Raw genomic sequence first — 72,089 nt, forward strand, 5'->3', positions numbered from 1 at the left:
GAAACCCTTCCTCAGCATAATGCATGCTCGAGCCCATGCTACAAAGTGTGAGGTATGTATAATATATTTGCAACATATGTACATTTGTAATGTTTACACGCACATTAATAATATGAAATGAAAAGGCTACTATACTAGGTAGCCTTTTTTGCTTTACAATTTCTTGTACAGATTGTAGAGCATTTTGAGGCAATTTGTGATATAGGGATATATAAATAAAATTTACTTGAATTGATTGGATTTCTTCCACCCTTTACTAACAGATTAAATGGAGTGGTAGGAACCAGGAAGGAGCAGGAACAACAGCCGGAGAGGAGGTGGAGCAAGTGAACAGCTACCTGTCATGTTGTGCCCTGACTACCAAATATATGTCCAAAGCAGGTGATCAGAGTGTTTGCAAAATTCCTACATACTTTTATTAGATTAAGCATCATAACCTCATTATTTGCTTTCAACAGCACTGGTGGACATGGTTACTTTGCATGCAGTGGGGTGGAACCACAAAAAAAGTCTCTCTACATCAGGCACTTTCCACCAGATATGTGAAGGTAAGTCTACTGTTAATTGTTTTGTGTGTCCTTTTGTTGTGTGCACTTGGCAAGTTTTAGTCCTGATTATTGTATTATTAACATTGTTAATCAGACTTGTCAGAGACTACAAGGCTAGATGAACTCAAAGCAAAGCTACACTGCACAGATGAATTTGTGTCACAGTGGCTCTCTGATGTGAAGGAATGGGCAGCTGATGGTAAGCATGACCAGATAAAAGAAACAACAAATTTCCTTTTTTAATACTCTTTGAAATTTTAAGTTTGACATTAAAGAGCAGCCAAAGATCATCATGCTGAGAACATCGATGGATTACAACAGTTGGTCACATCACCTGCCACCATAGACATCCAATGTTATGCCACATATATATGTCTGGTTTATTTTATATTCCAGTTTCCCTGCAGGAAATGCACATACCAAGTTCGATGAAGTTGGATTAAAATGAGTTTTATGTATAAATTCAAACACTGACACAGTTCTGTGTTTTAAAAGTGAATTTGTTTTCACTATTAATTATACAGAGACACCAGATACATCTCATGCCAGTCAAGGCACCACACACAGAGGACTTCAGCAGTCAATTGAGGGTCTTTACCTTAGTGTGAGGCAGCGGAAGCAAACCCTCTACCGTCAGAATGGTATAAATATATAATGTAATAGATTGAAAAAAATCAAGCTACTGTATGCATCCTACTCAATAAATACATAGAAATACAAATAGTATTATATTTCTTATTTATTATTTTAATCCTTTTTATAAAAGTAATTATATAACGTGTGTACATAAAGTAATATTAATTATTTATATATACTGTATGTGTGTGTGTGTGTGTGTGTGTGTGTGTGTGTGTGTGTGTGTATATATATATATATATATATATATGTGTATATATATATATATATATATATATATATATATATATATATACACACACACACACACACACACACACACACACACACACACACACATACAGTACATATTCCATTCTTACCTATAGACTACTTCTATCCCTGTACTTTATGTTTTTTTAGACAGCAGCAAGTTTCGCCACCGCCTTTGAGGGAAGCTGGCAGAAGACAAAACGAATACAATGGTCATGTACAAGACTGCCACAAACATAGATGTAGCTACTGTGGAGCATTCCCTTAATGGAGAGAGCAATGTGTCTTAAATACGGCCATGGGAGGTTCATGGCAGTGGTATGTCAGTTTCCAGAAGCTTCTCAAGAATTTATTTACAGTTCTGCTGTATAGACTATAGTGAAAAAACACACAAACTAAATGAATATTACAACACTCAATATGTTACATGCATGCTTTAGATGCATGTAACATATTGAGTGTTGTAATATTCATTTAGTTTGTGTGTTTTTTCAGTTTTTTTTTTATTATGTATCAACTTGAAAAGGTACATTTGTAGTTACAAAACATTGCAATGCTATTATGCAAGATTGTCTCATGCGTACTGTTGTAAACCTTTTCCAGATAAGACCAGGAGACTTGGATATCCTTGTGCAGTAGTCTTTATTGTAGATACACGATGAAACGAGTCTGCAAGTCAGAGCGTACTGGCACGGGTGCTGCAGTCATCAAGTCTGACTTACAGTGGCAATACATTGTAAATATACACATTTTAGGGGGCAGTCCAATCAGATAACGACAAAACACTCGGGTGACCATCAAAACATGAAAGGATGTAACAGCCCCCACACCAGATCCTGGAATTTCACCCACCCTGGATCCCATTAACATAACAACGGGACAAATGGTGCAAGAAGACAGATGATACCCTGAGTTACATTGCCCCTTTCCTTTGATATGTATGAGATACAGGACCCACAAGTCTAATGTAAAGTTTGAATTTAACTAGCATTGTAACTTGATTGGGCTTCTATATTATCCACAGAAATATGCTAGAACTAAAAGGAAATAAAACAATGACTTAAAAAATTATTTTCCCACAATTCCCCCTTTGAGAGTTTTAATAACTCTCACAAAAGATTTAATTCAATACTAGCAATAATAAAATAAAATCAAATAAGAAAGATTCAAGTCAAGCTCAGTTTTCTATTTACAAAATTTCTCTGGCCTGAGTACTTTAACATATAGCCAGTATTCTTGCAACTTTGAGTTGCAGGCAAAAACTTATTTCCTGTTTTGGCGTCCCTTGATGTGATTAAGGATAATAGTTCTTTGTGGTTAGCACACTTACTTCCTTTCTAGAGGGAACAGGAATTTTCTGTATACAGCAATGCATAAGACAGAAAATTACATAGAACAGAAAGAAAAATGACAGTAACAGAACTGCTATATCCTTAATCCATAACCATGAATCACCAAAAAGGTTTTCTACACCAAGAGGAATTCACTGTAGTCATATTGTGAAGTTTCATTGACAAATCCCTTATGTCTTTTTGTATTCTGCTTAGGTTAGTGGTTGGGTCAACCAAGCCAGTGCAGCATTCAGGACCAATAATAGTACAAGCTCCCCCTTGTGTAGCAAGGATATAGTCTAATGCCACTCTGTTCTGTAGAATCATGATCTTATGCGATGCCAGTGTATTGGAGATGTTACCAATGGCGAGGGCTGTATAATTTGCTAGCCTCTGCACTTCATTTGATAGACTCCTCACTTGGTCGAGAGCCTGCATAACTCCGTAGCTTGGGATTAATGCTCCAAGAGTTCTTGACCACCAGGTTTGGGCACATGTAAGGCCTGGAATACAGTCATCTTTCCAGCTGACAGAAGAGGGTAATTCTCGTAACTGTGGGTAGTTTCCATTAGCCATATCTGGGGGTTGACTTTGTTGGGCCCCTAAATACTCCCTAATGGCTGGAAGAGCATAAACTAAAGTACATTGTCCATTAAACTGGGCAGGTAACTCACTATAAATTGCTGTTCCACATAGCCAATATGTGCCAACTGGGGAGGGAATTTTGCACCACATATTAATAGACAGCAGTTTAAACCATGATTTAGTTTGTCCAATACATGGTTCTATGTTATTATTTTTTTGTCTTGTAGATGATAATACAGCCCTCACTTCATACATAAAGTCACAAGCCACACTAGGAATTTCTCCCAAACTAGGTGAGTTTGAGGGATATGCTTCAACACACCATTGAAATGAAAAAGGTAAAAGCAAATCAGTCATTATGGGTGATGTTGATGTCATATTGCATAGCTGCATGCCTGGAGTACAGCACTGCCCAGCTGAAGGTACTGTGATATTGTGGCATGTGCTCCTGTTGAACCTACTACTGTCCGTGCGTAATAGAGAGCAGGTGTCACAATCAGAAATGGGGTGTGCCACCCAGGGAATTCCTGCCCCTACAGATGGAGGATGAGGCATGCATACATCTTTCCCAGCAAACAAAGCATTTCTGGACATATTCATTAATGCTGTAAATATGTTAGTTCTGGTTTCCAAAGCTTCTGCAGTGTTTATCATAGTCACCAGGATGACAAAGCTGTACATTGTAGTTTGATGTAAGATATCCAGTTTGTTGTCAGGTGAGTGAGGTCAGGAAGAATTGTGGTTGTCCGCCAGTCCCGAGGAATCGTTCAGCAGATGTCTCCAGAGGTCAGTGTGTTTGGTGCTTCTGTTGCCTTGGTTGGTGCAGTGATTTCCAGTTCTTGTATCTGTAACACACATAAAACAACAGAAGGAGAGAGAGAGAGAAACAGGAGCGCAGTATTTCCATACTACAGTTTATATTCAGGATATATGTGATCATATAGTTTTTTTTTTTGTTGTTTGTTTGTTTGTTTACTTGCCCTAAGCTGTAGTATTATGACACATAAGGACCAGTAAGGTGGGGATAAACTAATAAAAAGGGGAATTCTATGAGGAAGTCTTCACCACCGGGTTGACCCCCGAGGCCTATTGCCTTCGGTTCCTCCCTGGGCTCCTCACTGGTCTTTGTGTCCTAGTCTATCCCTGCAGGTGGTGGAACGACTTTACAGTGTGATACATGAGTCCAAGTTATTTTTCCTTCACACAGTACTGCAGCATCAGTGACTACTAATACTTGGTATGGTCCCTGCCACCTAGGTTCTAAGGGTTTGCTTTTGAATGATTGTATCATTACCCATTGTCCTGGGATTATAGCATGCCCACCCTCAGGTGGGGTTTGCCAGCAAGCTTCGACTCTGTCTTTGGCCATCTTCACTGCCTTTGTGAGATTTTCACAGTAAGATATTAAAGTGTCTGAGGCAATGTGTACATCAGCATGTCTGAGATCAATGGCACCTGGCATTGACATGGGGCGCCCTGTGATAATCTCATCCGGACTTAATCCTACAGACCGATTGGGGGATGCTCTCATGCTACATAATACTGCTGGCAGCGCTTCAACCCATGGTACACCCTCCTGGTGCATTTTTCTGAGCTTTGTCTTAATTGTCTGGTTTGCTCTTTCTACTTGACCTGAAGCTTGTGGCCTATATGGACAATGAAGGTTCCACTTAATTTTAAGCATTCTGGCAACTTCCTTTACTACTTCTCCTGTAAAATGCGTACCTTGATCTGAGTCAATTGAATCAGGCAAACCCCATCTAGGGATGAAATCATTAATCAGACATTTGGCTGTGTGTGAGGCAGTGGCTCGTCCTGTAGGATAGGCTTCTATCCATCTAGAGAATTTATCTACAATTACCAATACATCGGTCTTTCCCTTACATGGGGGCATTGAGATGTAATCTACCTGTAAGTGTCGAAAAGGCCCTGGTGGGGCTGGGGTATGTGCTGCTGCTGTGGCAGTTGACGGGATATTATTATTCTGTTGGCATATGACACAACGTTTGGCTGTCTCGGTTGCTACGCCTCTAAAAGCCGGATTCCACCACTGATTTGAAAAACGGTGGATCATTGCTGCTGAACTAATGTGACCTAAGTTATGTAGCTGCTGGGCCAAATATGGCAGAAGTGATTCGGGTGCCACACATTTTCCCCCTTTGGTCCAGCAGCCTGATGAATCAACCACAGCTCCCTTATCTAACCATTTCCATGCTTCATACAGTGGAACATCTTTGTACAGATCAGTAAGGGACTCTGGAGGCTTAATAACATCGGTTGTTGTCATACCAGCACACACTTGCACCATACTGTATGAACAGGCTTTTTACCTGAGATTCTGCAGTGTTGGGTTTAAGATGTGCTTTGACCTTCATCACTGCTAACTGTTTTGGAAGAGTCATGGCAAACATTAGGTCTCTCACTAATTCAGCATGTTTAATAGGGGATCCTGATGATGTTAGGAACTGACGACTCTGCCATATTACACCAAAATCATGAATAAATCCAAAAGCATATCTAGAGTCTGTGTAAATGTTCGCAGTTGAACCTGATGCCAGTGTACATGCTCTCGTTAATGCAATTAGTTCTGCTGCTTGTGCCGAGAGGTGATCTGGGAGACGTCCAGAAGCTACTACATCGGATGCAGATGTCACTGCATATCCTGCTCGCCTATTCCCTTCAATGACTTGAGCTGAACCGTCAACAAACAATTCAAAATCAGCATTATCTAGTGGAGTCTCTGCAATAGCACTTGAAGATGAGTGCATAAGGATAACACAGTCATGAGTCATTTCTTCATCCTCTAAAGAAACATCAGTCATTGCAGACATCATACACGAGGATGGGTTAGTGACAGGGGCACGCTGCAAAACAATGTTCAGGGCTGTGAGTGTAGTTAACCAATTTCCCCACTGGGAGGAGGTGATGGAGGTGATTTTAGCTTGATTCATGAGTGTGGATACTGAATGTGGGCAGCTGACTGTTATTGTTTGCCCTAAAACTATGTTTGTACAAGCCTGAATGGCCAGGTGAACTGACTGCACTGCTATTAAACATGGACCCATGCCCTGGGCAACTATGTCTAGCTTACCAGAATAATAATGCACTGGACGTAGAATACCACCATGATCTTTCATAAGGCATAAGATAAATGTTATGCAAAGGTGCCTTCACTACCCCAAGTTCAATACCCTGAACCAGAACATCTGTACCACAACTAGATTGGTCCGATAACGGGAGAACACCCTCCAAAATAAAGGACTGAGCGGCTCCAGTGTCTCTCAAAATGCGCACCGACTTAAAATCCAATCCAGTGTCAGAAAGAGAGACCATACCATCTATAATAAAAGGTTCGAATGTAGAATCAACTGAGTCAAGTGAAAGTAAACTGTCAGAGTGTTGCGGCGGAGTATGTGCTAAAGCAACACTTTTCGGACTGCTGTGTGCTTTCCGTCGGTTTTGCGTGTTAACACCGGACAAGCAGCAATGAGATGTCCAGACTCACGACAATAAAAACATTCACGTAACTCACTAGCATTATTAGGAGTATTCACCGAGACCCTCTCAGAAACATCACGCCGCGGAGACGAAAATACGGTTCGATGAGTAAGCACAAACTCATCTGCCAAAACGGCAGCGAAGAGACTTTTTGTTCATTCAGATAAACCACCATTTTATCAGAAAGACACGATTTAAATTCTTCCAACAGAATCAATTCTTTTAACTGCTCTAAAGTAACCACCTTGTTTGCAGCACACCACTTATCAAACAAAGCAGATTTCTCACGCGCAAACTCAACGTACGTTTGGCTGGCGGTTTTGGCCTGTTTACGAAATCTCTGGCGATAGGCTTCCGGAACAAGTTCATACGCCCTCAAGACAGATGATTTCACAGTTTCATAATCCATACTTTGTTCTAATGATAACGCAGAACACACTTCTTGAGCTTTTCCCACAAACTTGCACTGCAATAGTAACGTCCAAATGTTTCTAGGCCACTGCAGAGTGGCGGCAATGCGCTCAAAAACAGAGAAATATGTGTCCACCTCACTTTCCCTAAACATAGGAGCTAACGCAATATGCCTACTAACATCAAACCCAGCAACACTTACAGACGGGGTTCCTTGGTGTGCACGCTGTAACACCGGTGATGATTCATGTAGAGGCACAGGCTGCGCAGGTGCAGGAGACGCAGGTGCAGGAGGTACATTAGGACCATATTCTGGCCTCTCTCCAAGAGCAAACCTTAACTCAAGCTCCTTGAGTTTTATCTCCTTCTTTGCCTCCAACTCCAAGGTTTGTAGCTGTATTAGTTGAGACTGATACTGCTGACGACTTAACTCAAGGTTAAGTTGTTTTAGTTGGAGCGCTAGCGCGGGCTCCTCCAGCGGTGAGCCTGCTGCTACTGCGGGATCTATGCGCGTTGGGTCCTCAGATTTACGTCCAGCCTCCGTTTCAGTGTCAGTGTCAGTTTCCTTCTTGTATTTATTTTATTTAGGTGGTGACAGCTTCAGAAGTCGGAAAGGCCAAAATAATAAATAAAACTCCCTCTAACTCAACAAGTACAACTCCCTTAACCTAATCCAAAGAAAAGAAAAGAAAGTACATGTCCTTCCCTCGCTCCCTATCTCGCCAAAAACAATAATAAACCGAATAACAAAACTGGCACCGACTTCCTACAAACCACCGAATAGTGTGTATTTACAAGGTCCACATATAACCATATTTACAAAATCTACATGAAAAACACATACAACAGGACACTCATACAACGAGGCAGAAAACACAAAATGACTAAAACAACCCACAATTTCGACAATACACCGTGCTTTGCACAATGGGGTAGTACGGCACGCAAGCCACAGCATACAACCATTCAAAACCGCCCTTTTTCTCTCTATCTCTCCCCCCCTTTCACTTTCGCCGACGTGGTTTAAATGTCCACCTGAAATTCGCTGCCAGCCAATAGCACGACGAAGAGGCGGGGCATAGAGTGTCATGTGATGATCGTCCAATGGCATGCAGGCGGATATGTGACGTAATTGGAGGGGCTGAAACAAGAACCAGACACCGAAAGACACCAGTGACAGTCACAAAAATAATAAGCAAAATTCAAAACATAAAGGCGTAACAAGCCCAATTGTTCATGCGCATACAACACAAAAGGAAGATTAGGTTGTGCAATGCCTAATGCTGGTGCTTGGCATAATGCCTCTTTCAGGCAACGGAATGCTTTAAGGAGTTGTTCTTTCGAGATCTATAGAATCTGAGTCTGTGACAGGTCCTTTTAACAAATCATAGAGCGGTTGGGCAAGCAAGGCATAATCTTCTATCCATGGTCTACAATATCCAGCTGTGCCTAGAAATGAGCGGAGTGCTTTGACAGTAGTAGGTGGGCATATTTTCTTTACAGCAGCTGCTCTGTCTTCAGTTATGGATCTAACCCCTGCTCCAATGGTTTGCCCTAAGAAGGTAACCTGCTCTTTGGCAACTTGTGCTTTGTGTAGGCTGCACTTGTGTCCTTTCTTATGCAAATAGTCGAGAAGAGCTGACAACTCAGCTTTATGTATGTCTATGTCTGATGAAGCAATTAAGATGTCATCAACATACTGAATGACTGTTGACTGTTTTACCGGACATTCTGGATCAGATAAATCACGTCTCACTGTCTGATGATATATGGTTGGAGAATTTTGAAAACATTGATGTAAACGCGTCCACTGATATTGTTCAAAATCTACAGTAAATGCTAACCAAGGTTGGCTATCCTGGTGCAAAGGAACAGAGAAAAAACCATTTGACATATCAATTACAGAAAACACTTTACAATCTAAGGGCAAACCATTACAGATAGTAGATGGATCTGCAACTAAAGGAGTGATCTTGTTTATGTGTTTATTTGCTATTCGGTAGTCAACTGTGAGCCTCCAAGTTCCATTGGCTTTCTTGATGGGCCATATGGGAGAGTTACATGGACTATTTGTCTTAACCAGAACACCCTGTTTCAGTAGCTTTGCTATGATGGGTTTGATTCCTTGCATGGCTTCCTGGTTTATTGGGTATTGTTTAGTTGTGGGAGGTGGAGTTCCTGTAAGTTTTACAGATTCTACTGATGTTAACAGTCCACAATCATCTTTATCTTTAGCCCAGATAGGGTGGTCTTGCAAATGAGAAAATCCAGGTGGCAATACACTGTTTGCTACAATTTGTGCTGAGGCTATTTTAACGTTGGCAGTATCTGGGGAAATGTCTAATGTTAAATGTAGTTGTCTTAGCAGATCCATTCCCAATATTGCACCAGTGTTTAAAGAGGCACACAATAGAGATGTCGTTAATAGCTTTGGGCCTAACTGAACTTCAATGGGGGAAGTCTCATACAAAACTGAATCATTGCCCACAACACCAGTTAAGCACAGCTTAGTTTTGTTATATGGAATATCAAGGCTTTTGGCTAATGCAATTGGAATCACAGTAATTTCAGCACCTATATCAAGCAGAAAATCAACCTCCTTTTGTCGTATAGTACCTTTTACAAAAATTCTTTTATCATTGTGGTAGAGGACTGGAGAAAGGTACGCACTCACAGCCCCAACAATTAGTTTTTTGTCTGCTCTCTTTGTTCTTTTTGTGCTACTAGCAAGGCTTGAGCAAGCTGTCCTAGGGTTTCGCTAGAAAGAGGATGGACTACCTCAGGGTTATAAGCCGGCTGGGCGGGAGAGGGGTTATGTTGTAAGTTTCTTCTGATATCTTGCTGCTTTTTTCTGCAATCTTTTACCCAGTGTCCTGATTTCCTACAATACAATACAATACAATACAAATGTTCCCTCTCTCCTAGGGAATCTGTGTTCTTGCCTAGTCTCTGCATAGGAATTAGTCAGCGACGCTGCAGCTACTTTGACTTTTATCTTAACATCAGAATCGCGTTCCCAGGTGGCTAACCTGTCCAAGTTGCTTCTCAGAGTTTGATTAGACCAAGTAAGGTCTAAGAAGGGCAGAGCATTCCTGTACTCTGATGAAAGGCCATCAAACCATGCCCTGACTAATGGTCCCTTATCATCCAACACATCATCTGGACTGTTGGCTATTCCACTGTATGCAACAGCTGATTGACAAAATCTTTCAGTGTATTCACTTACAGTTTCTTCCTTTTTCTGCACACAGCTAGTGACTCTTGCCCAGTCAATCTTTGGCCCAATAATATCCTTCAGTATCTTAAGGACTCCTTCTCGAAACTCATCTTTGCTATCATGTTTGAACTCAGAAGTATTCACAGCACTTTCAAAACAATTAAATTCTGACTCTGTTAACACCTGAGACATAAGTTGAGTGACCTCCGCTAGAGACATGTCATAGAGACGCAGTTTTTTTGCTAATGATCTCCTAAATTCAGAAAAGGTAGCTCGTGCTGATTGCAAACTTTGAGAAAGTCTCTCTATTGCTTCAGGCCCTAAAGCTTTAATGACAGTTTGCACTTGTAATACTGGAGATGGGCCAGGAGTATCTTCTACCTCCTCTATTCTACTCTGAACCCTTTTTCGTGCTCCACACACAAGGGCATTGACTGGCTGATCAGTAAGGTCGCTAAGGGACACATTGTCACATTTTTTTTCTTGCTGTGCCCTAACTTCTTAGTGATGGAAGATACTCGAGCACGTAATTCTTTGTTTTGCTCTTCTAACTCTGCAATACGTTGGGCATGCTCTCGTGCTGAGGTAACACAAAATTCCATGTGGCAACAGATAATTCCTTTGACATTTTTCTTTCTGATACACGCACCTAGCACCTTTTTGCACTCTTCAATAGACCACACTTTGTCTGGATGAATGCCATATTTCTTTGTCAAATTATGTTTGACTGAGTCTGTCACTATAGCATTCATTTGCTCTGCTAACATTGATTTGAACTCTCCACTAGTCCACAAAGGGGTAGCTAATCCACCTTTTTCAGTAGTGGGGATCAGTCTTGCATTCTTTTTAAACATTTTGATTGCTATGGGATTTCTCTTTTAAGGCAATTCACTGTTGTTTTCTCTAAAGTAGAGAATAACCTAAAACCTTTTCTGATTTATAGAGGATAACACACAATTCTTCCCTGATGTACAGGGGATAAACCAAAACTCTTCCCTGAGCAACAGAGGATAAGCCAAAATTCTTCCCTGATCAACAGAGGATAAGCCAAAATTCTTCCCTGATCAACAGAGGATAAACCAAAATTCGTCCCTGCCTAGACAGAGGATAACCCAAAATTCGTCCCTGCATAAACAGAGGATAAACCAAAATTGTAGTTAAACCAAACCCTGCAGCTGTTTGTTAACTCTTCCCTGACAAAGCAGAGGATAACCACATGTATACTGGTCTGTAGGTTCTTTGGATAGAGTGACACTCACCAAACCAAAGTTGAGTTGGAAAAAATCTGAAGATTCGGGAGCTTGAAGTTTTGAAAAAGTTTAGTGAGATGAGAAGCTCTATCCGGGTCACAGCGCCATCTGTTGTAAACTTTTTCCAGAGAAGACCAGGAGACTTGGATATCCTTGTGCAGAAGTCTTTATTGTAGATACACGATGAAACGAGTCTGCAAGTCAGAGCGTACTGGCACGGGTGCTGCAGACATCAAGTCTGACTTACAGTGGTAATACATTGTAAATATACACATTTTAGGGGGCAGTCCAATCAGATAACGACAAAACACTCGGGTGACCATCAAAACATGAAAGGATGTAACAGCCCCCACACCAGATCCTGGAATTTCACCCACCCTGGATCCCATTAACATAACAACGGGACAAATGGTGCAAGAAGACAGATGATACCCTGAGTTACCTTGCCCCTTTCCTTTGATATGTATGAGATACAGGACCCACAAGTCTAATGTAAAGTTTGAATTTAACTAGCATTGTAACTTGATTGGGCTTCTATATTATCCACAGAAATATGCTAGAACTAAAAGGAAATAAAACAATGACTTAAAAAAATATTTTCCCACAAAAACACACAAACTAAATGAATATTACAACACTCAATATGTTACATGCATGCCTTAGATGCATGTAACATATTGAGTGTTGTAATATTCATTTAGTTTGTGTGTTTTTTTTTTTCTGTTTTTTTTTATTATGTATCAACTTGAAAAGGTACATTTGTAGTTACAAAACATTGCAATGCTATTATGCAAGATTGTCTCATGCATACATACAATTGCTATTGATTCTTAGCCAACATTTCAATCAAGAAACAATTGCATGACCAAGTGATGTTGGTGATGCGACTGCAAGAGGAAAAAAGCATTTTGGTATTGGAGATGGTTCAACACTGCACATGGTTGCAGAGCCTGGCAATGGTTCTCAAGAACAAGATGGCTGAGGAGGGTAAGTTGAATAAAACCGCTATCCATTTAAAGTATGAATTTCAAATGAAAAAATAAACATTATCAGTCTCAGCCACACAATTTGAATGGAGTAGAAGGGTTATTGCTCTTTTTACCACAAATGAGGATTATAATTTGCGTTGGTAACAGGTCAGTAAGGCTTTAAAACATTTCAAATTTGCTTGATAGATTTGTTGTATTTGTTGTACTGTGGCTGTTACATAAAAGGAGAAATTAACAAAAATCTATGTAACTTTAGCACAACTGTAGTCAAGAAGAAAACCGTTAACTTAAAACAGCGATCAGACATTGGCTGCAAAACACATTTCTGCTGCTTTGGGGCTCACTGCATAAAGTCACCTCAGTGAGACTGATCATGTTGCCTCAAGTCAGTTTATACAGAAGCTAGCCTGGTACCATGGCAACGATACACATTAAAATATGCTGGTATGTAGATTTGAATGGATGAAATCTTCATTTAAGTTTTTTGGCCTCATTAAGCAATCTTAACAAGCAGTTTGTCTTTAATGTAATCTGTTTTGTATTTTGAGATGTAGACAAGGGAAATGAGGGACTTTGCTGTCTCTTAAGAAGACGACTGTCAGAGGTGTCAGAACAGTTGCAAGTTGTCCTCCAACAGTACAAGACTGCTTTAGGTCCTGAGGCCTCTGTCCTTCTACAGTTGAAGCAGAAGATCCAAGTGCCCTCAGTAGTCCAGACACCAGTGAGCATGAAGAGGAAAACACAGTTTAGGTATTTATTTGTTCATATGTTCTCAAGAATAGACTTGGGGGTGTTCCACCAAGGTGGGTAAAGGAAAAGCCTGGCTTATTTTGATAAATCTTGATAATTTAAGTAAGAGTTCCGTGCCATTACTGTGGCTTAAGCACAGTTCACACCAAAGATTCACAATGAGATAAAACCATTTTAGAACGTTACAGTGATGTAAATGGGCCCTTTTCAGATTAACTCTAATGGCAACAATTCACCAGTTGCTGGTTTTCGAATGTAAGGTACAATACCTGTTTCAACAGCCAATCAGCTCGTAGCAAAGTCAGCCGGTCAAGTCACTAAACTGTCGGCTAGTTGAAGTTTTGGATGGAGGAAAGAGATGATCAGTTTATCAATTAGTTTGAGGAACAGCACTATCTGTGTAACTCAAGCCTTAAAATTTACTCAACTCTTCAGAGCTGCTTATGTACTCTGTGCACATGCACAATGCATGCTTATTCAAGCCTGGTTAAAGTCACTGTTGACTAGACGTGGCTAATAATTTAGTGGAATGGCTTGAGCCTGCAGTGAAAGTCAGTGTTAATTTAAGCAAGCCTTTTTCAAGTGGACAGCTTACATTAACTGCATTGATGGAATACCCCCCTGTTACTGTTACTCTTTATTTATTTGTGTATTTATTAATGCTTTACACACCTTGTTCATTCTAAAAGTTCACCTTCTTATCATACCTCTTGCTTTTTTGTTTTTCTGTATTTTCCCAGATGGAAGGACTGTGTTGAAGGAAATGGACTCGCCCTATATCTGCATATTATTAGTATGCTGATTGATTAACCACATCAAAATATGTATGCATCCTATATTGTTGAAAATTCAACGTTTGTTGACAATTTATGTCACTGTCTTTTTTTTTTGTTTTTACAAGCACATTGTACATTGGTACAGCAGATTTAGATAATACATTCAGTGCTTATATAATGCATTAGATTGTATGTAACAGAAAAATACACTGTTTTGTATATTATTGTATATTATTACAGTTGACAGATAACCTGTTTTCCTGTTTTGTTGGTGCTTTTCAAGTTACCTCAACCTCAGTCCAGTGTCATTAAATACAACCTTATGACATGTGTGACAAATATGCATTTGGTGTATTTTCAATAAATTATTACCAAAGATGAGTATTTTATGTCTTTTTTTTCCATACATTATTTAAAAACAAAGTTTTATGGTTGATGAAAGTAAATAGCTGGAGAAAGAAACATAAATTAAGCATATTTATGTGTAATCTTGTTTAATTTGACATCACACTGCATTATTAATACTTTAAGGCAGATCTTTTTATTTATTTACAAACAAACTGCTCTTGGCATTAAACTTGAGATATAGAAGTTATGTGTATCTAACGTGTATATGCATAATGTATGCATAGCTTTGTATTAGTATTTTTACATTTAATGCATCTATTTTGGCATTTTTTGAGAAACAATTTGGTGTGGTGGCGAGTGCCTAGACCTGGGAGAGTTTTTGTCTATGTACAGTATGTGGGACTGTATCTGGATTGTGTTTATGTACAGTAGTTTCTGTAAATGCATAGAGGCAAACTCCTCATCTTTCAGTGAGAACATTTTGAGATCAAAATAGGTCATCTATAGGATTTGCATAGATCCAATGAAAATGTGTTTTTATGAGGGGAGGAGGGGGGCTTACATGGGTAACCAAATGTTTATTTTTGTAAAATGTTGCAACAATTTTTTGTGAAAAATTACAGCTATTGACATATTTATAATTATATAAATAATTATACATGAAAAAATACAATGAGCAAATGAGCATGTAAAAAAAAAAGCATGCCCCTGCCCCATGCAATGTTCTCATCTTTTCCCCCCACCTGTTTGTGTCCCTGATATGTGTTAAGGACCCTCTTGAAAACTAGATGGTTCATCTCAAGGGGTTTCATCCTTGTAATAAACTTGTAGTGACCAAAATGAATTGCCTTTTTAAATTACAATTCTGCTGACCATCCAGTGCATTACTACAGGTGTGGGGGAAAGCTTGAAGGACTTGGGTTGAGACTGAAAATATAGATCTCGCATGTCATCATGAAAATAATGTTAAAAATTATGCCATGTCAAACATTATTTTTTGTCAAAGGGGTTCTGTAAAGCTATGCCTGTGGAAAGTCTTTTCATGAAATTGTGATAATTAAAAGTTTTCCGAAAGGACTGAAAGAAATTAGCTAATAAAACAGATTCTGTCATATTGTAAGCTTGAAAGTGACTCATTTTGGTCACTATTTTCACATAAAAAGGAAAAACAAACAAAAGCTTCTTTTTATATACAGGGCCTTCAAAGTGCTCTATGAAACTAGGCCTGGGATGGCTTGTGGTAATGAAAAGAGAAAATTAAAACGGTGTCTTAAAGCTAAACCAAATACATCAATTGTATAGGTTTCAACCTGAAGAGTAACATATGTCAGTATGAAGGTTCTACATGGCCCCTGCGTTCCAAATACTGATCTTTGAACCTTGACCTTGGACCATGTTTGAGGTCTTTGATGGTCTTTGAGGAACCTTGACCTTGGACCATGTTTGAGATCCAGCAACAAAAAGGTCTACAGACATGTGGCCAGCTGTTATACAGAGCTCTGGACCTCAGCTATCATGTGAGTATAGTCACTGTTGGGCACCAACTGGGGATGCTGTCAAAAATAGCTCACAAGCAATTTTCACCCATTTAACAATTATATTTTTAAATCTGATAACACCAAAGTGTCCCCCCCCCCCCCAAAGCCCTTAAGAGGATCCACAGTTTAATACGGTCAACTTCTAAATATGGGGAATATATCACTGTATTTAAATATGGGGAATATATCACTGTATTTAAAAACTACAATTCCCAGTACAGCCGCGCCAATGAACTTTTTACCTAGCATTCAAATCAGCGTCCACACTTGAAGTTCGTCCAGTTTAGGGTTAAAAATCAGTAGTTGTCTTTTAACTAGTGAAACACACTAGTGACTAGTGTTCATTTATAGTAGCTATAACCATGGTGATCCAGAAAAGTATATTTATAATTAAATTATATGCTACCCCAAATTGTCATTTCAAAGTAATCCACCTAAACCAATAAAATGTCTCAATTAAATATGCTCAATGTAAGTTGTTTATTTATTTAATCAACTATATCACTGTCATATTGTGTTATGAGTTAACATGATGCATGGAAAAGTAAAAACAAAAATTATAATATTTTACAAGTGTTTATTGTAGTTCATTTGTGTTCTTTGACAAAAATACAAATGAAAATACACCAAATGACTATTTATTCAAGGAGTCCAGACAATGGTGGTGATGCAGGGCTGAAAATCTGGATGCTGATAAGATGAATGTGGAGCTCAGTGGAAGGATCCATTGGAGCTGAATGCAATGATGACTGGAGGTGAATGGGGTGGAAGAGGGTCATGTCAATTTGCCTGAAATGACAACTGACAGCAGCTAAGGAACAGCTATGACACGTTTGGTTCAAGAGGGTTGAGACAAAAATATGATTGGTTTAAGAAGTAAAGTGCCAACAGTCAGCTGACAAGTTTGGAGTGGAAGACAGTGAGAGTGTGGGAGAGAGAATGTAATAGTATGAAGATGGTCACTTATTGTTGAACCATATTCTAGCTTCATAATTCTCAAACAAGCCTTTCTTAACAGTGGACTATAAGGTTAAGTTAACTTGAAAAGCACGGACAACAGAACACGAAATCAAGTTATGACTGACTAGCTTCATCACTCAATCTCCTCTCCACCAATAAGCTGGTGTGTGGTGGGCGTTCTGGCGCAATATGGCTGTCGTCGCATCATCCAGGTGGATGGTGCATATTGGTGGTGGTTGAGGAGATTCCCTTTACATGTAAAGCACTTTCAGTACACAGAAAAGTACCATATAAATGTAACAAATTATTATTAATTATGTAAACTGTAATAAAATACCAGTGTAATGTATAATCATGACACATAAAACATGTTTCTGAGTGACATCTGAAAAGGAAATTGAGTTGGATTAAGTATATTTCTATTTAAGCCTGCTTGGGGTTACACCCCATTTTTCACATTTATTGGAGATTTATCTTTTCACCACTACAGAAAGATGTGATACAACTTCAAATGCAGCACAGAAAAAAATGTAATAAATAGGCAGAAACCAAAATGGATTACAATTGTACATTTTATTTATTTTTAGTCATTTGGAGAGAATCCTTTGGCTGCCAGGAATGGGCCCACTCCTTGCCACTAAAAAAAAGAAGGAAATTTGTTTTGAACTTTGTTTGTAGTTGGGTGTTTCCAATAAACATAAACCTTTTAACAAGTGTAAAGCACATATCATTACAGAACATGTTTTTAATAAGTATAACAGTTTAATTTTCCATCTGTGAACTACCACCATTTGTGAAACAGAACAGATTAATAACAAATCATTGTAGCCAAAAATAAATAAATAAATAAATAAATAAATAAAAATTAACAAGTAAATTAATAATGCATGCAATAATTGATAAGCAGAAAAACTGAAGAATACATACCATACTGGACAGGGCTCCCAGTCAACCAACATTTCTGCTTTGCCCTGTCAAGAAAATAAAAAGCATTAAAACACAAATTCAATTCTTAGCATAAGGCTATTATGATTGGTTATAGGCACTGAGTTTCATTGATACAAAGGGTCACTGTTGATATTTACAGTATCTGATAATGAATTTTTCAGTACAAGCTCCTTCCTAATCTGTAATAAAAACACAAATGATCTATCTAACAATTATGATATATATAGTACTGTATGTATTGCAAACACACAAGGAGGTTTCTAAATATTATATTACACTCGGCATATTGCCTACACTATGCTTTTCTTGTATGACTGTCTAACCTTTCTCACTCTTTCTCTTACAATACTCCTGATGGGGAAAGTCTCTAGACGAGTGTGATAGGAGCAATCTGTAAACATCAAAAACATGTTTCGCACATTTCTTAGATTAGGAACAAAATAAACAACTAAGAAGACTTAAGTAGTGACCAGACTTACAAGGATGACAAGTGATGTTTATCTTTAATCAAAAGTTGAACCAGGTTTAACTTCTACCCTATAGCCAAATTATTCTCAGTTCAAATGTGGTATTCTTGCTGGGATAACAATACCTCTGCTGAGCCACAGATCACAATTGAGAATACTCTACTGCTGCTGCTTCTTCTACTACTTGGCAATGCATTTTAGTCAAATTAGACACCTGAAGCCAGTTGGATTTTATAGCTTGTCTGTTAGGACTAATTATCTGCTGTAAGTAGTTAAAAAACCCAATAAAAATATAGCAAATAACCAAGGGTAAAATAGCAATGTCAACACACTGATGGAAGCATCAATCATTGCATTTACATGCACTTACTCTTTTGTGGCTTTTTCCTCTCGGGCATATGTCTTAGTCCACCTGTGGGATAGAAGATTACAGTCCAGTCATATACCCACTTAAAAAAATAATAATAATTGACAAAAATGCACTTTATAATGTCTTTTCAACATAAATGTGTCCCTGGTGCATCTAGATACCCCCAAAATATGAGACCAGAACATCCTTCCTCTTTCAGTAAATGTGTACACAATATTATATTTGGCTCCACATTTTACATCATGTGCAGGCTTATTAGCACAATAACCAGTAGGCTTCTAGATTGCTCCATCTAAAATGGCTTTTTTCAGACAGACAATGAACTGAGGGTCTGAATAAAAGGGCCAATTTAAGATAAATAAGGATTTTTTTGTAACTGTGGACATGCAAAGCTATTCTAGTGGAGTTTCAGAATAAAACTAGATTTGTAAAGTTTGTCGCAACAAACTTTGATGTTGTCTTTGACGGTGCAAGTATTCGCAAAGGCCGGTGCTTTTTGGAGGCGAGTGGACATAAGGGACAGTGTTACTATTGGAAGCAAGTAGACAGAAAGCTAGGGTGCCAAAACATTTGGAGGTAAGTGGAGACGAGCATGTGACGTCATCCAAATACTCTTGACGAAGTTCCCCACATTGGCCTGAGTGTTTTGATGTGTCACATGTCCATGTTGTGCAAATTTTTTTTTTTCATGTGACATCACGTGACGTGGCCAGAATTCCCGTGAGGAAGTTCCCCTCATTGTTCTGAGTGTTTGACATGTCACAAGTCCATGTTGTAAAAAGTTTTCTGATTTTGCATATATTGAGGGGCGGGGCTGCGGCACAACCAAAAGGCCAGTCGGTACACCAATTATAACTTTGTTCAGAGTATCACCCTAAAGGAGCCGGCCGAGTTTGGTGTAGATAGTTCGAAAGCTTGCCAAGCTATAAACCTCCAAAGTTTATAATGGGAGTCTATGGGAAAAAAGGCCAGTTTGAGACCTGGTACCGGAAGTACCGGTACTCGAATTGCTTAGAAAAGTAAAAGCAACAAACTTCAGACCAGGGTCTACAACATGTCAGAATTTGGTGCATGTGGCTCGAAAGCCCTAGGAGGAGTTACTATTTATAATTTTTTGTCTAAGGAAAACAGAATGTTGGCTTCTACAAAGCCAACATAAATATAGAAATAAGCATAAGAGGTCCCCTTTAAATTAATTCAATTCCTTATGAGAATCTGCTTGACAAATGAGCTATGTTAATAGAGATATCAGATCCACCAATAATTACCCTACAAACATTATTTACATACCTGGCACATTTGCTGGTAAGTGTTGATTAAGTTCACAAGCTCACACATCACAACTTGTTACTATATTTTTCCTATATAAATACTGGCAAATAAAGTAAAATTTGATCTGTGCGTAAAACTTAAACTTATATATACTCATATACTCGCTTCTGTTTAGATTTGCTTCCCTCTCCCTCTCTGTCAGTATCCTCATCTGACATCATGTGTATTACTAACTGCAAGGCACACACAACACACACACATCATCCTCATGTTTTTCATAATAGGTTTCCACACACATTTGAGTGAAAACACTTTGTACATTATTAATATGTTTTAAGGCACAAATGGCATGTAAGAAGATATGCATTTTACAGTACTGATGTACAAAATGTACAATAACAATACTTGGCTGCTACTACAATAAAGAGTATAACGTTATGTGCATGATCGTTTGTGTAATATCTGCATACTATTTTAACAACTCTTTATGTATTGCCATAAACACATACATGTGTTAATGTTCTCAGCAATAATGCAAGACTCTAGACTTCACTATGGTTTTGACTGGCTAATCATATAATAATACCTCCCTCATCATATCTACTGTCTGCTTCTATTTCCCTGCTTCTCACAAAAAACTATGATGTCCATCAGATGTGATCAGTAACAATCGAGTCAGAATACAATTGATATTTAAAAAATGACATTAGTTTCGTCATGTTATAGCATGACTGTGTGCTATAAAAGGGATGTTTACAGGCATGACTTACGTTTCCTATATAAATACTGCCAAATAAAGTAAAACTTGATCTGTGCATAAAAATTAAACTTGAGGCACAACACCGGACACTTGGGCACATGCCCCAGTAAAGGAGTCTAACGACGCCTGTGGTTCGGCAGGATTATTAAAATGGATGAAATTCACAATTCTGGCCAGTTACCTTTGAAACGTTAAGTCCTCACGTAAAAACAGTCACTGTAAGAAGAAGAAGACGGACAGAGACAGATGAAAACCACATCCGTTTTGACGGCTCTCCACTTGTAGCGTTGAGTTTTAAACTGCCGCTATGATTGGTCGAGTTATTATTTCCCCCAGGTTGCTGCCCAATGCGGTTACACCCATAGGCGCATTGCCTGGTGCACAAATGCACAGACAGTTGAACTCAAAGCCATCAATGGTTTACAATGAGTATTTTGAAGTGACAAATCGTAGCAGCGTACTTTGGTGTCTGCATGCGTATCTGCTACACAAAATGCGTAAAGGTTGGCAGGTCTACCTAAGGATTCACTGAATTTTAGACTCTCTCTTATGTGTGCTATGTAAGCACTTCTAAAACTGTGTTTCAATTGGTGCCATGAGTTTGCTTTGCTTTTAGAAATAACTATACATATAGTATGCACAGAAAATGACCAAAATCAAATGTATGCTTAATTTGTGAGGCCTGATGGGAGGGGTGGTATTTTTACAGTTGGATACTTTCATAACCAGATTTGTGGGCACTTTAGATTCCAGGGGAATTATTGATAGTCTACTGGATGTATTATACATCTGCAAATCTATATTTAATTGATTTTCTGTGACTAAAACAAATACATCTTTTAGTCAGGAAAAAACAGAGTGCTCATAATATGTATTCAAAAAATTACACCAAGTGTAATGTTTGTTTGCAGACTGAGTCTGTATTTAGTTCAGACTAGACTGTGTTGTGCACTAAAAAACTTTAGGCTTTATGCCTCCAGGTTAGTGGTAGTGTAAGCGTGTGGTGTATCCAGCCAGCATTTGATGGTTTTCTTTTTCTTTGTGCTGTTTCCATTAATGGTCCATCTGCATCTGCATGAGCTTTACAGTTGAGATTTATTACAATTTGATTCATTGACTCAGTGACCAAAACAGACCTTAGCAGATATCATGGATCTAATTATGTTGGCTTTGTAGAAGCCAACATTCAGATTTCCGTTATGAGCTTATTATTATTATGTTGGCTTTGTAGAAGCCAACATTCTGATTTCCGTTATAAGCTTATTATTATTATTATTCTTAGACAAAAATTTATTTAAAAAAATGCGGCCCAGGGCGTTCGAGCCACATGCACCAAATTCGGATATGTCGTAGACCCTGGTCTGAAGTTTGTTGCTTCTATTTTTCTAAGCGATCGGAATTCCGGCATTCCCGGTACGGAAGCTCAAAGTGGCCTTTTTTCCCCATAGACTTCCATTATAAACTTTTGAGGTTTATAACTCGGCAAGTTTTCGAGCGATTTACACCGAACTCGGACAGGTTCTTTAGGACCTTACTCCGGAAGAAGTTTTTATTTCGGAGTTCCAACGGAATTTTCGGTTTTCCCGTAGTCGACGGTTGAACATCCTATAGACTTGAATAGGGAATTCTGAAATTTCCTCTAAGCTCTCACACACAATACATCCAACATTAAGAATTGCATGTACTGTTCTATGCAGTATAATAAGTAGAATCCCATAATGACTGCAGTATTGACATGAAATGTCCAAACCCTCAGTAGCCACTTTTTGCCAAAAGTATTGGCCCCCCACCGGGTATTCAAGCAAAGCGGGCTGGCTCCGTCTCCATAGCAGCCGTCACCGCTGAGGCTCATGGGTAATGCTGGCATCCACTAATTAATTTAATTGATTTTTTTTAAAAATTTTAATTCAATCAATAACCACAACTAATCCCCCTTCCTCACAATAGAAGGAGAATAAAATAATACGGATGGTCATGACATCGTATTGTTGAATTATCAAGCACACTTTCGTGTTTATGTGATGAAAGAAAGATGAAGATGTCATTAAAAGAGAATTGGCGGTGGGTCAACAGGTAGTTTTAGCTGACGTCATCAACATAGTAAAAGTAGAAAAGGCTCATGGGTACTGTAGTATTTAGTTTACTGTCCTAATGCTTCCAAGTGGCATAAAGAAAAACGTGGACCGGACCCGAAAGATGCTTCCTATTGAAATACATTAGATTGAAAGAAGGGAAATACGTGTCCACGAACACGAATCAATGGATTACAGTTCGTGACCTCTGTCACGAACTGCCGTGAGACTGGGTTGTTGAAACAGCTGGCTAGAAATCAGAAGAGAATGACCACACTGGTTTGAGCTGACGAGAGTCCTATAGTAACAAATTACCACTCTACAACCATGATAAGCAAAAAAGCATCTCAGAAGACATCAACTTTGAGGTACAATCCTGTCAGCCAAGAATAAGATTGTGAAGCTTGGAAATAGCCCAGGTGTCTTTTTTTCTAATCTGCAATTGTCCAATTTGGGTGAGCCTATGCCCACTGAAGCCTCATATGTAGGCTTAAATAATAAGGTCAATGTTTTGTGCATTATGAGATGCTTTTGTGCAGTTGAAAAGCATGATTAAGTTAATATTCCTTCCTGGTAAAGCAAACTGAACTAACAATGTTTCCTGACCTCTCTCAACAAGTTGTTTCCAGCAACAGTGTCATATTTTGCTTACCATTCTATGTAAACTCTAGAGACTAATTATACACTCGGATTTCAGACAACAGTTTCTGAAATATACATAACTCTGTCTGGTACCAACAACCAAGCCACGATCAAAATTGCAGAGATCATACTTTTTCTTCATTCTGATGTGAACATTAACCAAAGCTTTTGACATCTATCTGCATGACATTTTTAAATTTCAGTGCTGACACACGATTGGCTGATTTCATTACTGAGTTTTTTGGGAGCACCTGCACATTCATTCAAATATATAGACTGTAATTGTACCTAAACATGAAGACCAAGGATCAAAGGCCCAGGTTGGTTACTTAAAACAATAAACCCACTCTAAACATCTGACATACATAGTAATTATAAAATACATTTTTATTTAAAATTCTAAAAATAGAAACAGTATGGCTTAACCACAATAATGCCTAGGCTAGTAAGGAAGGCATTAGTCTAGCTGCACTCAAATGAATTTTTCTTGTGTATACTATGGGGCAAGGGTGTACGCAAAATTAATTTTTAGGTTTTTTGATTTATTTGTATTTTTTTTTGCAAATCACATTGAATCCCCCCCAAACAAACACAATGTTATTATTTTCCCCAATCTAAATAATCCCCATCAAAACCATTTTAGTTGGAGGATTACTCACTCCACTCAAAGTCTGAAATATATTTTGAAGTGTATTTTGCCTAAAATGACAGAAATTGCAAAAAAGATTTGAAATTAAAGCTATTACTAGATTAGCTAGAACATTTGTATCTGAAGATTTTAAATTACTTTCATTCTAAACATATAATATACAAGTATAAAAAAATATAAATGAACTATACAGTTCAACACAAACTAAACAGAAAGAATTCGAAAATGCAGTGCTTGAAGACTCAGCCATCTTCAAGCATTAAGAGAAGGCAGAATTATGGTATGGCAGCTCAGCACTCTTTGGGATGGGCAGTGCCATGAAGCCTGGTTTCTTCCTTGCTGGAGCTGAAGGAACATGCTTAGAGACCTGGTCACCTCCTGTGTGTTTTTCTTGAATAGATGAAGACCAGTTTCCACTGAAATTGAATCCAAATTGAAACAAATTAGTTTTTAAAATCAATCAATCTGTGGATTAAGCTCATGCCATAATTCTAATTAATCATTAGATACATTATGGTAAATTAAAACAAAGCTAATGACTGTTTGGATTTATCAACCTGTAAAAGAGTAAAAGTTTTCAAGTAACCAAATAACAAACTTGAAGACATTTCGTTAGCACAAATACTGGGACTAATTCTGCAGTGGCATAGTGATAGATTTTGTCAAGCTGTTTGGGTTTATTAAATCAAATACTGAATCAAATACTTGGCTCTAAATCAAAAACTGACCATGTTGTGGAGTTCTGTTTGTTGTATCCCCTGCGCCTTTTGGGGTTCTTTGATGAGGTTGTTTTTTTTCTCTTTCCCCCATGACTTTTGCTGCTTCTAATGTAGACAGACAAGTTGCCATCTTCACCATCAATAGATTGAGAACCCTTAGTCTGCTCCTCAACTTCAGGGGGAAAAGAAAATCATTGTTTTAAACTGTTGTTTATTAATATATTTAAAAACGTAAGGCAGCTGAATTTTACTTAAGGGAATGAAAACCTGCCATCTACCACAACAACCGCAGGTGGTTGCAATCCAATACCCGTGGTCATGGGTGTCGGAACCATTATATGTGGATGGGACAGGACCCACCCACTTTTTAAGACCAATAATATTGGACCCACCCACTTTTACCGTCTCTATTCAGCGCACATGTCTTTTTTTATATTACTTTTCAGAGCGTCGCCAGTCGGATCCATTCTACTTGAGGAATGCCCTAATAAATTAAACTCCATTCCATGTTGTACCTACAGCATTGACCACGTTCCTGCTTCCTGAAATCTATGGGCGTCAGAACCATTATATGTGGGTGGGACAGGACACACACACTTTTTATTTGCTTCCGACACCCATGCCCGTGGTGGTTGACTACTGCTAAAACTTATAAGAAAAATACGCTTATATATTAAATTGCATTAATGAAAATAAATATAATAAATTTTATAGGAAATATATTGCACAACAGCAGGCTCCTTTCCATTTACCTGTCACTCATTTGGGTGCAAGGTTTACTGTTTAATACATTTTGCATTGTGTTTCAAGAGTTCTAATTTAAGATTCGCTTTAAAATATTGCCTTTTCGTCAAAAAATAATTTTATTTAATAATTGCAGTATATATGGTTTAGATTGTTATACCACCAACTGTCAAAAGTACTGTTTGCTACTGCATTAATACTTTTTTTTAAAGGTTTCTTGTGTTTCCATTTTTCATCCAGTAATGGGCATTTTTGTATTTCTTAGCCAGAAACAAATAAATCTACTAGCAACTAATACATTCTTTAGTTTTAAAGGTAGAAAAGAACACAGATATGGGATCGGTATCGGCCGATACTGCAAACGCCGGTATCGGAATCCGATCGGTAGAGAAAAAGTGGTATCGGTACATCCCTAGTATCCAAATAAATAAATATAAATATAACCCCAGTGCTATAGGTGTTTGTTGTATTGCCATTGACTGAAATCCTGAAGTGTTCAATTAATGTCTATGCAAAATCATTAAATGTTTTAATCAGAGTGCTTCGTTAATTTAATATTAAAATAAAGAAAAAAATTTAAATTAAATTAAATCTAAATTTCATATCTGTACAACCTTTGGTTTGTTCTCAAGTTTCTAGTTTATTTTATTTATAGAGCACAAAGTGCTGTATATCTGGATATACATGAGTGAAACAACAAAAAGCCCTAATCCTAATAAAAACAATAGGTTCATTAGCCTTACATAGTTATAATAATGCAAAATAAAATTTGTTATCTAATTGTTTTTGTGTGTGTAAATATCCCCACCTGAGAGCTTCCATTTTGAGTATTTCTGCAGTAGCTCAATAAGCTCAGCACCATACTTCTCTAGTTTGTCTTCAGTCACGCCATCAATCTGCAGTAGCACTTCAGGGTCAGCAGACAGAGTTTCTGGTCGGAGGGAGGGGTGTGTGTTACTCTTAGGTCATCAAAAGATACTCAGAAGACATCGCAAAATTTTGGAAATTGTTGTTGCAATGCAAATGTTTCTGACAACAGTTTCTAAGCAAAGTAGCATTAATGGGAAAAACATTAGTGTTTGTTTTTCATTTGGTCATAAACAGATCAGAAGGATCATACTAGTTGGCGCTATTTTGTATATTTGCCCTGTAGTGTTTTGCATTGTCTGTCTGCACTGTCTTTTGTCACACACTGTTGGCACTAGGTACCACACATTGCACTTTATGCTACTAGGACAACTTACTTTAAGTCCATAGCTTTGTGTTGTTTTAATTCGCAGTGTACTGTATCAGTTATATGTGGTTCAAATGACAATAAACAGCTTCTTGACTTGACATGTAGCAGTAAAGTATGAATGTAGCAATGAAAAATCAATGCAAAGAACAAGAACAGGCAGCAAAAATAACAAAAAAGGCTAAATGTGTCACCCAGTATTATTTATTCTTCCTTTAGTCCCTTTCATCTCATAAGTTTTATATGAAGCCCTGTAGAATTTTTTCTGCTTCATATAACAGAATAATGGTGACTGCCATTAGAAGACATCCACCATTTAAACTTCTAGCAATTCCTGTTTATCAACAGAGAAAACTTTTTTTAAGGTTTTAAAACTCACTATTTAAAACCTTATAGGCCAGGCCAGTATTCACAAATCTCAGAGAGCTCCTAACTTATTTTAAAAATTCCTAGCTAGGAATCTTAGCTCAAGAGTGATCTCAGAGTAACTCTGAACAAGGAAAATCAAAAACTTTTATTTTAGAGAGGAAGCAGTGCTGACCCTTTTACTAGGTATGCTACAGGGCCCGTATCCCTAAAGATTCTGAGAATCCTCTCAGAGAGCTCCTAACTTAACCTAAAAATTCCTTGCCAGGAGTTTTAGCTTAGAAGTGATTCCAGAACATTTTCAGTGAACTCTGAGCAAGGAATGGATGGAAAATCCTATCTTAATGAGGAGGTGTGGTTGACCCCGTTGCTAGGTATGACTCATCATTTCAAAAGCCGTGATTGGTTGATCCTACAAGTTTGATGAAAATGAACTTTTGGTGATAATGAGCAAAGGATGTACCCTCAAATCAATAAACATAATCATACACTCTATTCTTATGCAGACTGTAATTGTAAATAATATTTCACATTCAAGAAAATATCTGGAAAATGAATAGTAAGCTGTAGGGGTTATAGCCTAACATTAGAATCTAAAATATGTGAAAACTTAAGCTCATTACACCCTGTTCAAATAATCATTCGTGTCTTATTTACTCATATTAATATCCTAGCTGACATATTTTGTACTTTCACTCCCATATGGACCCCATTGAAAACAAGATGGCCTATCTCAAGGGGCTGTCCTTAATGAAGTAGAAATTACAATGTTACAACTCAGTGTGGTCTTAACGAGGGTAACACGGCTCAGCTTTTATCAATGTCTGTGATTACTTTCTTCTCCGGTGTAATAGCGTTGTGGCGTCGAGTTGGTGAAGTAATTGCATCTCTAAGGAGATCCACCACAAACATGATTCCTGCACGATCCAATCTGTAGCGTCTCAATAATTTCCTGTCATCCAGTGTTTGCAGGACATCTCTCCTGCCTCCTCTGTTGGCCATTTTGTGCAGCTGCTTAGGGGAACTCCAAAGCCACTAAAAGTCCTCTTCCCTGCTCTTAGCAGATCTCGCCTTAGGAGCCCTTTTAAGCGCTAGGAATCTTGAGGAATAGCTTTTATATTAACTGGGATTTTTGTGTCACTTTTAGGGGAAACTCTAAGAAAACGTCATGACTGAGAATTTTCTTAGAATTTGGCCGCTAGGAGCCACTTTTTGCACAAAAATTCTTTAGGGATACGGGCCCAGATCTGTAGCTGAAGAGCTAAAGTTTCGTTTATTTCCTGAAGGGAGCAAAAGTTCAACTCTGCTCTGCATGAATATTCCAAAATCTGCTCGTGCCTGACATTCCTTCAGGAACAAAGGTCAGATAAGCTGCTTTTTAATGTTAAGAACACATAAGGGATGCTCACTTTAAAGGGGTTGATTTGAAAGACAATAGCCTAATTTAGTCTAGAACATTCACTTCAGTATTTTGATTAAACTATATACGCAGATTATGTACAGATAAACATTAATTATTTAAAAATTTTTACAACCAAGTGAGGAGACTCAGGGTTTGGTAGCCACCCTGAAACAAGTGTCAAAGTTAGTGCAGACAGAGTCTAGGGCTCTGCAAAAAGCTACCTTCTGGGGAGCTTCATAGATGTGACAGAGCCTATACGTTGAGAGGGAAGGGAATTTCAGAAAGAACATTTTAAAAGGTCTACATCACTTTGACAGCATTTATGAAATGTTAAATAGCTTGGCTAGGTGGCTAATATATATATATATATATATATAATATAAAAACGTTAACCAGCAATATCTTACAAGCACACATTAACAGCATTCAAAAATAGCTATTTGAGCTTAATCTTCAGTTTCTACTAGTTTGTCTCCTGCCTTCAAGTATTCTGAAAATAATTCTGTTCAATCTAGTATATCCTAGGTTTTAAAAAACGAGATGATGCTGCTGAGCAAGATTATGGTAGAGCAAGTGTGAAGAACGTCTCTTCCTCTAGATGCAAACACAGAACAGCTAAAGTTGACGCTATCTAGAATGTCATCAAAAGAGAAAATTGTACCCTGAAAAAAAGACTCAGAGGCCTACAAATAAGAGAGCTATACTCTTTCAAGAAAATTAATTTTCATACTAATGCATGGCCTAATTTGGTACAAGATGTAGAACACATTTCTCCACAAAAGGAATGTGAAATTGGCATGCTGATTGGGTACAACTGCCCACAGGCTCTAATGACTAGAAAGGTCATATGTGTGGAGGAGAACCAAACTTTTGCACAGAAAACTGAACTTGGCTGGAGCATACGAGTTATGGTGACCTATGAGAGCATGATGACCATTCAATTGGAATAAGTCATCACATCATTGTAAGGCAAGTGACACCTGAACCCAAAGCCACAATGAACCTCAAAAGGTGACATGCACTACGCATGCAAGACTCAGATCAAAGAAACTTTGTCATAAGGATGCAGAAATCTGATTTCTGACTATGTAAACTTCATGAAAGACATAATTATTTGTGGTGATGTAGAAAGGGTCCCAGAAGAATGTTCCATCAGTTCCATGTAAGAAGTAAAGGCCAGGACTAGTTAATGTGTTTATGGTTGGAGAACGGTAGTTTAAGTGCTCCACAATCAATTTTTAGGATGAAAGTACATCTACTTGGGGCAGCTTCCTCAGATGGCTGTGGCAATTTTCTATGTAAACATCTAGCCACTGAAAGTCAGGGTCAATTTAACCAAAGCACAGTTACATTCTTCCAAAGGAATTTTTATTTTGATGTACTGGTAAGTGTAATGCTGGATGCTGAGGCAATCCAGCTCATAAAGGAGGACAGAAAACTACTCTGCAGCACTGGTAAACCTAGACTACACAATTCAATTTCCATCAGAAAGAATTTATTGAAATCTATACCAAAGGAAGAGTGTGTGGAAAGTGTCAAAGACCTAGATGTGGCTTTAAGAGACACCTCTGATGACTTTCAGTTCAGTGTTACTGTCAGAGAACACCCAATAACCAGAAGAGAAGTGTTATCTACAGTAGCCTAGATTTACAACCCATTGGGGTTTGTAGCACCTTTCATCCTACGTGGAAAGCAGATTTTACAACAACTATGCAGATACAAAGTTAGTTGGGACAAACTACTCCCAGAAGATTTCAGAACTCAGTGGGAGTCATGGTTTCAAGATCTTCAAAACATCTATCATAAGGATCAAGAGCTGCTAAAAAACTTAAGCCTTTTTATTAGGATCTTCTCCTTAAATGTAACAAAAATTGCCCACATTTCTAAGAATTTTCTTAGAATTATGTCACTAGAAGCAACTCTAAGAATCTTTATGAATACAGGCCAAGGATTTTTCATATTTTAGGCTTTCCAGTGTAGACTGCAGAACACCACATTGTAGGCTGACTCAATAATGCTCAATTTTTAAGTTATTATAACAATTTTGTAGCTTTCAAAATGCAAAATAAATATAAAGTAAAAAAAAAGATAAAGTAAAAAATCTGTTTGCTCTAATGGTCTTAAGCAGCCTTTAGTTTCAAAAATTAAGTTTGATCTCAAATTTTCTTTGTAGTTTACACATTACATTGTTTTTGTATATACGTATAAAAAACTTACCAGCAATCTTTTTCAAAGTGACTGTGGAAAATATGTTGTAATAATGAAGCCCAAACACTTTGCCAAGCTTTTTGCACAGCTCATTAAGCTCTTCCAGGCAGTTTTTCACGATTTCCTCCCTCTTAGAAACACTTTTAATCATAGTGTCCTTGTGCTTTCTGATGCTAGAGGCACTCTCGGTCTCATGGAAAGTGACCTGAAATAAAAACATTATAAACATAAAAGGAGACCAATTAGTATTATATAGTTGATACCATGTAAACAAAAAACTCTGAATTGCTTGGAATAATTATCTCTTTGAATAAAAGATCAACTGAACACACTTGCAGTAGACTACATAGAAAAAATTTATAAAATGCCATCAAGATGTATAAGAGACTATACCTCAGTAATAATGTTGAAAGCAACTACTTAAAGAGCACTACCTAAGGGAGTATAAATAATCGTGCATGATACCTGCAAGATGCCACTGAGGATGTCTGTGGCTTTAAGGCCAGCTGAAATGTAGGCAACAGCTTGTCCATTGTTAGTAATGTATAGGTCCTCCTTTAGAATGTGGTCCAGCACTAGTTTCCTAAAAAGCCTTTCTGCATTGTGTTTGGAGCATGCTGCTCCGATCCCATATATGCCTGACTTGATTCTGGCACTTTTCGAGCCTGTTGAGATTTTGCTTTTAAAGTGTATTATATTCATTTCATTGATTTTAAAAACACTGATTGCTGAAACTCTTACCCAAATAAATGTCAATGAGCATATTTAGTGTGAGTCTGTTTTGCTGGAAAGATTTGCCAACAACCTTTTCACAGTTTTCCTGTATAAACCGCACAATCTTCTTTACATCCTCAGTAACAGTTCTTTCCTTGTATTGCTAAAAGAACAGAATTTCTAACATGATTATTATACATTTATATACACACACACACCAACTATAATTTTTAAACCCACAAGTATTTAGTAAAATAAATAAAATAAATGAGCAAATAGAGCAGAGAGAAAACCACTAGTCCTATACATCCACTTTTTCCTTCAATAGTTCACTAATTACCACTCATTTCAAATCAATGGGCAACATAAAAAATTGGTGCTGCATAAATGAACACACTTGCATAATTGGTAGATGATTTAAGGACCTTACGTGTGGTCGGGCACAGTTGTCACAGATGACCTCTGGATGCTCCTTGCAAAAATCTTTATTAAATTTGTGCTCTCCAAAGTATGCCAGTAGCTGAATCCTCCTACACTCGGTCACATTTTCACAGAAATGTACCATGCTGTGCAGGTTGTTTATGTGAATGGCTTTGGATTGGTGGTTGCCTTCTTTGTCCACTAAAGTGATATTATATGAAATCATTATTACTACATTACAATGGTAAGTGATTCTAATAAACTATCAGTATTTACTATTATTTACACCACAGAGCTGTTTAATTTTCAAATTGTTTGGTCAGGTGGTGTGGATTAATTTATATAACAGAACTGGCTTATAACAAATAATTCATTATACACACTTTCATGTGGTAGATGCACCACATAGACTAATAATCAGATTACATTCTGATTACAAATGTATGATTTAACAAAGAAAAGTGTATAAAATGTATTGATGCAAAGGCATTTTAGGGGATGATATGTAAGATTGATGTAAGGAGTCACATTTTTCAGCACTTTGTAATGGCCAAGGTAATTAACAAAAAAACACAGCTGATTTAAAAAACAAAATTTCATTATGTAGTCAAAAAGTAAACCATTTTGAAACCAGACAATTAAAAAGTTTAAAAAAGTGTACATCCTATAATTCAGCAATATAAATGTGTTCATGTAGTAACATGAAAAACAGGAACACATTTCAGACCATATTGCTGTATGGAAAAATCCATATCTGTTTGGTAAGGCATCACAGCACACACGAGAGAATATTATTCTCAACCATGAAGTCTGCTGTGCAATCTCTTATGGACTTTCACAATTTTTATAATATTTAATTCAAAGAAAGCAACCACATGGACAACAGCATCATTAGAAAATAACAAAATTAAATGGCAAAACAGAGAGAATCACAGACTATCAATTTTAAAATGACATTAATGCAGATACCACTAGCTGGTCAGATCAGCAACAATGACTAATCATCCTAGGGAAATCCAAAGCCTGTCATCATGGTGTTCTGTTAACAACCTCATCCTCAGTGCCACAAAAGTGCTCGTTGTGGAAAACTATTAGCAGACACTCCCCTATCTACATCAAGGGGAATAAAATAGAGCGTGTCTCCAGCTTTTAGTTCCTGTGCATCCACATATCGTAGGACCTGTCATGGCATTATAACACTTCAACTATGGTTAGGAACAGCACCTTACATCCCGAGAAGACTCAAAGTTCATCTGCACAGAGCATACAAGATCATCAAGGACTCAAGGTCACAAACTGTTCAACCTCTTTCCATCCAGGAAGAGAAACAGGAACATCTGCCCCAGAACCAGCAGGTTCAAAGCCAGTGATTTCTGAACAACCATAAAATTACTGAACTCTACAATACTAAGATCCTGGTTGTCTCACTAATGCTAATACTTCACTATCTGTAATCACATTGCAACTCTGCTCCACTCTGTACATTTCTTTACAGCTTTTCTATCAATTATAGTTTTATATAACAGTAAATTCATTGCTTTACCCCAGTTTACATCCATTTATGTATATTATCTGTACTTAAACTGTATATATCTTGGTTGATCTTGTTCACAATGCATACATTTGCACAATATATAATTTTTTTGGACAACTGGCACATACTCCTGTTATGCACATACTATACTTTATGCACATAACACCTGCCATAACTATTTATTGTTGGAAATATTGTTGTCAAATCTTAGGTTGATGGGCAACAAAGTCAGAAAAGGTTTCACTCTGCCAAGAACAGAAATCTGAGGCTATAGTGGGTACAGTCTCACCAGAAGCTGACAGTTAAAGATAGTAGCATTTTTTTTTAAACTTACTTATGCCCAACATAACCACATATCTCTGTTATTTGTAGACTGTAATGTGCAAACATCCAAGCAGATCACAGGTTTCTGTAATATTCAAATCAGCATGTCTGGCACAAACATCCCTTCCACTCAGATCACTTTTTCATGCATTCACACTAGGACCAAATGGTGATTAGATAATTAGATAATTACATAAATGTCCAGGTATAACTAATAATATGTGCATTAAATATAAATCTTTACACAATTAATACAAAAAGGCAACTCTAATGTGCCAATTTTCTGTTAGTTGTGATCTCTGAAGCTTTGTGCATTCATAATACTTCTGATATACCAATACAGAGTTATACATACATAAGGCCCCAAGTGCATGCACACTTAAAATAGAGTAAGACATTCAAATAAAGAAAAAACAGTTCAACTAAGTACTGCAGTATAAGTATACGTACTGGCTATTAGTCTTTTAATGCGAATCACATCTGTGTAAGAATAGAAGAGAATGCAGTGGGAGATGTCTCCATCCCGGCCAGCTCTGCCTGATTCTTGATAGTAGCCCTCCACTGACTTGGGTAGGCTGGCATGGATCACATAACGCACATCAGGCTTGTCAATGCCCATGCCAAATGCAATAGTGGCACATATGACCTATACAGGATTTGCATAATAGATCATATTACAAACAGTAATTTAGAACCAAATTAACTATATAAGCAAGCCTGCTTACTACAAAATCTTTGTACAAACCTTCAAATTAAGCTTATATGATTATAAAAGCTTGACCCATACATGAAGCCTTATGTAACATTAAAAAAAATGGAAGGAATTAGCAACACTCTGTGGACATGTGGAGAATTTACAGTATTGTTCAAAATAATAGCAGTAGAATGTGACTAACATGAATAATCCAGGTTTTTAGTATATTTTTGTTGCTACGTGGCAAACAAGTTACCAGTAGGTGCAGTAGATTCTCAGAAAACAAACAAGACCCAGCATTCATGATATGCACGCTCGTAAGTCTGTGCAATTGGGCAATTAGTTGAAAGGGGTGTGTTCAAAAAAATAGTAGTGTGGCATTCAATCACTGAGGTCATCAATTTTGTGAAAAAAAAAAACAGGTGTCAATCAGGTGGCCCCTATTTAAGGATGAAGCCAGCACTTGTTGAACATGCATTTGAAAGCCTGGGGAAAATGGGTCGTTCAAGACATTGTTCAGAATAACAGCGTACTTTGATTAAAAAGTTGATTGGAGAGGAGAAAACCTATAAAGAGGTGCAAATGATTATAGGCTGTTCAGCTAAAATGATCTCCAATGCCTTAAAATGGAGAGCAGAACCAGAGACGTGGAAGAAAACGGAAGACAACCATCAAAATGGATCGAAGAATAACCAGAATGGCAAAGGCTCAGCCAATGATCAGCTCCAGGATGATCAAAGACAGTCTGGAGTTACCTGTAATTACTGTGAGAGTTAGAAGATGTCTGTGTGAAGCTAATCTATTTTCAAGAATCCCCCACAAAGTCCCTCTGTTAAAAAAAAAAAAAAAAAAAGGCAAGAAGAGGTTACAATTTGCCAAAGAACACATCAACTGGCCTAAAGAGAAATGGAGGAACATTTTGTGGACTGATGAGAGTAAAATTGTTCTTGTTGGGTCCAACGGCCCAAGTGAGACGAACCCCAAACTCTGAATTCAAGCCACAGTAAACAGTACATCAGTAAACAGCATGGTGGTGCAAGTATCATGATATGGGCGTTTCTCCTACTATCGTGTTGGGCCTATTTATCGCATACAAGGGATCATGGATCAGTTTGCATATGTCAAAATACTTGAAGAGGTCATGTTGCCTTATGCTGAAGAGGACATGCCCTTGAAATGGTTGTTTCAACAAGACAATGACCCCAAACACACTAGTAAATGAGCAAAGTCTTGGTTCCAAACCAACAAAATTAATGTTATGGAGTGGCCAGCCCAATCCCGGACCTTAATCCAATCGAGAACTTGTGGGAGAACAGCAATCAAAAATGCTGTTTCTGAAGCAAAACCAAGAAATGTAAATGAATTGTGGAATGTTGTTAAAGAATCATGGAGTGGAATAACACAGATGTGCCACAAGTTGGTTGACTCGATGCCACACAGATGTGAAGCAGTTTTAAAAAACTGTGGTCATACAACTAAATATTAGTTTAGTGATTCACAGGATTGCTAAATCCTAGAAACAAAAACGTTTGTACAAAATAGTTTTGAGTTTGTACAGTCAACGGCAGACACTGCTATTTTCAACTAATTGCCCAATTGCACAGCCTTATGAGCGTGCATATCATGAATGCTGGGTCTTGTTTGTTTTCTGAGAATCCACTGCACCTACTGGTAACTTGTTTGTCACGTATCAATAAAAAATATACTAAAAACCTGGATTATTCTGGCTAGTCACATTGTACTGCTATTATTTTGAACAATACTGTATCTACCTTCCTTCAGTTTATCTACCTTCCTTCTCAATCATATTTGTGTTTCTCTCTACAACATTTATTATTATTATTTAAAAAAAAAAGTTTTAAAAGCCCATTACCTGACAACCATCCTGGTTAATCCATTTGTTTTGGACATATTCTCGGTCACTGTCATTTATTCCAGCGTGATATGCTAGTGCTGCAATGCCTGCCCCCTGAAGACTATTAGACATGCTGTCACAGTCATTTCGTGACAGGCAATATACAATTCCGGAGTCATCTGAGTGAAGAAATTACCTTAATTATTAATTAGTGAAGAAATTACCTTAAAAACTACTACATACTACTAAGTTTAAAATGCATGATACTCACATGGATAATATTTCTTGATCCAGTGAATACAGTCCTCTGCAATTTTCTTGGGGTTTTTAGGTAATATAGAATATTTGAGATTGTGTCTATTGAAGCTCATTGAGAATCTAGGGTAAGAGTAAACAGTGTGATTGACAGACATGAGAAACGGTTCTCAGTCCAGGCACACAGATGGTAAAATCACTTCCTCCTGGCGGTCTGAACAGCATACAACCCCTGGCAAAAATTATGCAATCACCACACTTCGATGATGTTCACCCTGCTTTTTTACTTTATAGTAAATAAACAAATGAATGAAAGGATAATACTTAGAAATAGAAAATACAAGATAATTCCATACTTTTTTCCTTTACTTGATTAGGAATAAAACAGACCAATAATAAAAAGAAAATGTAAGTTAATTTGTTGATGCATGTTTCACAAAGGTAGGATTTAATCGACTGAAAAAAACTTTGCGTTACATCTGTTATTTGTTTGTTGGAAATAAAGTAAAAAATCTGAGTGAACATCCTCTAAGTGAGGTGATTTCATCATTTTTGCCAGGAGTTATGTCATGTAAACATCCTGTTTCACAAAAAATACAATGGACTTGAAATCTCCTTTTGTCATTTTATTGCTGTCCAGATAGGTGTTTTTTAAACAATGTTGGTAAAACCATTATGTAAATAATATTTGACAATGTTAAGACTTACACTTGTGGTTGAGTCATGGCCAACTGGTTAAGGATGTCCTTCTGGACCCTAGGTGTGGCTGTGGCCGTCAGTGCCATGATAGGAACTTTGGGAAACTTCCGGCGCAGTTCATGCATTCGCTTATAGTCTGGCCTGAAATCATGTCCCCACTACAAACAGCATAAAAATAAATATAAACACTATGGTATTAACCATCATTTACAGAAACACAAATGAGCAGTTTGCAGTCCTGCTCAAATTACCATTAGTGAAAGCTTGGTAGTGGTGATGGGATCTGAACTCACAACCTTTTGTTCAAGAAAAAAAACAACAACAAACTAGATTTGTAAAGTTCGTCGCGACAAACTTTGATGTTGGCTTTGATGGTGCAAGTATTTGCAAAGGCCGATGCATTTTGGAGGCGATTGGACAGAAAGATTGTGAAAGCTACTGGACCGCTAGGGTGCCAATACTTTTGGAGGTGAGCGGACATGAGCATGTGACATGATCCGAATACCCGTGAGGTAGTTCCCCTCATTGTGCTGAGTGTTTGATACGTCACATGTCCATGTGGTGCAAATTTTTAATTTTCACGTGACGTCACGTGACGTGACCATAATACCCATGGGGCAGTTCCCCTCATTGTGCTGAGTGTTTTGATATGTCATATGTCTATGTTGTGCAAATTTTTAATTTGCACAACATGGACATATGTCATATGTCCATGTTGTTCATATGTCCAAATTTTTAATTTTCACGTGACGTCACGTGACGTGACCATAATACCCGTGGGGCAGTTCCCCTCATTGTGCTGAGTGTTTTGATATGTCACATGTCCATGTTGTGCAAATTTTTGATTTCACTTGTTTTGGGGGCTGGGCTACATGTGACATCATGTGGTGTCGAGTGACGTCACCAGAATACCCGGTGGGGTGCCAATACTTTTGGCAAAAAGTGGCTACTGAGGGTTTGGACATTTCATGTCAATACTGCAGTCATTATGGGATTCTACTTATTATACTGCATATAACAGTACATGCAATTCTTAAATGTTGGATGTATTGTGTGTGAGAGAGCTTTTTCGGAATTCCCCATTCAAGTCTATGGGCTGTTCAACCGTCGACTACGGGAAACCGTAAATTCTGTCGGAACTCCGGAATGAAATGTTCGTCCGTAGAAAGGTCCTAAAGAACCTGTCCGATTTCGGTGCAAACTTCAGACCAGGGTCTACGACATATCCGAATTTGGTGCATGTGGCTCGAAAGCCATAGGCCGCATTTTTTAAAAAAAAATTTTGACTAAGAAGAATAATAACTAGATTTGTAAAGTTCGTTGCGACAAACTTTGATGTTGGCTTTGACGGTGCAAGAATTCGCAAAGGCCGGTGCATTTTGGAGGCGAGTGGACAAAGATTGTGAAAGCTACTGGACCGCTAGGGTGCCAGTACTTTTGGAGGTGAGCGGACATGAGTATGTGACGTGATCCGAATACCCGTGAGGTAGTTCCCCTCATTGTGCTGAGTGTTTTGATACATCACATGTTCATGTTGTGCAAATTTTTAATTTTCACGTGACCTCACGTGGCCAGAATACCCGTGGGGCAGTTCCCCTCATTGTGCTGAGTGTTTTGATATGTCACATGTCCATGTTGTGCAAATTTTTTATTTCGCTTGTTTTGGGGGTGGGGCTACACGTGACGTCACGTGACGTGACCAGTTCCCCTCATTGGGCGGAGTGTTTTGATGTGTCAAATGTCCCTGTTGTGCAAATTTTTAATTTTCACGTGACCTCACGTGGCCAGAATACCCGTGGGGCAGTTCCCCTCATTGTGCTGAGTGTTTTGATATGTCACATGTCCCTGTTGTGCAAATTTTTAATTTTCACGTGACCTCACGTGGCCAGAATACCCGTGGGGCAGTTCCCCCCATTGTGCTGAGTGTTTTGATATGTCACATGTCCATGTTGTGCAAATTTTTTATTTCGCTTGTTTTGGGGGTGGGGCTACACGTGACGTCACGTGACGTGACCAGTTCCCCTCATTGTGCGGAGTGTTTTGATGTGTCAAATGTCCCTGTTGTGCAAATTTTTAATTTTCACGTGACCTCACGTGGCCAGAATACCCGTGGGGCAGTTCCCCTCATTGTGCTGAGTGTTTTGATACGTCACATGTCCATGTTGTGCAAACTTTCTATTTCGCTTGTTTTGGGGGCGGGGCTACACGTGACGTCACGTGACGTGACCAGAATACCCGTGGGGCAGTTCACCTCATTGTGCTGAGTGTTTTTGATGTCACATGTCCATGTTGTGCAAATTTGGGAAAAAAGGCCACTTTGAGCTTCCGTTCCGGAATTCCGATCGCTTAGAAAAAAAGAAGCAACAAACTTCAGTCCAGGGTCTACGACATATCCGAATTTCGTGCATGTGGCTCGAAAGCCGTAGGCTGCATTTTTTAAATAATTTTTTGTCTAATAATAATAATAATAATAATAATAATAAGCTTATAACGGATGCCCACTGCTCCGGGTGTGTGTTCACGGTGTGTGTGTGTTCACTGCTGTGTGTGTGCACTTTGGATGGGTCAAATGCAGAGAACGAATTCTGAGTATGGGTCACCGTACTTAGCCGTATGTCACGTCACTTTCACTTTCATAATAATAATCTTATAACAGAAATCAGAATGTTGGCTTCTACAAAGCCAACATAATGAGTAACGGAACTGTACAATGTGTGTCTTGTCTACCTGGCTGACACAGTGTGCCTCATCGATGACAAAACGGGCAAGCAGACCTCGCTCATACAGATTCTTCAGTGCACTGATCATCCTCCCACTTGCACAGACCTTGTGGCATACATGCACATATGTTTACCAGACATGAAAGCAGATGCATCAAATCAACTTAGTATAATATAAAATAAGCATTAAAAACATTAAGTGCATTAAAAATGTGGCAGTATGCTCAGAGAAGCATGTTAAGACTACAAAGCTAGAGCTTCTTAGTAAGTATAAACACATAGCATAAACACTACATAGTCCATACTAACAACTGTTTGCTCTATACTGTTTGCTCTATACTTTGTCTATAATATCATTGGTCCAAGTACTGTATACTTCTTAAAATATAAACCTTTTCAGGAGTAGCATAAAGCAGTTTGATGACTGGATCACTCTTGGAAAGCTGCATGTAGATTTGTCCTGCCTCATAGTCACTTTTTCCCCCAGATAGGCTAGTTGCGGGGACCTATTTATTAAAAATAAATAAATAAATGAATAAATGAATAAATAAATTAAATAAACAAACAAGTCACAACACATTTACAAAACAATTAGTATTGAATTTATTGAAGCAGAATCCTAAAGTTGTTTACATCCAAAGTTGTAAGCTTCTGGATCTGATCCACAATAAGTGAACGAAGTGGAGATATCACGACAGTCACTCCAGTAGAAACACAGGCAGGCAGCTGATAGCAAAGGCTTTTACCCCCTCCTGTAGTTAAAGGAAGTTAAACTGTGAAACAACAATGGATTTCTATATATATTCATTAATTTTTTTTCACACACATTTTATATATGTGTGTGTGTGTGTGTATCGTTGTATATATCGTCTCATCGTTGTTATTTTTTCAATGATTTGTGCCACTAATCCACTAGTGCTTTGGCAAGTTTGGCTAGGGCAGTTGTTTGCAGAGGTTGTTAAGGAATACAACTTTTAATATATATATATATATATATATATATATATATATATATATATATATATATATATATATATATATACCTAGATAAATCTGCTAGCATAAAGCAGATATATTAATACAAGCACCTTGTGCTGAAATTCAAACCTGTAGGCATTAGCACAAATGTGTCCTCTCCGAGCAGCGTAGCATTGATGGCTTCTAGCTGATTAAATCTGAACTGATGAAGACCAAACTTTTTGTGGAAAATCTTCATCATCTCTGGAGAGTGTGGAAAGTTGAAGCCACAGAAGCGATCATGTGCTGGATTTCTGGATGTAATCTCTACAGAAACACATTACATTCTCTTAGTACTACAGACTATTAGAATATAATGCAAAATTAATCCACACAAAGGACAGCAAATAAAACATTTATGTAGCTTATCACTACTAACCAGGTAACCATGGTTTAATAAGCTTCACTACAGCAGTTGAGGTGACAACACTTTTTGTATCACAAGAGTTTGAGAGCCCTCCTTCCCAAACCTGTGGTAGTACACTGGAACTCCCTGACACAGATAAAGCTGCGGGTTCCTTACAATAATCCTGGATATCATTGTCACTGAAGTCGTCAATGTCAAAGTCACCAATGCAGAGGTCAATCACATCATTAGATGCTTTGCACTTTTGTAAAACAGTCCCACAAAGTAACACATTGCTGTCCACATTATCCACTTTAACTGTATTTGGCGGAGAGATAAAATGTACCGTTTTCCCTTGTTTCACAGACTGACCTGAGTGACTGAAGGACACACTCAAGGAACATTCTCCTGACTGACTGTTTCCATTACCACTGTTCTGGCCTGATAGCATTTCATCATGTTCATTCACAGCCTGAAAAAGGGAAGGATTCTGGCTGCAGTTGTCCCCTTGATCATCATCATTTTTAATGCAGTCTGAATCTTTATAGGTACTCCTGTTGGAATCCAGGAACATTACAGAAGCATTGGATTTACTGAGCTGAAAATGTGTAGATGAACAGTCGCATTTGCTTGTGACAGCAGAGCTTCTTTTGTGAAGCGACCTGGGGTGAGCGTTGGATCCTCTGTCTGTTTGCCACAACAATGCAGCATCAGCAACAATCCTTTTCCTATGGAAACCATCATATATTTGATAATGGTACAAACTGTGATCAACTGTGTTGATTTGTGTAATTTAAATAAGACCAACTTAAAAAATGCTAGCTCAAAAGCTAAAACTAGTACTTTTTCTTTTTACCTGTGAGCTCTCAGTAAAAGCAATTCTGTGCCATAGGTCAGGGACATAAGCTCATTTTCAGGGATAGTGTCCACCATACAACAAATAGATTCCATAACACCAAAAAGATCATCATCAAACCCTAAACAGATCATCGGAAAAAAGTACAAAAGTTAAGAAAACTGTTTTGTTGAGTTAAATTAATTATATTACCATAAGCTCCTCTACACAACTTTATTCGTTGTTATTACTGCATATGATTTTAACACATCCTGAAATACAGTGCTGGATTCAAACCTTTCAAAGGTCCTTGGTCATCTGTCATTTTCCTGCAAGATACTAAGATAATACACTCTGTTAGTACAGTAGTTTTAATAATTAGAATAAATGGTGTTCACACAAATTTGTATTGTTAATAAATCTGCTACTACCCCATTCATATTGTATATTTACCAAGATAAAATGTCAGATGTAAACATGGCTCCTTTAAGACCAATTAGGAAGGCCCTTTGTGACATACTGGAACACTTAAATGACAGTTCCTACCATAATATCCTAACAGCAGATTTAAAATCTACTACAATAGAGCATGGATAATTTTCTAAGTGATTTGCTGAAAGATTAGAATTGTGTGCCAAACATTCATACCTTGAAAAATATATTCCAAAATGTTTAGATATTTGGAGGTTTTTGAGAGGGATTGGTAGATCATTATAAAGTGATACAAATGTTTTAAAACAGCAAATTCAGCAGCCCAGTGTTTAAAATGCATTAAGGCAGGTAAAGCCCTAAAGTTCTGGATCAAGTTGCTGAAAGATCATAAATTTCCCAAAATTTGAATTTAATTGCTTAGATGCAGATGCTTATAATATACAGAATCCTTACATCAAATCTAATTTCGTTGTGAATCAGTTTGAACTGAATTCTCTTAAATCAAATCAAAAACATATGAATCGAATTTGAATCAAGTCATTGTCTACCTAGAGATTCACAGCCCTAACTGCTGTGCATCAACCAAAATTCTGATCCTTCCCAAAAGGAGCAAATTTCTATAAGCAAATTTCATTACATTAAAAACTGGAGAAGAAACCTGCAGTTTCCTCAGTTTATAAAAATTCTGACCTTTTATTCCTCAAAGTGATAAAGATACAAATAAATCATAATCAATGAATAGAGAGAGACAACGGCCTGTTGAACAGCTGAAATTCCCCTTAATTTCTTCGGAAGGCTTAATGGTAGTGCTTTTTTCTTCACAGTCAATTAGCACTGACTTGTGTTTGATTGAAATTCTGTGTTTTGTATTGATGAGGTTTTAACTGGGGGACATCCTCATCAACGGCAAGAATTTCTGTGAAAACGCAAACATTTGTTTGATGTTCCAAAAGATCCAAATTGGATGTAATTGGCAAATTCCTTTGCTCAGTATTGCAAATCTAAGCTCCATTACCTTTAATTGACCGATCTGGTCCTGCTCCTTCTCCATTGACTGCAGTTTTAAAATCATCAGAGTGGTCCCAGTCATCCATTGGAATAGCAGACAAGATGTAATCCTCACCTACACCTATGGCTGTGATGCCACTGTTGCCTGCAAGTTGGTTCTTTTGTGGTTTATTCAATCTGCTGATGAAAGGCTCAATATAACTAGGTTTGCTTACTGCAAACAGGTTGGCAACTGGGTTGAAGGTCTCGGACTTGGCCTTGTCCAAAAGACAAAAGAAAAGTAGACATAAATACGTCATGGTTGTGTTCTCATTGAGTTTCTAGATATATATATATATATATATATATATATATATATATATATATATATATATATAATAAAAAAGGGAGTTTTGTTTTTTTGTGAAACATTATTTTGTAAATGACACTCATTTGCACTAATTACCTTTAGAGGAACTTCAGCTTTGACACTGCCTGATTTAGACTTCTTTTTAAAGCAAAAAGATCTAGAAATGAAGAAAGGAATAGAGAAATTATTTTTACACACACACACACCTGCCATAACATCCCATCTAAACAAAACACCCATCTAAACACCTTCTAATTCACTGCAGTTCACCCTTATGTTTTGTATTCCTTTGAAAGGTACTAAACACGGAATCCTGGAAACATACTCAAGACCTGCTATTTAGCCATGACAATTTTAGCATTTGTAAGTCACACAGATCCATTTTGTAGCATGTATTTTATTGGGATTATGTGTGATGGACACAATTGTGAATTAGAAGATAAATGGTAAATGGTGTCCAGTATTTTTTACAAATAAATCTCTCACAAGTGTGCCATGCATTTGTATTCAGCTGCTCAGAGTCAGTACTTTGAATGTTTATGTACATTTGTTTGTAGTTGTAATGTGACAAAATATGAAAACGTACATTGTATATGAATACTTTTGCAAGGCAATTCATATAGCTGAGGCAGGTCATATTGAAATGAAAGAACGATTCTCCAGGATCATGATGCTACAAAAATTATCAAACTGCATAAAACAAGACAGAGCTAAAGACTTAAAGTTGTCCTAGCTACATAAAGTGCCTAGTGCATACAGTGTAAGAAGAAGAAGAAGAAGAAGAAGAAAAAAGAAAAAAAAGACAGTGCAGACAAAAAAACAACACTACAGGACATATACACCAGTGTTCATTCTGTATATTATACAGTACATTGTGCAGCCAAAGTAAACAAAAAGGTTTCAAGAAAACATATCAAGTCAAGTCACCTTTGTCACATCACCACGGCACATGTGCCATGGTGAGAGAAATTCTTGGGAGCGAGCTCCAGAAATTGCAGAACCATTCACATATAGTAGTTAAGAAACGTAAATAGAACAATTTACAAACAGTTTAAAAAATGTGCAAAATGCTTAGAACCATTTGAAATGTGTAAATGCGGCAAATGTGGAAAGGATGCAAAGTGATCATACATAGTCAGTACACACAGTGTACTACTAGACATATATGTATATATACATACATATACTTATATATATTGTTTATATTTATACTTATAAGTATTATATACATGTAATATATATGTAACATGTAAGGTGCAACAGACTGTACAGATACAGAAATGTCCTGTGGTACCGATAGCTTATTGTCAGATAGATTGTTATTTTAAATTAAATGCAGTGTGTGTGTATAGTCCCGTGTGTACTGATGCAGTACGAATGCAGTGTACGTGTGTGTGTATAGTCCAGTGTTGAACTGTTGACGTTTGAGTGCAGTGTGTAGCATACCATATTGTGGGAGTATGCTGTATGCTTTGTTAGTTATGGCTGTTAATTAGTCTGATGGCCTGAGGGGAAAAAGCTATCCCTCAGTCGACTAGTGCGGGATCGGATGCTGCGGAGACGTCTTCCTGAGGGAAGCAGAGAGAGCAGTCTGTGGGACGGGTGGCTGGAGTCATTAGAGATCCTCCTAGCTTTTCTTATACACCGCCTGTTGTAGATGTCCTGGAGGGAGGGAAGCTCACCTCCAACAATGTGGCTGGCAGTTCGCACGACCCTTTTCAGAGCTTTACGGTTGCCAGCGGTGCTGTTTCCAAACCAGGCAGTGATGCAGCCCGTCAGGATGCTCTCTATAGTGCAGGTGTAAAATGTTCTGAGGATGCTGGGGCTCATTCCAAACTTCCTCAGCCATCTCAGGAAGAATAGGCATTGGTGTGCCTTCTTCGGCACTGCGTCAGTGTGTGTGGACCAGGTGAGATCCTCACTGATGTTGACACCCAGAAACTTAAAGCTGCTCACACGCTCCACAGGTGTCTTTTCGATGGTGATGGGTCCGTGTTCTCTGCTCTGTCTCCTGAAATCTACCACCAGCTCCTTGGTCTTGTCAATGTTTAGTGAGAGGTGGTTCTTCTGACACCATTTAGTCAGGGTGCTCACCTCTTCTCTGTAGGCCGTCTCATTGTTGTCTGTGATCAGGCCTATCACCGTTGTATCATCAGCAAATTTGATGATGACGTTGGAGCTGTGTGTGGCTGTACAAGCAGTGGTCCAGTACACGGTCACCACGCGTGTTGATGGTGATGTGTTGGAGGTATTTTGGAGCTATTGTTCTGAAGTTGGCTTTGTTAAAGTCCCCTGTTACAATAAATGCTACATCTGGGTGCGCGGTTTCCTGCTCACTTATATTCCCATACAGTTCCTTGAGTGCCTGGTCTGTGTTAGCTTGAGGAGGAATATAAACAGCTGTGATAATGACCGCTCTATATTCCCTCGGTAGCCAGAATGGTCAACACAGAAGCATAAGAAATTCCAGATCAAGGGAGCAGAAGGATTTAATAGAGTGTAGGTTCCTTTCATCACACCACAAGTTGTTGTTAAAAAAACAAACACCTCCGCCTCTGCTTTTCCCTGTGAGCTCTTTCGTCCTGTCCGAGTGGTGCACGGAGAACCCCATGAGCTCGATGGCGGAGTCTGGAACCTCCGCAGACATCCAGGTTTCTGAGGGAAATAATGCAGCAGTCCCTCGTTTCTCGTTGGCAGGAGATACGTGCCCGTAGTTCACGGAGTTTATTGTCTAGTGACTGAACATTAGCCAGCAAAATGGTTGGGAGAGGAGGTCGGAGGGGACGACGTCTGAGTCTAACAAGGATGCCGGCTCTCTTCCCTCTTTTCTGGCGGCGTTTCCTCGGTCACGTTTGTGCGGCCCAGACAAAGGGCTCCGATGCGGTGTTGGTAAACAAATCGCCAGCGTTCAAGAACTCAAAGTCCGGTTTGAGTTTCACGACATAGGAACCTATATTTAGAAGGGTGTGTCTGTCGTAGGCAGTTATGCAAACAACTTCCAACACGCAGGACAGCAGAATACCTAGTAAGATAAATGAAAAACTGCAAAGTTTCCTCGGAGCTCGCAACACTGCTGCCATGCTCGGCGCCATCTTGGAGCATCACATATATACACACTTATGTAATGGCAGAATTCTGGTGAGGTATTGACAAGTACCCTTACTGCTGTTCTGCTGATAGCACAATCCTCAGAGCCATTGTCAAATCTTACACTGATACATTGGGTCCAGGGTTCCTCCTGGTGCATGACAATGCCCAGTCTTATGCAAACAGAGTGTGTAGGCAGTGATGCCACTAACTGATCCACACATTCCCCAGAATTAAATCCAACTAACATCCTCTGGGATTTTATGTATCGCGCATCTGAAAACATCCAAGTAGCACCACAGTCCAGGAGATTATTGATGCCTTAATACAGGTATGGGAGGAGATCCCCATGACACCAATTGCCATCTCCTCTAGGAGCATGCCCACACATTGTCAGGCCTGCATGCAGGCGAGTGGGCATCCATACACACTACTGGCTTACATTAGGAATTGCCATGATGAGATTCAAGTTCGACAAGGCTGCAATTTTTATTTTTTCCTTTACCTTATTTCTTGGTGTGATTTTGAATCCAGCAGTCTCTGAGCTGACTCATTGAGTTTCCATTGACCACTGTCACAACGTATAGACTCCAATCAGGCATAAAACTATGACCACCTTCCTAATATTGTGTTGCTCCGCCATTTGCCGCCAAAACAGCAATAACCTGTTGAGGGATGGACTCCACTAGAACCCTGAATGTGTGCTTTGGTATCTGGCACCATGTTGTTGTGCTCCTCAAACCATTCCTGAGCCATTTCTGCTTTGCTGCAGGGTGCATTATCCTGCTGAAAGATTCCACAGGCATCAGGAAATAGCATTTCCATGAAAGGGAGCAACAATGACATGATCTGTGCTGACAAAGTCTGTCTGTAACAATGCTTAGGTAGGTGGTATGTGTCAAAGTAACATCCGAATGGATAGAAAGACCCAGCTGTACATTGGCAATTTTCATCACACCTTTCCAGCATTAACTTCTTTAGCAATTTGAGAATTGGCCGCCCATGACCCTGTTGTCGGATCACCACTGTCCCTTTCTTGGACCACTTTTAATAGATACTGACCACTGCAGCCTGGGAACATCCCACAGGTGCTGTAGGTTTGGAGAAGCTCTTATCCTGTCATCTGGGCATCACAATTTGGCCCTTCTCAAACTCATTCAAATCCCTACACTTGCCCATTTTCCTGCTTCTAATGCATCAATTTTGAAAACAATATGTTCACTTGCAGCCTTATATTTCCCAGTAACTAATAGGTGCCATGATGAAAAGATGATCAGCCTTTTTCAACTGTCACTGGTCATAATGTGATTGTTGTATGTAAAGATCTTCAACTTGAATATTTTGTTCATTTAAGTGTTCACTTAATTTTTTGAGCAGTGTTCATTGAAGCATACAGAGCTACACAGCTACAGACCAGTCAGAGTGCCCAAGACCCCGTTCACTGCTGAAAGTGACAATAGGCATGGGAGTAGGGGTGGGCGACATACCCTCAAAATTACAGTACATCATGATATTTCAAGAACATTTTGCAATAATCATATTTATGACGGTATATAAAAAAATATGGAACATTTTATTGCCAATTGTAGCTGGCAGGCAGCAGCATTTATTAGAGCAAACAAAATGAAGTAGCATTTTCCATCCAGTGATCCATCATTGATAACAGACTACCTAATTTGAAGTGTAAATCTATTGTCATAAAGTGGCAGCAGCAGCATTATAGGGCAATAGTTGTGACAGTCACAATATTGTCACCTAATAAAATTGGCCTAAAATTTTAAGAACAAATGTAAGCAAACAGCAGCAATCTAGACAATACATCAAAATGTAAAAAACTGACTGCCTATAAAAAGTAAATAAAAATGCTACCAAAGTAATAGTTAAATCAAAGTAGGTAGAATATAAGTGCTGAAACCGTTGCATTGCCTCTAATTCTTTGTGCAAACACAAAATGGAAGTCAGGTTAGAATGTCAGTGCTGGAACCTGTACAAGTATAACTATTTTCTTGGCCAAACGGCTGATCCAAGGAAAGTTCATCTCATGCATTTTCCACCACATAAAGGGATCACTCTTGCTGTCTGCTGGTGTGCAGTTCAAGTAGCTGTGTAATTCAGCTGTGATTTTCTCAATCTCAGACATGGCTGTCTTCTCTGTTGCTGCATCTGTGACTGATAAAAAAAAGAATACATTGACAATAATCTGTCGCATCATATCGCTGCCATAATTTATGCTCCAGCAATGCTCGGTTGAGACATTTGTTTACTTTCGGGCCACACATCAGCTGCTATTATTTCCTCCTCGTGTACCTTCATAGCCTGGTTGTACTCGATGGTGTGTTTTTGTATTCAAGTGGTGAAACAAGTTCCTTGTGTTTCCACCTTTAGCGGTAACAGTTTTCTTGCATTTTTTGCAAAAAATTTTGCTTTGTTGGAGGTCTAACCTCTTGTAACCAAACCACTACATAGTATGTATCCATACTATTGAAGTAGCTTCCCTTTTCGGTACTAAATCATCGGAGGCTGACATACTGTTCTTGCAGGTGTTGTTGCTGTGCGGGCAAGGGAAAGTAAATGCGCCATACGTCATCACGCTGCAGCTTTTAATATAGCATTGTTATTGCAAGATGACACTATCATGTACAAAATTACACCAGAGTTTTAATAGACGGTATGATATGGCACACCCCTACATGGGAGCATCAAAACTAAGGGGCTTTTTACATCTGGTCACTTCATGCGTTTTCTGTGATCCGATAGCTATCCGATCGTAAAAAGACCATGTGTAAATGCCCTCGGAAACGGTTTCGAGACGGATACAAATCCGATCGCTCAAACCACTTCAGGAGGTGGTCTGGGACGCATTTCATATGATACTGGACAGGTGTAAATGAATGTGGTTGTTCAAGCCACATACGTCAGCACTAAACTCCTCCCAAACGGAAGTACAGCACTCGCAAGTGACTCGCGAGTCGTGCATCGCGCCGGAAACAAATATGTTTTCCCAACAGTGCTGGCTCCGATCTTTCACCCAGGTGTCTCTTTGGGTCTTAAAATGCACTGCTGCTGCCAGCGAAAATGCAGCAAACAGTAAATGCTGTTTTTTGTATCAATCGCACACGCCAAAGCATATTCCATTTCAATTACCCCGGAAATGAGGTGAAATATATTTGCATATTGGGCGGGAGTAGAAAGATTAGATTGATATCCGATTCGCCAAGACGCATTTATGTGGCCTAATGTAAATGGAACAGTTTTAACAAATCAGATAGCTATCGGATCAGAGAAAACACATGAAGTGACCAGGTGTAAAAAGGCCCTAAAGCATTTACACAAGCGTTTGACAGGCACCATTATCTGTAGTGACTTACATTTTTATACAACTAAGCAATTGAGGGTGAAGGCCCTGGCTCAGGGGTCCAGCAGTGGCAACTTGGATGTGGGATTCAACACCTCGGATGCTCTGCAACATTCTGCTGGAAAACCTTGGGTCTTTGAATTCATATGTATGTTACTTTGACACATACCACCTTGCTAAATGATGTTGCAGGCCAAATATGCTCCTTCATGACATCAGAATTCTTTAATAGCTGTGACCTCTTTCAGTACAATAATGCTCCCTCCCAAACTACAAAAGTTGCTTAAGTGTGGTTTGAGGAACATTCAAGAATTCAAGCTGTTGTCTTGCCACAGATCCATGTCTGATCCATTGAGGATCCATCATGCAACTTACATGATTTAAATGTCTTTGTGACAAATATCACAGCAGACTTTCAAGATCTTGTGGAATCCATGCCATGATGGGTCAGAACTGTTTGGGGTGTTATCCAGTCTGCTAATTAGGTATCCTCAGTAAAATGCATAATACAATGCAGAGGCAGTTCCAGAACTACAATTAATGTAAGATCAAACACCAGCATGGGGGAAATGTGATGTGTCTGACTTTACAGATGGCATGGTTGTTGGTACCAACAGGCTGGTTTGAGTAGTTAATAAACTATTCATCTCCTGAGATTTCCATACAACCGCCTCTTAAGTTTGCACAGAATGGTGTTTAAAAAAAATCTCTATGGAGAGGGTCAGCAGAATGAAAAACCTTGTTGATTGCTGATGAAAGAGATCAGTAAAAAATATCAGACTGGTCTGCACTTACAGGAAGTCCACAGTAACACAAACTCTTTACAACTAGAGCACATAATTAGTAGTATAGCACATAAGGTCAGTCAAGATCAAGAATCTGATCATTAGCAAAGAGACTCAATGAAACTAAACAGCTGAAGACTGCATAAAGCTGAGGTATTTTTTTTTTTTTATCTTCAACTGTTTCAATGAGCTTGTAACCATAATAGACTCAAGGCTCCAATATGCTCTTCTGCTGTTGAAGATCATCCACCTCATGCTTTGATGCTTTTCTGCTCACCACAAATGTAAACAGTGTCTATAAATTTGTCAATTTTCCTCTAAGATTTATCAACAACTAAGCATCTCCGCCCATAAATCTTCCACTCATTGGTTTTTGGTAATATTGTGTATAATTTACAGACTGTTTGATGTGAACTTTCCAAAAGATCAGCAATTTCTATACAATACTACTCAAACCAGTCCTTCTGGTATAAAGATCCATGTAAAATTCATAGTCACAGTGATTATATTTTATTTCTCAATTTTAATGTTTGATGCAAAAAAAATATATGAAACGCTTGTATTGGGTTGCTACCAAACTGTGTGAATGTAGAACTGCGGTTAAGCCGGCCGCTTTTCTGGAAGCATGTTTAAACTAGCCATACGTATATTTCAAGAATTACATATATAGCACAGAAACTGCACTTGTGAAAGTCACAAACGACTTGTTCTTATCTTCGGACAAAGACTGTATGTCCCTATTAGTTCTACTTGACCTTAGTACTGCATTTGACACTATAGATCACAACATTCTCCTAGATCGCTTACAAAATTACACAGGTATTCATGGACAGGCTTTAAGTTGGTTTAGATCCTACCTGTCTGATTGATACCATTTTGTAGAATTAAATGGTGAATCCTCCATTTTATTGCCAGTTAATTATGGGGTCCCTCAAGGATCAGTTCTAGGACCTCTACTTTTCTTGATATACATTCTTCCATTAGGGCACATTATTAGAAGACATGGGATTAATTTCCACTACTATGCTGATGACACACAGTTATATATCTCATCAAAACCAGATGAAATAGCTAAAGTGTCCAAGTTAACTCAATGCCTTAGAGAGATAAAAGACTGGATGAACTGCAATTTTCTGCTGTTAAACTCTGATAAGATAGAAATACTGTCATAGGTCCAAAAACCAGTACACAGAAACTCTCACAATTTAACTTCCATTTAGAGGGATGTACTGTTACTAGTAGCTCGACAGTGAAAGACCTGGGTATTATATTAGACAGCAACTTGTCTTTTGAAAATCATATCACCCATACTACAAAAACAGCCTTCTTCCACCCTAGGAATATTGCCAAGCTGAAAAACTTCCTGTCTGTATCTGTTGCTGAGAAGCTAGTTCATGCATTCATGACCTCTAGACTGGACTATTGTAATGCGTTACTAGGTGGTTGTCCTGCATCTTCAATAAATAGGCTACAGTTAGTCCAAAATGCAGCTGGCAGAATTCTCACTAGGACAAGAAAGTATGACCATATAACCCCAATTTTATCATCTCTACACTGGCTACCTGTTAAGTTTAGAATTGATTACAAACTGCTGCTACTTACGTACAAGGCTCTTAATGGTTTAGCTCCCATTCATTTCCTATGGAGAGTTGCAAAGGCGCTGCATGAGGTGCCGACCATCTGCTGATCAATAATTTTCTGATCCATTTTGAGCGTTGGATCCGTTAAAAAAAATTAACTTGTGTGACTACACCGCATCCGACATGCCGACCGGATGTGATGTATTCCAATGTTGTCCAATCAGGTTTGTGTGCGCGAGGTGATAAAAATTATTTAAAAAGTATTAATATAAACTTTAGTAATTTTTAAACTTTATCAAAAACAATCTTTTGTTTTAAATACATTGTTATTGATAAAGTAATAAATTAATATCTACAGTATTTTCCACACCATAAGGCGCACCGGATTATAAGGCGCAGTCGCAATTACGGGGTGTATTTCTGTACTTAACCCATACAAAAGGCGCACCGTATTATGAGGCGCATGCTAAAACATACAGTCTACAAAAAAAAGGTAACAAACAAAACAGTGAGTTTAGTTGAACTTTATTCTACTATTTAACAACACACATTTTTTAATCAATCTTCTCCTACAAATCCATCAAAGTCCTTATCTACTGTGTTTTCTTAACTTGGCGCAGTACATTTTCTTGCTTCCTCCACTTCCAAACCATAGATTCATTGATGTTGAATTCTTTCAGCTGCTCTATTCCCATTTACAACCACGTAACTGATAGCCTGTAGTTTGAATTGTGCCTCATAAGCATCTGATTTTTATTGGCAGATGGCAAACCAACTTAAGGTGCATTTACCGCCACCTACTGGACTGGAGTGTGGAGCGCATAATGGTTAGGAAGAAACAAATGTTGTTTTGCAACATACCGGTAGTATAACTACCGGAGGCGTGGCGAAGGTAAGCGTACGTACTGTACGTATTACGTAATGTTCTCTGATTGGTTTATCGCTGCCAGCATACGTGGTGTATGTATACGTCCCTGTGTCAGTGGGAAGTGGTCCGACAGTCAATCGAGCAGAGCGCTTACCAAAGTCGCACAACAACATTTTTACAGATTTTTGGAACTCGATGCACCAGATTATTAGGCGCACGGCCGATTTTTGAGAAAATTTAAGGCTTTTAGGTGTGCCTTATAGTGCGGAAAATACTGTAATATTGCTTGATCTTTAAGTGCATAGAATAGGTTATAATGAAGTGATATTAGCTACTTGCACTAAGTACCATTTTAAACATTTTAAAATGTTATTATCGATTAAATAGTGCCTCCTTGTCCAATTTTATTGACAGATGTGACTTTAAATAGGAATTATTAAAAAAGTATTTGTGACACGAGGAAAAAAAGTGAAATGAGATGGTTTTACCAACTAACATCTTGAAATTTAAATTTTATAATGGATTTAAAGTGCCCCTTGGCATAATTACACATGTGGACAAAATTGTTGGTACCCTTTGTTCAATGAAAGAAAAACTCACATTGGTCACAGAAAAAACTTTAATCTGACAAAAGTAATAATAAATAAAAATTCTATGAATGTTGACCAATGAAAGTCAGACATTGCTTTACAACCATGCTTCAACGGAATTATTAAAAAAATAAATAAAAACCCTGCTCCAATAAAACCCCAATGACCCCAATGACCCCGCAATTGTGACTGCGCCTTATAATCCGGTGCGCCTTATGGTGCAGAAAATACTGTACTTTGGAAATGTTAAATAGTTCCTCCTTAAAATCACCATATATGCCAATATAATTGCACCTGGAGGTAGGGGTGTGCCATATCATACAGTCCATGATAACACTGGTGTAACTTTTTACATGATAAAAAAAAGTGTTCTCGCGATATCAATGATGGCTGTGTATTGCGTATATGGTGCATTTACGTTCCCTTGCACGCACAGCAACAACACAATGTCATCCTCCGATGACAAAGATTTAGTACCGAAAAAGGAAGCTACTTAATAGTATAATAGTATGGAGGTGGTTTGGTTACAAGAAGTCAGACCTCCAACAAAGCACAATTTTTTTGCAAAAAATGCAAGAAAACTGTTACTGCTAAATGTGGAAACAGCAAACTTTTTTCAGCACTTGAAGCAAAAACACACCATCAAATAAAACCAGGCTATGAAGGTATGCGAGGAGGAGATACTAACAGCTGGTGATGTGCGAAAAATACCAAAAGTAAACAAATAACTCAACCGAGCATCACTGAAGCACTCACTAGTTGCACTCCATATGGCAGGAAGAGTAAACGGTGGATGGAAATTACTGATGCGGTTACATATTGTTTGGCCTTGGATATGTTGCCAATCCAAATGGTGGAAAAGGAGAGATTTAAGAAACTGGTTAAAAAGCTCCACCTAAGGTACAACATCCCAGGTGAAAAATATTTTTCAAAGACATCCCTGCCTGCAATGTATGAAGTATGCTGCGACAAATTAGCCGCTACGCTGTCGTCAATGGATTTTTTTTGCCTCAACCACGGATATGTGGTCGAGCTGAACAGTGGAACCATATGTCAGCCTGACCGTGCACTATGACAACAACTGGAAGCCACACAACTCCTGCCTTGAGTTACATTCCCGAGGATCACATGGGTGTAAATATTGCCAATGGTTTAAGGGTGTTTCTTAAAGGTGTGGTGCACGATCTCTGAAAGCCAAATGTTGACATTTGAAATCACATAAAAAAACACGCCCCTAACCCAAATGGGTCTCACACCGGTTTTGATAGCTCCACCCCACACATACATACGCATACATACGCAACTATTATGGCAGAACCTGCTGGGGCAGCTGGCTGAGGGTATAATTTTATCAATGAATAAACTCAATGAGTAATACTATGGTAATACAGGTCAAATGTGTTTTTGTAGTACAGTGTGTTGTACCGTGAAAGGTTTAGCTATGTTTCATGAGGATGACGTTCAAAACCTAGAACCCAAGGCAAAGCTAATGTTAGAGGCAGAGGTCGTAACTTTGCTGTGGATAAACACCTGGAAACAGAAGACTTGGAGCGTGTGCACATGCTGCAGGCTTAATGACTTGCAGTAACGCAAGTGTAATTGATTGATTTCATTTCATTATGAACTTTAATTGATAGGAAGCCGTATTCTGTTAGTAAAAGCTACTGTAATGTATATATAGCAGTATTATCTCTGTATGTACACTGATGCTACATAATGTGAGCACAGTAACATTTGAAGCATCATTATGTATATACCATCTATTTTCCAACAAGGTGTAATATCAATAATGCACTGTACACTCTCTCCGCCGCATATTGAGAACACACACCCCTTTCTGCTAATTGGCTACACGTTTGTTTTGTTAGTCGGCCCGACTCAGTTTTCCGAAGCATTTTTAACTTGCCTTTAACTCATGGCACATAGAAGAGGACAAACAAATGTGTGTGACAACAGACAGTGGAGCCAATGTTGTTAAAGCCATCGCTCTCAAGACCAGACTGTCATGCTTTGGGCATCGTCTGCACGTGGCTATTGGTAAGTTTCATTTACCAAACAAAAACTTGTAATTTATTTCAATGAGAAATGGCTGTCACTTTTTCTGTGTGCGTCTATGCGAGCGAAAGGGAGGGAAGAGGGAGATAGACCAACTGTCTTTCTTTACCTTTAGAGAGGAGTATGAAAGACTCCAGGATTGACAGAGTGGTGGGTGTGTGAAAAAAAGATTGTGGCTGCACTCCGAAATGGGCTTACCTCAGCACAAATTGGTCACAGAATCTCCCACACGATGGGGATCAAGATAAAAGATGATCCAGTTGCTGTTGGAACAAGAAAAGGCCTTCACACAGGTTTTAGCTACAGACCGGTCAACCAGACACCCGGTGCTAATGTGACAAGATAGAGGTCCTTTATTCTGTAAGCATGGCTCTAGGTTCTCTCCTTGAATTTACTGATGCATTCTCTGCTGAAGACCATGTCACTATCTAATGCATTAAGCCTGTTCTTGAGTTTATCCAATAATAACATCCTTCAGGCAAAGGAGAATAACACAGACCTCATGAAGTCAATCAAGAAATCTGTACTAGACTACATGTACAACAGTTATTTAGATACTGTGATGGAGAAAATGATCAATCTGTCAATCTGACTCAAAATGCCTTCAAGAGACCAAAGAAGACCCTTGGAAGCTTTTTCAAGGGTGCAGCAACAGAGGAGACAGCCGTGTCTGAGATAGAGAAAATCACAGCTGAATTATACAGCTACTTGAACTGCCCACTAGCAGACAGCGAGAGTGAAGCATGAGGTGAACTTTTCTTGGATCGGCCATTTAGCCAAGAAATACTTATGCATCCCTGTTACACATCCCATGCACAGTTCCAGCACTGACTTTCTAACCTGACTTCCATGTTCCAGTTTGCACAATGAATTAAAGGCAATGCAATGGTTTCAGGACTGATATTCTGCCTCATTTGATTTAACTGTTACTTAAGTTTTGATAGCATTTTATTTTATTTTTATAGGCAGCAAGTGCTGTAATTGCCAATAAAATATTGTTCCATATTTTTTTCCTATACTGTCATAAGTATCCTTATTGCAAATATTCTTGAAATATCATGATAATTTTAAGGCCATATCGCCCACCTCTACCTGGAGGTACATTTTAATTCATTATATAATAGATTTTTCAAAATGCTACTTAATAAAACCATCTATCAACCAAATACTCTATGTTAACAATAAAGATCAAATAATTTTACTTTGGAATTTTAAAGTAATTTTCATGCAAATTCAATATTTCTGTCCATTTAACACAACCAGAAGCTGAATTTGATCCTTTATAAAATGAACATTTCAAGATGTTAGATGATCAAACCAAATAAGATCAGTAATTATGCCCTCCTTTATGCTTTAAATAAACATCAAACAATTTTGCTTTGGGATTTTTAAGTAATAGCCCTTTAATCTCACTGTCTATGTTTCAATATAATTTACATTTTAATTCATTTCCAAATTTGATTGATTTTTGAATGGACATTTCAAATTGTTAGTTTATCAAACTAAGTCAGATCAATTCATAATGACCCATTCTTTACTCACAATAAAGATAATCCAATTTTACTGTGAAATCTTGAAGTAATTCTCTTTCAAAATTATTACATTGATTACATCATTAAATTAATATAATTCAGCCAGGATTTTGTGTCTAGGTATTTCATGCATAATCAATACCTGACATTCATATGTAATCAACGTCTGATGTTCCTGTGCCCCACCTGTAATTAACATATAACTAAAGGGGGAATCAAATGGCTGATTACATTGTGCCTGTGCCCCAACTTGTGCCTGTGCACTACCTGTAGGTAACATAAGGGCTGTAAAGCAATCAACTGATCAATAATTATACACTGATCAATAGTGTATAAAGTCTGGTCACACAGAAAGTACCTTTGGATTAAGATCCAGAAGACTGTGATGCTACATGAACATCTTCAATAAACACTTTTCCCCTGAGTTTACTGTTCTTTTATGTATTAGAAGCATTCTATTACGTTGGCGAGCCACCAAAATTAAAAAAAATTTAACAGAATTTTCTCATAATAGCCTGGGATATGCAAAAACAGTCGTGGCCTAATGGTTAGAGAGTCTCGGGCCGGCCATGACTGAGGTGCCCTGAGCAAGGCACCGAACCCCCCCCCAACTGCGGCAGCATGGCTGCCCACTGCTCCGGGTGTGTGTTCATGGTGTGCACTTTGGATGGGTTAAGTGCAGAGAACTAATTCTGAGTAGGGGTCACCGTACTTAGCCGTATGTCACTTCACTTACTTATTGAGTTTACCAAGTAACATTTATTTTATAATGAATTAAAATGTGCCTTCTTGCACAATTATATTGCAAGATATGATTTTGAATTTAAAAAAAATCCACAGTAATATTAGCTAAGCTCATTTTTAAATTTCCATTTGAAGAATTATTTAAAAAAATCAAAAGTAAAATTGGTTGAACTTTATTTTCATTAGGTCATACTTAAATGATCTGAAAATGGTTTATCAACTAACAATTAGGATTGTATAAAAATTTCGTTTTGTATTCATTTATGGGCTGAAAGCCGCGCCCTTGAAACATACGTGCGGCCAGTTTAACTGTGTTTTCAGAAATAGCGAATGGATTAACCGCAGCAATGTAAAGGTGTTCTTAATAAAGTGGACGGTGAGTATATACCTTAATGCAGAGTCCACACAGTGAAAAACATAAGATAAGGTTAGGACACTTACCCAGTCTTTGATTTGGCCAGAGACTTGATTCGTACGGCTACACTGCTGTGCCGCTCGAGCTGTTCTTTTAAATTGTTCTGAGGAACAGTAGGCATCGCGCTGGTAGCATTTAAAACGTGGTAAAATAATATGCAAACGCAGACAACTTCCTAGCTAGTTAATATAAAAGTAATCATTCCATTCGTGTTTGCTAAATGGCTACGTAGCCGACTACTGTTTTTTTCACTGCTGCAACCAAAAGAATCATTCTTGACCATTAAGGTAATATATTATATCGGAAAGACAATTTATACAATACTCTATCACTACAAAACCGCCTAAAACATTGAACGTACTTGTCCGCCTTCCCTGACCGTTTTACGTCAAACCGCGCGCATGCGCAAGGACGTCACATGACACGAGTGCCACAGAAATGAAAATCCCGCAATACTAACTTTTATTCTATAATTAAATGCATAGTGCCGGTATTGTGATCAAATACATACTTTTTTAAAATTATTAATAATAATAATAATAATAATAATAATAATAATAATAATAATAATAATAATTCAGTCGGTTATATCATGTTTTTATGTTTCCATACATGTAATAATGAAAAAACCCGGTGGTAGTCAGCCATCCGTGCATGGTAGAAGTCTGGTGTAATGTAGGTAGGATTAGACTAGCCTGTCATTGGTTAAGGCCAACACCTCTAGTTCCCGATGTCATCAAATGGGGCTCCCTGAAAACTTGCCATAAAAATAATACAATTCAAAAACAATCATTCCCATTAGAATTAATTTAACTCAGGATGGTTGTCAAAGTTTAAAACTTTTGTAAGGTTATTCAAACAGAGATAAAAATGTGTCACATTGAAACCAATGTCCTGACAAATTTTATATTAGGCTTTCAACAACAAAACAATTCATTTGGTTGTCCTGATTTCTAATTGAAATTTTCCAATAAGTCAATTTGTTGTACTGTAACACAAGTGTACTGGTAAAATTGGGTTAAATTCCTACATCTATTCCCCATCATTGTCTGCATAACCACTGATTCTGATGTTTACTTGAAGTCACTTTCTCTTCAACTTCTGTAGTGTTCACAGCTTGTGTCACTGTTAGGATGCCCATACAGGGAATGCCCTCCTGTACTCTCCACTCTTCCTAATCTAGGCTCCTTATTACACCTTCTGCCCGTTTAACCACCATGGGAGCTAAAGCCTTTAGTCGCACTGCTTCTCGTCTCTGGAATTCACTCCCAGAAAACATCTGTAACATAGACTCACTAACCACAATCAAAACATGACTCAAAATCTATTTGTTCAGTTCTATTTGTAAAGAGCAATCTACTGTAAGGTGCAGTAATCCAATGTCAAAAAAATTATATTTTTAGGTATCTGAAAACTGCATCCAAAATGGCTGGCATTTTAAAATGGCAAGTACATTTCATGGAAAATAGAGAATTGTGTTATTTTTTTAGTTTTATTAATTTTATTCTTTTTAAATAATGTCAAATTATGCTCTTATTTATTAAAGTGCTGAAAGCAGTTGTTTTGTTTGTGTTTTAAAATATTATCATTTTTTATGAATGTCAATAATAACAGACACCAGATCCATCTAGCTGTACTTAATAACATGTTTCTGTATAATTCATTCAGTTCTAGTAAATACACACTATTAATATTGTAGTGAGCTGTGCTATTCACTACAACCAGTGATAAATCATCAGTGATAAATATAATTTATTAGTGAATCCTAAAATTATCCACAAGGTATCATGAATTATGTAAATTGGCTAAAGTTTGTAGTCATGAGCGTGGGATACCATATCTCATCCAAAACTTTATTTAACTAGATTTAATTATTATTATTCCTATTACTTTTAATTTATTGCTGTTTTTCCCATCATAACTGATTTACACCAGTTCTAGGCAGAGCCTCTCTCTCTCTGCTCTCACCCAGCTTTGTTTTTGCCATCAGCAGAGGCGTTGTGTAGGCCTCGATTATGGGGATGCAGGTGGTATTGGTGGAAATGGCCCTTGAGATGGCTATTCCCTTTTCTCTCACCCTCTTCTCCAACTCAAAAAGCCTTGGTGTCCGGAAGCACATTATGCAGTTTCTTATGAGCCAAAAGAAGATCTTGTTAGAAGAGCCCACAGCACTGTGGAGAGACTTTGCCATCCAGGTGTATGTTGAACAGTGGCAGTTTTTCAGGCCTACTAGCCTGACATGATGAGGGGCATCAAACACTAGTTTCCATACTTCTGTGAAGCTTCTTAGAGAAAATGGGAATCATAAAAAGCACTAAACAAATAAATTGAATTTAAATTTAATTCAATTTAAAATAGCATACATTGGAGAGCCAACCTGTGGCATATGTCCAGAAAGCACAAAGCATGTTCGGATGATAGCATAAGTGACACTTACAGAGATATTGTTTCTCAGACTTCGACTGTCATTGTATGTACTGATGCTTCCCAGAGCTCAAATGATGTGACAACAAATGACAGCATTGAATTTTAATAATTTTAATAAGTCAATTCTTAGGAATGTTGGTTTACTGTACCTAAAATTACAATGGCAGCTTCTCCTTCTAGCTTCAACAATGAGTTAGGACAGGATTACACTTCAAGTAAACTACTGTCACTTTTAAATAATTACATGTTTAACAGATGTGCTAAAGTTTTCTCTGAGGTACTAAATGATTTAAAAGATGTGGAGGAAAACAGAATAATGGTAGAAGATAAAATGTTCAGAGGTTTGTATTCTATTAAGAATTTGGGTTTGCACAACATTGGTGGGTTTAACAACAATTTCAGTCGTTCTCAGTACTTTTGCAAGTACTGTTAAATAATAACAGCATACCACGTTATGATTCTGCTGTCATGATCTACAAACTGAAGGCATTCAAGACTACAAAGGAATGAAGGTAAACTCTGTATTCAATGCTCTGATATCTTTTCATGTTTGCCATCCTGGTCTCCCACCTTGTTTAGGGCATGATATATTTGATGATGACCTATCATATAATATTGCATTTAACTTTAAGTATTTTATTAAGAAAAATTTATAAAAAAGATTTTCAGTAATAATTGGTGACAAGGTGCAAAATCCAGAAGATGATGGTGTGGCAGTTAACTCTCCAGCTTAAAAAAAAAATCATTGGCTTAATTTGTGCACAAAAGATTATCATGTCACGATGTGACACGTTGAGACAAAAGGCGAGTGGGGATCCAAATGCAGTTTTCTGTTTAATGAACAAAAACACAGATGAACAGGCAGGCAACACAAGGCAGAACACGGAACGAAACAGAAACAGGCAGGCAAAACAGGTCATAACACTGAAAAGGAACAGAGAACAGGAACAGAGAGCAGAGAACAGGAGCAGAGAACAGCATACACCAAACACCAAAAACGACCAACAACATTGAAGTGAACAGACAGAGTATATATGGTGAACGAGAACCAATCACAAAACAGAGACAGACAAGGACTAAGACAAAACACCTGGGGAAGAGATTGAATGTAATTAGTGTCCATGGTAACAGATAGGTGGGCGGGGTCAACAATTAACATCAGGGAGAGACGGCAGACAGAAACAAGGGGAAACAGACAGACACGTTACAGAACCCCCCCCCTACGAGCAGCTTCCAGACGCTCCCAAGTCCACAAAAACCAGTCCAGAAGGGTGGGGCGAAGGTGTAGCCAGGGTGGGAGGGCGGGTCGGGTTCGTGTAGTGGCGGCGCCAGCCGAGCAGGAGGCCAGGGCGGCGCCGGCAGAGCAGGAGGCCAGGGCGGAGCCGGCAGAGCAGGAGGCCAGGGCGGAGCCGGCAGAGCAGGAGGCCAGGGCGGAGCCGGCAGAGCAGGAGGCCAGGGCGGAGCCGGAGGCGGAGCCAGAGACCAGAGCAGGACCGGAGACCAGGGTGGTGCCGGAGGCTGAGCCAGAGACCAGAGCAGGACCGGAGACCAGGGTGGTGTCGGAGGCGGAGCCAGAGACCAGAGCAGGACCGGAGACCAGGGTGGTGTCGGAGGCGGAGCCAGAGACCAGAGCAGGACCGGAGACCAGGGTGGTGCTGGAGGCGGAGCCAGAGACCGGAACGGAGTTGGCAGCCAGGGTGGTGCTTTGGGCCTATGAACAGGGACAGGAGGTAGAAGGGCTGGCAAGTCCAGCGAAGCAAAACACAGGAAAACAGAAACATGCATAGGTTCAGGCCAGGCAGAGAGTTCAGGTAGTTTGGGTGTCATGATGTCGACCGCGTTCTCTGACTCAGTCATTTCGGTCGACCCGGCCGATTCCGTCAGCTCGGCCGGTTCCGTCGACCCGGTCGGTTCGGCAGGTTCCGTCGACCCGGTCGGTTCGGCAGGTTCTGTCGACCCTGCAGGTTCCGTCGACCCGGTCGGTTCGGCAGGTTCTGTCGACCCTGCAGGTTCCGTCGACCCGGTCGGTTCGGCAGGTTCTGTCGACCCTGCAGGTTCCGTCGACCCGGTCGGTTCGGCAGGTTCTGTCGACCCTGCAGGTTCCGTCGACCCGGTCGGTTCGCCAGGTTGCATCGACCCGGCAGGTTCCGTCGACCCAGGTCGGTTTCATCGACCCGGTCGGTTCCGTCAACCCGGTCGGTTCGGCAGGTTCCATCGACCCGGGCGGTTCCGGCGACCCGGCTGGTTCCGGCAACCCGGCTGGTCCAGCTGGCGGCTTAGGGATGCCGGCCGCCCGAGCCGACCTCATCGGGGTATCCGCCAGTTTGGAGACCAGCCGGTTAGCACGGACCTCAGCCGAGCTCGCCGGTACGGTAGCCATGGGAACTGGCTCAATCACGGGTGTGCACGGGACTGGTCTGGGCGGAGGCACTGTGGAGCATTCGGGCGTCCGTGGCTGATTCCCCTCTGTGGCCCACGGATCCCGATGCTTGCTGCCCCCCCCCAAAAAATACTTACGGCCGGCTTCCGTCTCTACACTGCTCAAGGTTAGTGTGGACCCGTCCAGGAGCAACGCCAGGTTGACGAACTCCGAGAATGTTTTGATCTCCCGGGTAGACGGCATCAGATACCGCAGTATGTCCCTTAGTCCATGCTTAAAAATGTCTTTTAGGGCCTTCTCCCCAAAGTTGACCTCATTGCATAGGTCCACGAATACCTCCGTATACTCCTCAACTGGGGCGTCCTCCTGACATAGACAAAACAGGAGTTCTGCTGGATCCATTGGCGGTTGGTCGTTCTGTCACGATGTGACACGGTGAGACAAAAGGCGAGTGGGGATCCAAATGCAGTTTTCTGTTTAATGAACAAAACACAGATGAACAGACAGGCAACACAAGGCAGAACACGGAACGAAACAGAAACAGGCAGGCAAAACAGGTCATAACACTGAAAAGGAACAGAGAACAGGAACAGAGAGCAGAGAACAGGAGCAGAGAACAGCATACACCAAACACCAAAAACGACCAACAACATTGAAGTGAACAGACAGAGTATATATGGTGAACGAGAACCAATCACAAAACAGAGACAGACAAGGACTAAGACAAAACACCTGGGGAAGAGATTGAATGTAATTAGTGTCCATGGTAACAGATAGGTGGGCGGGGTCAACAATTAACATCAGGGAGAGACGGCAGACAGAAACAAGGGGAAACAGACAGACACATTACACATCAGCACAGGTAGCCTATCTTGACATTCTAATACAATAATATTTGGAATCAAGAAAGTCTTTATTTCCTGAGAGTCCACTAAAACATTCAGCTTCTTCAAGTCAAATTATTTGCACATTTTACCCCAGGCTTTACTGTGATGCATAAACATGTAGGCAGAACATGTAGCTTTTCAGAAATCAATATTGGAGTATCCACAAACATAGTTTATAAAGCTGCATCATATACAAAGGGTAATTTCCTTGAATTACGAGACCAATGAGTTTGGATAACTTTACATTATTTTAATAAAAATGATGCCACTGTGTATTTTGTTATAGAAATACATAAAAGTACACTCTGTGACAAAACAGAGCACCCAGTTGCAATGTCTTAGTGTCTTAACGACTTGGTAAATTTTTATCCATTACCATCATACATTGTTTAATCTAGCCACAGGGGTTGCAAGCCAGTGATTTGCAAGCTAGTGATGTGCCAGTCCCAAGCCCAGATAAATAGAGGGTAGCATCAGGAAGGGCATCCGGTGTAAAATATGCCAAACTTAAACATGCAAATCATCAGTAACAGTGTGGCTTCATGCCCAGAAAGAGCACTACCGATGCATTTTTTGATCTGAGAATGTTAATGGAGAAGTACAAAGATGGTCAGAAGGTGCTGAACTGCGTCTTTGTGGAATTAGAGAACGTGTATGACAGGGTGCCGAGAGAGGAGCTATGGTACTGTATGAGGATGTCAGGAGTGGCAGAGAAATATATCAGAGTAGTTCAGGATATATATGATTCAATTCAATTCAAGTTTATTTGTATAATGCTTTTTACAATAGACATTGTCTCAAAGCAGCTTTACAGAACATAAACATAGAGCAGAATGTAAACATAATTAATGATAAAGGAAATAACGAATAATAAAAGTAAAAGAATTGACAGAATAAAAAAATTCTAGATTATTATTAGATATATATAGTTCACAATGTGTATGTATTTATCCCCCTATGAGCAAGTCTGAGGTGACTCAGGCAGCAGTAGCAAGGAAAAACTCCCTTAAATTGGTAAAGGAAGAAACCTTGAGAGGACCTGGACTCAAGGGGGACCCATCCTCATATGGGTGACACTGGGGGTGTGATTGTAATATACAGTCAGTTAAATGTTGTACTGGTGTAAGGATCATGGACTTCGGATCTCCTTAGTATCACAGAGTCTAACTGGAGATGTCTCAGGATTCTTAGAGTCGGCCTCGGCTCAGTGGACGTTCAAAGGCTTCGTCCCACAGAGGACGTTGGGAGCTGGTACAGTGTCTGGATGACTCGGGATGGGTACAAAGAGAGAAGCAGTGGAAAGGGATTAACATATCTGCTGTTCATAAAAATGTGCAGGTCTGATGTACTAGTGCATGATACTATAGGATGTATTATGTGTATGCCTGACTAAAGAGATGAGTTTTTAATCTACATTTAAACTGGGAAAGTGTGTCTGAGCCCCGAACACTATCAGGAAGACTATTCCAAAGTTTGGGAGCTAGATAAGAAAACGCTCTACCACCTTTAGTAGACTTAGATATTCTGGGAACTACCAGAAGTCCTGAGTTTTGTGATCTCAGAGAGCGTGAAGGATTGTAACGTGTTAGAAGACTAGTTAGATACATGGGAGCTAAACCATTAAGAGCCTTGTACGCAAGTAGCAGCAGTTTGTAATCAATTCTAAACTTAACAGGTAGCCAGTGTAGAGATGATAAAATTGGGGTTATATGGTCATACTTTCTTGTCCTAGTGAGAACTCTGGCAGCTGCATTTTGGACTAACTGTAACCTATTTGTTAAAGATGCAGGACAACCACCTATTAATGCATTACAATAGTCCAGTCTAAAGGTCATGAATGCATGAACTAGCTTCTCAGCATCAGATACAGACAGGATGTTTCTCAGCGTGGCAATATTTCTAAGGTGGAAGAAGGCTGTTTTGGTAGTATGAGCGATATGATTTTTAAAAGACATGTTGCTGTCTAATATAACACCCAGGTCTTTCACTGTCGAGCTATTAGTAATAGTACATCCCTCTAAATGGAAGTTAAATTGTAAGAGTTTCTGTGTACTGGTTTTTGGACCTATAAGTAGTATTTCTGTCTTATCAGAGTTTAACAATAGAAAATTGCAGCTCATCCAGTGTTTTATCTCTCTAAGGCATTGAGTTAATTTGGACACTGTGGCTATTTCATCTGGTTTTGATGAGATATATAACTGTGTGTCGTCAGCATAACAGTGGAAACTAATCCCATGTCTTCTAATAATGTTCCCTAATGGAAGCATGTATATAGAGAAAAGCAGAGGTCCTAGAACTGATCCTTGAGGGACCCCATAATTAACTGGTAATAAACTGGAGGATTCACCGTTTAATTCTACAAAATGGTATCGTCTGACAGGTAGGATCTAAACCAACTTAAAGCCTGTCCATGAATACCTGTGTAATTTTGTAAGCGATCTAGAAGAATGTTGTGGTCTATAGTGTCAAATGCAGCACTAAGGTCAAGTAGAACTAATAAGGACATACAGTCTTGGTCCGAAGCTAAGAACAAGTCGTTTGTAACTTTAACAAGTGCAGTTTCTGTGCTATGATGGGGCCTGAAACCTGACTGAAACTCTTCAAGGATGTTGCTCTCCTGTAAGAAGGAGCTCAGTTGAACAGACACAACCTTTTCAAGTATTTTAGACATAAACGGAAGGTGTGAGATAGGTCTGTAATTTGATAGTTCATTAGGATCTAAGTTAGGTTTTTTGATGAGTGGCCTAATAACTGCCAACTTAAAAGACTTCGGGACGTAACCTAAAGATAACGAGGAGTTAATGATAATAAGAAGAGGCTCACCAGCTTTATGTAACACTTCTTTCAGTAGTTTAGTTGGGATGGGGTCTAGTGAACATGTTGTTGATTAGCTGTAGTAATAAGTTTATCTAACTCTTCCTGTCCTGTACTTGTAAAGCTCTGTAAAGCCTTAGGTGAGATTGTGTCACAAGCTGCTCTCATATGTTGAGCGTCACCTATTTTATTCCTGATACTTTCGATTTTATCATTGAAGAATCTCATAAAGTCCTCGCTACTGAGATGTGATGGAATATGGTGCTGTTTTTTTGCTAAACTAGCCACTGTGCGTTTGAGTTTGCTCAGGTGCTCAGCCCTAGCAGCTTTTAGAGCCTGTCTATAGCTGGACATACTGTCCTTATACGCAATTCTAAAAACCTCTAATTTAGTTTTTCTCCATTTCCTCTTGAGGGTGTGAGTATGACTATTATACCACGGTGCAAGTGTGCACCCTTCTGTAATCTGACTGGGGCAACGGTGTATAATGTGCTAGTGAATATAGCGTCTATGCTGTTAGTCATTGCATCTAGGTCGTTTGTGTTTAAGGGTACAGTAAGAAGTCCGGACAGTTCAGGCAGGTTATTTGTGAATCTGTCTTTGGTGGTCGGAATAATAGTTCTACCGAGTCGATAACGTGGTGAGACACAGTTAGTCTGTTCTATAGGTAGTGTGTACATTATGAGGTAATGGTCTGTGATGTCATCAGTTTGAGGTATGATATCTATATGAGTGACATCTATTCTCTGTGATATTATTAAATCTAAATTACATTGATGAGTTGCACTAGTGATGTTTTGTTTGAGCCCAAGTGAGTTTAGTAAATCCATAAATGTGAGTCCTAAAGCATTGTTTGTATCAGTACGAGATCAGTATGACAGCATTGAGATGTGTGTAGGTTAAACAGTGGAGTTCAAGGTGGAGGTGGGGCTAAATCAAGGATCAACTTTGAGTCCCTTCATGTTTGCTATGTTGATGGACAGCTTGACAGATGAAGTCAGACAGGAATCTCTGTGGATTACATTGTGATCTGTAGTGAGAGTAGGGAGCAGGTGGAGGAGCAACTGGAAAGGTGGAGGTCTGCTTTGGAATGAAAGTCAGTCATAGTAAGACAGAATACATGTGTATGAACAAGAGGGAGGGAAGTAGAACAGTGAGGTTACAGGGGGCTGAGGTCAAGAAGGTGCAAGAGTTTATGTATTTGGGGTCAAAGAGGATATAAAGTTAATTATTGCAATAGTAGAGGATAGAGTTAGATGGAAACAGATGGTTTGATGTGGCGACCTCTAACGGGGAAAAGCCACCATCGTACATTGTTAATGGGCATCAAGCCATTCCACTAAAATACAATGTGTTGTTGAAATAGGAGGTTTTGACCACACTGGCAGAGAAACCATTGTTGTAAAAAATGTTTGAACTCAAGAATGTTACAAAAGTAAAGCATTATGCCTTAAGAATATTATAATCGGTGTCATAAGACACATGGGAATAGACCCCAGATGTTGTACTAATTTAAAGGTCATATATAACTAATATATAAATAACCACACATGAGTCAGAAGGTAAACAAGAAAGAGGAAGTTTATTGTAATAATAAACTTAGTAAAAATAAAGAGACCTGGAGCTATCAGGCCTAGTGTTATGACTCAGCCCAGACTTTGGCCACGTGCATTTGTTTGTTTATGTTCCTCGTCACATGTCTGCCCTGCCCTTGTCTGCCCTGCCTGCTCCTAATTGTATCGGATTGTCTTGTGTATTTAACTGTGCCGCGTTGCCTTGTGCAGCGCGGAATCTACTGTTGTCTTTGTCTTGTCTCTAGTCCGTGTCGTGTTTAGTGTTTCGCTGGATTTGCCAGCCCCTCTACCTCCTGTCCCTGTTTACAGGCTCAGAGCACCCCCAGCACCACCATGGGTTGCAATCACGGCCAGCTCACTGAGCGCATCGGCAGCCCTGCCCTGGTCTCCGGTCCTGCTCTGGTCTCTGGCCCCGCCTCCAGCACCACCCTGGCCGCCAACTCCGTTATGGTCCCTGGCCCGGCCTGCGGCACCACCCTGGCTCCCAGCTCTGGTCTGTCTGCTGTCATTCGCTGCTGTTAATTGTTGGCCCCACCCACTTATTTGTTACCATGGACACTAATTGTACTCAATCATTCCTCCAGGTGTGTTGTCTTTGTCTCTGATTGTCTCTGCTTTGTCATTGGTTCCTGTCACCTATATATTCTCTGTTTGTTCACTTCCCTGGTGCTAGTCAGCTCTGTGTTCGGTCTTGTTTTGCCTGCCTGTCTGTGTAACTGTTTTCTTGTTTTTGTCATTAAATCTCTTTAACTGCATTTGGATCCTCACTCGCCTTTGTCCCGCCGTGACAAAGCGCAAGGGCAGGGCAGACATGTGACGAGGAACATAAACAAAAAAATGCATGTGGCCAAAGTCCGGGCTGAGTCATAACACCTAGGAGAAGTAGGGGTGTAATCTGTGGATCGGGTCACTGGTGTAATCTACGTGATATGCAGGTATACGCCGTATACCCACTAGGAAAGGCCAAGGATTTCCATATACCCACTTAAAAAGCGTGAGGATATGTAACAATATCGTTTTGTGACAGAACTTTCATTCATAAATTCACCCCGCTCTGTGTTGCGAACACAGACTGTGGTTGCGATTGCGAATCACTAATGTTTTCGGATTATTGGGGCTTCCGTGGCCTGTCACCTGATCTGACGTCACCTACCAAGGAGGAAAATCAGTTGCTTGACGGTCTTTTTTGGCGCAATTTACAAATTGCCCGAGTACAAATGTATTTGGAAAACTTTGTAAACTACCAGTTCATTCAGTTCATAATATTCTGCAATGAAAGAGTGTTGGTGATAGAACTGAACAAATGTTTATTGTTCACTCTTAAAAGATAAAACCTGTGTTCCAGGTCCCATATTCATATAACATTTAAGGCTAAATGTAGCTCTTAAAGGTATAGTTCACCCAAAAATGAAAATTGTGTTATTTCCTCACCCTCAATTTGTTCCAAAACTTTCTTTCTTCTCTTTAACACAAAAGATGATATTTTGAAAAATGTTGGTAATCAGACAGTTGGCAGCACCCATTGACTTTCATAGTCTATATTTTTTCCTACTGTGAAAGTCAATGGGTGCTGCCAACTGTCTGATTACATTAAGCCTTAAATGTTATATGAACATGGGACCTGGAGCACAGGTTTTGCTGACTGTCTTTTGTTGCCTATAATAAATTGGAATGTTGATAACGCATAAGCAGTCTTTAATAATGCTCTAAATTACATGTAGATGCATATTTTGTGTATTAGTGAGTGTGGTGGTGCCTATGGGGTGTCAAAGCTCATGGGTGATATGACGCAGCTGAAAGCGATGATAACCAGTCATGACCTCAGCAGGAACTGGTCTCTTGTAAGTAGAAGGGCGAGAAATCCAGACTATTTGACCAGCTGGACGAACCTGCTGACTCTGAGGTTGAGGATCGAATGGGAAAAGGGAGTAACCTTTAATAGAAATAGAGCAACAAAAGCTTAAAGTATGCATGAGCAAGCCCAGTCTTGGAAATGACAGATTGAGATCATAAGTTCACAAGTTCAGCAAGCTTAAGGAGTGAACATAGAACTCCACATAGCAACATTGTAGCAGCAAGTGCTTAGCAATAATAACAGTACAACGTAAGGAATATAAGTAAGAACCTTCATAATAATCCAAACTCATAAAGTTAATATTTAATCAGTAGAAATCATATACAGTAGAAAATAGAAAGAAGAGAAATTAGGTAACTTACTCATTGTAGCTGAGAGGAGAATTAACCCACAAGACGTCTGTCATGAAAGACTGAGTGATAAATGTGACAAGAAAAAGGAAGTACAGCTCTCTTGAGCATATTTTTTTAATAACAATGACGGAAAAGTCGGAAATAATAGGAAATCAAATAGGTAGGAAAATCCATATATGGGCATATGAGAAAGGGTCAGGCTTTGATTCTGGGAAATAAGGGGAATTCAGAAAAACAGGATATTAGGTCACTTAGGAGGCGTATGAGGCAATTCTGGAAAATAAGGGGATTTAAGAGAGGTCATGTAAATGGAGCAGGGCTTCAAGTACAACTTTGAGAAATAATGGGAAAATTGCCTGAAAGTATTTAAATTAAAAGAGGAGGTGCCTAGAGGCGCCAGCTTATATATTGAGGGGAATTTCTTGGGGAAGTTAGAACTTTTTGGATTGTCTTTTACTTAGAAATTTTTCCTTGAGCTCAGTGGAATTGTTGGCTGATTGACTACAATAAAGAAGTTTGCTCATTCTCATCCAGGTCTGAGGAGTCTTCTCATTGTTTTATTTGCATTAATTATAGTGTTATCAGTTAAGTTTAAGTAAAATACTCAGTAATTGGCTAAAAGTCTAAGAGTGCAGTTCACTCTG

The 72,089-nt window shown here is 38.9% G+C and overlaps 2 protein-coding genes and 1 long non-coding RNA gene across 8 annotated transcripts in view; 2 read left to right on the forward strand and 1 right to left on the reverse strand.

Moving 5' to 3' along the window:
- LOC113652341 overlaps window positions 1–363 on the forward strand; it is a 5,485-nt gene extending 5,122 nt beyond the window's left edge. The window contains exons 8-9 of the mRNA XM_047822798.1: window positions 1–52; window positions 264–363. The exon at window positions 1–52 is cut by the window's left edge and continues 292 nt beyond it. Of these exons, the coding sequence (XP_047678754.1) occupies window positions 1–2 (2 nt within the window). The 3' untranslated portion in view covers window positions 3–52; window positions 264–363. The remainder of the gene's footprint in view (window positions 53–263) is intronic.
- A 294-nt stretch (window positions 364–657) lies between these two features.
- On the forward strand, window positions 658–1,637 carry LOC113652379. Its single transcript, XR_003442879.2, has 3 exons — window positions 658–747; window positions 1,073–1,189; window positions 1,587–1,637. It is a non-coding gene; the product is annotated as an uncharacterized LOC113652379 (long non-coding RNA).
- Window positions 1,638–23,982: 22,345 nt separating this feature from the next.
- blm (BLM RecQ like helicase) lies at window positions 23,983–59,584 on the reverse strand. 6 transcript variants are annotated; one of them, XM_027161677.2, is made up of 22 exons: window positions 59,182–59,583; window positions 44,241–44,301; window positions 43,803–44,052; window positions 43,478–43,703; window positions 42,653–42,694; window positions 42,377–42,497; window positions 41,554–42,248; window positions 41,265–41,441; window positions 40,791–40,909; window positions 40,550–40,663; window positions 40,165–40,263; window positions 37,447–37,595; window positions 36,755–36,861; window positions 36,502–36,662; window positions 34,385–34,580; window positions 32,087–32,277; window positions 31,684–31,819; window positions 31,408–31,607; window positions 30,952–31,147; window positions 26,541–26,663; window positions 24,998–25,160; window positions 23,983–24,685 (listed from the first exon to the last, which is right to left on the reverse strand). In XM_027161677.2, exons 5-22 carry the CDS (start codon window positions 42,678–42,680, stop codon window positions 24,529–24,531), a joined length of 3,132 nt encoding a protein of 1,043 aa, XP_027017478.1. In that variant the 5' UTR covers window positions 42,681–42,694; window positions 43,478–43,703; window positions 43,803–44,052; window positions 44,241–44,301; window positions 59,182–59,583; the 3' UTR covers window positions 23,983–24,528. The 6 variants fall into 6 exon arrangements, with proteins under 6 accessions (XP_027017478.1, XP_047678356.1, XP_027017475.1 ...); XM_047822400.1 differs by lacking the exon at window positions 43,478–43,703 and adding an exon at window positions 56,663–56,727; XM_027161674.2 differs by lacking the exon at window positions 43,478–43,703 and having other exon boundaries at window positions 59,182–59,584.
- Between the last annotated feature and the right edge of the window lie 12,505 nt (window positions 59,585–72,089).

The sequence above is a fragment of the Tachysurus fulvidraco genome, chromosome 13 (genome assembly GCF_022655615.1).
Source record: "Tachysurus fulvidraco isolate hzauxx_2018 chromosome 13, HZAU_PFXX_2.0, whole genome shotgun sequence".
Taxonomy (NCBI): Eukaryota; Metazoa; Chordata; class Actinopteri; order Siluriformes; family Bagridae; genus Tachysurus; species Tachysurus fulvidraco.

What these genes read in the sequence shown, in the direction of transcription:
- blm (XM_027161674.2), bottom strand. Translation starts at nt 59,276, where the DNA reads ATGCCTACTGTTCCTCAGAACAATTTAAAAGAACAGCTCGAGCGGCAC. An exon ending in GATCAAGAAATATTATCCAT is followed by an intron (nt 36,663 to 36,754) that starts GTGAGTATCATG and finishes TTCTTCACTCAG; the next exon opens with ATGACTCCGGAATTGTATAT. An exon ending in GCTCATTGACATTTATTTGG is followed by an intron (nt 31,608 to 31,683) that starts GTAAGAGTTTCA and finishes AAATCTCAACAG; the next exon opens with GCTCGAAAAGTGCCAGAATC.